The sequence below is a fragment of the Lactuca serriola genome, chromosome 6 (genome assembly GCF_051521515.1).
Source record: "Lactuca serriola cultivar US96UC23 chromosome 6, Lser_US96UC23_V15, whole genome shotgun sequence".
Taxonomy (NCBI): domain Eukaryota; kingdom Viridiplantae; phylum Streptophyta; class Magnoliopsida; order Asterales; family Asteraceae; genus Lactuca; species Lactuca serriola.
Window position 1 is genome coordinate 15,294,231 of NC_136413.1, and position 72,089 is coordinate 15,366,319.

The following is a 72,089-nucleotide window of genomic DNA, read 5'->3' on the forward strand; positions in this document are numbered from 1 at the left end:
TTAATAGTGGAAATGTCAAGAATTCACCAAATAGGGAGAGTTTCTCATCGCCCAAGTTTCAATTGGACAGAAACTTGGAATCATGCAACTTGGTTGCACAATGAATGAGAAATTTCATATTTGGAAAATTGGACTAAGTCGTAGACAAAGTGTCAAATGAAGGACTAGGAGATCAAGTACACAAAGTTGTGTGTTGATCAAGTCCACCATAAAAGTAACAAAGACATTCATCATGATTTACTAAAGGTTTAATAAATATGATTATACTTATAAGATTAAGTGTAATTCTGAATTGATTGAAAAAGTTTGAATCAATAGCAGAACGAATAAGAAGAATCAAGTAGGCAGAAAGATAAAAGTTTCTATATTCTAAGAAGAAGGGAGAGTACCTTTTATGCTTTATGATATGACTTAATGATTAAGAACCATATCTCAATTGATCCTCTAAATAAATCTTAGTACAAGTGTATGTCTAAGAAGAGGAATCAAGAATTGAAGAAATGGTTAAATCAAGAAGTCAATCATACTTCATTCCAAAACAAGTCTTAGAGTTAATATTGTGACATTAAGTGACAAGTCTTAAGAAGGTTTATAACATTCATCAAATGTAGAATTTGAAAAAAAAAAGGCTTTCCTATTCTCACACATTTGAAATTGGAAAGTTGTGATGTCTTGGATAAGACAAAGACCAACTAGGACCAATTTTATGAAATGTTTTGTCTTGATAAAGACTACACTAACTCTTGAATATTTGTTTGTCAAGAAATGTTTATTGACAAGAGAATATTATATGTCAAGGAGTCAGTAGGAGTCTTAATGGTCTTGAAATGTTTCAAGAACAAATCAAGAATAAACCTTATCGATCATCACTAGCACACGAGTAGAGGTTTACAACCTATCGTGTTGACATTACCTTGTTTCTGTGTCGTTCCAATCGAGTTAATTATGCATGTGAGCCCTATGAGTTATCATTTGAATGCATTAAAGGCAAGGACTTTGATCGATTGAAAGTACATTGATAGGAAAGGATGAGATGCTTAACTACTTGGAAGACATGGTGGGCAGTTGTGTTACCATAAGGCAAGAAATCAAGATTAAGACAGTTCGGTCCATATGAATTTGAATTTGTCGTAAACTTTGGTTTTGACAAATTCACATGGATAGGAACACATACACCATTAAAATCTAAGTGTCATAAGATTCCATCCTTCATGAAAATGATTGTGAGGAAATGCTTTCATTAAGAAAGATTTTAAGAAGATAATAATTGTGAAAATTGTATTCTCGAATTCGATTATGGTTACGGTGTCCCTTTCCATGATTCGAATTATGAGATTTGGCAATTAGTCTGAATTGTTTAAGACACACATATGAGCTATCTAAGGCAAATGTGTATAAGTTTAAGAAGCATTGATAAAAGATTATCAAAGCATTGGGTATTAGAAATATGAACTTAAAGAAATTCAATAGGCATTGTTTTTTTGAAAGTTAAGTTGTTTCTGAATACATGTCAAAGCTAGTAGGAGCATAAGTGTTATATTTATAATAATCATCGTGATAGTGGGAGCATAAATGTTATGATTGCATGATTATTAAGGCAAGTATTGCAAGTTAGCAATATTAATTATAGAAAACAAGAGTTATACTTTGCAAAGTCGCAATGGTTGTAAAGTTGTTTTGCTATAATTAAGGGAGAGAATATTATGCTTCATTTCAAATCTAAAAGCCTAGGTTATGGAATGTTAATAAATTTCGTCAATGAAACATAGTGAGTTCTTAAAATCCGATTAATATTACGGCGTTCCTCTTCATATTTCGAATTGAGAGAACGTAGCACATAAAATTTTATGGCTGAAGTTTGATAAAGTATCGAATCTTTATGTAAGACATTATGCATCGTGTCGCATACGCTTCGGGTATAGGATCAATGGCAAATGCTATAATATTTGACCATTCTAAAATTCTCCAAATGTCTAGTGCATTTAGAGGGAAAAGAACAAGAATTAGTTTTGACTAAGATAATTAGACAAGTGTCAAAGGACAATCCAAAGTTCGCCGAGGTTGGTCGCTTGTGCGTAGTTGGAAGCATGATATTGGATGGACCATATCGACATTATTATGAATAGATAAGATTCTATTGAGAATGAGTTGTCATATGGTAAGTATGGAAAGGTTTCCATATTGGGAATTGGATATTGAGAATCAATGTCTAGATTAGAAATTTTATGCAAAATGATGTTCAAAGGAATGTACTTTGAGTGAGAGACATCACATCTATGGAATTGTCTTGTAACAATCTCCAATAGAGGACTTTGTAATTTCTTTGGCAATAGTCATTGTGAATTTAGTGCAGTGACATTACAAAAGGATCATTGCATAAAATGTTAGAATCTAACATATTCCATAAGTGGCAAGAATTTGATATTCTTTCACTTATGAAAATGGATTAGGAGTTGTGAAATGAGTATGATTGGAAATGTGTTCATTTGATCTATTTCACAAAGTAAGAACCGTAGGTAAACATTGTGTGCATGCTAAGAGCATGGGACAAGTGTTGTAATTCAAGTAAGAAGTTGATTACCCGAAACAAAAAATAATGAGTAATCGATATGGTGATAAATAAAAGGTGTTTTATTTATACTCAAAGGTTTGAGGCCATATGGGATTAGTATTATTCTTGTGTTTCACTTTGCATGTTTTTGACTTCCTGAATAATTTAATTGGTTGAGAACAGTCAAATTATTCAAACGGGCCACAGTCGTTCATATGTTGGAAGTAGATATGAATGAAGACTGTCATGAATTGGTGTGTGGATTGTCTAAAGAGAATTAGACATAAGCAAATGTTTGCTGCAACGTTCATCAGTGCTTATGAATATGATTTGAGCATTGGACTAAACCCACGCTCACTTGGATCACTTCATGGATTGTTATCATAAGTGATTAGTGAGACGATAACATCTTATATTCTTGAAACCGAGATGTGTGAGTTGTATCTTGCGAGTCGGTTACACATTGATAATATGTAAACGCACCAGTAACTTGATGTTATAAAACATATTGTTGTGTGTGATTTGGTGAGTGAGTGCAAGCGAGCATTGAGTCAAAGTTTATCCGTTCCTTTTATCCAAAGTAGGATACAAGTGATATCTGTGGTCCCCTCGAATGATTTAGTGATGGCACATAAGCGCTTGGCCAAGCCGGGACTAAATTGATGTGTTCAATTGTAGTCTGTTGTCAGTCGTCATAAATCTGAATTCGGGAAACATCACATAGATAGAGAGAATGATTTAGATCCATGTCTCAGTCTATACGATAATATCTAGAATGGAGGAATATATGATCCCTTATCTAAGGACACGCATATTTGATAAGATCAGAGTTGACAGCGGCTTTGGAAAGCTATGATTGCAGATCAGGATCTGAAGTCATACGCATAATAGTTATTAGACTTATCCAAGTGGGAGACTATTGGATTAGTGTCTAAGTCCATAACTATTTTGGTATGTACTTGACCCGATGGTGCATGGTCCTTTTGGGTTGCCTTCACCAAAGCAACTTGATAGGATGAATTATGGAGAGAAAGGATTAAATATGATTTATTAATATATTATGAGAATAATATATTAAAGGAGAAATCATATTATTTAATTAATATTAGTCAAGAATTAATAAGAATTAAGTTTGTGGCTAAAAGATATTAATTAAACTTAAGGGACTAGAATTGTAATTATAAGATAATTGCAATTGGGCTATGGATTACCTTATAATGTAAGGTTGGACGAATTCTATGGGGAAACCCATTAGAAATCGTCCAAGGGCCTTTAAGGAAGGAGTCCATGGGTTGCTTAGGGCTTAAGCATCCCAATTAGGGTTTCCTTGTTTGATAACCCTAATAGCTTCACTATTTAAAGATCCCTAGAGCACCAAAAACGTGGGCAAGTAATTCCTTAGGGTTTTGGACGGTTTTTGGGTGTCTCCTTCTCTTCTCTTCTTCATCCTCTTGCTATTGGTGTTTGTGAGCCATTAGAGGAGTGGCATTTGTGACTCTAAGCTTTCTAAAGTCAATACAATAAGGAATTGAGATTGTTATTACTATATAACAATCAAGGTATGATCTAAACCCTTATTCATATGTTATATCGATTAGATCTAGGGTTTTAAGTCTTGGATTAAAAGCATGTACAATAGAGAAACCTAGATCCAATCTTTAGGGTTTGCATGAGCACATAGGATGTCTTTTGGCTAGAACCCATCAATAAGTAGTCTTACCGAATCAGATATCAGAGTTTGGCGCTTTGTCTTAACCAATTAAGGGCTTATTGGAGTGAAAAGGGGGTCTGAAGAGTACGTTGGGCGTACGTAAGTGTACGCTCAGTATAACGCTGAATTTGGGCTTACATGACTTGTACTATGTGCTTCGAGGCCGTGTATGCGGGCGTTTATCTGGAGTACACTGGGCGTACTCCCCAGTTCAACATTATTGGGTCTCTTGAGTTTGTGCCTTATTGGGACAATGGGATTCTATTTTGGGCCATGGTTAGTCTGCAGGACTTTCTTGGTATTGGTCCCTTGAGAATTTTAGGCGCAATTGGGAAGTGGGGCCATTTTGGGATTTTGTTTCTTTTGTCTTGGGCTTTGGATTGTTATTTTGGGTTTTAGGCTTTTGATTCATGTTGGGTTGGGCTTTGATTATGGAACAAGTAAGGAAATGGTAAAATGGTCTTTTACCCTTTTGGAAGTTAGTTTATGGAGTGGGCCTCGGATTTTGGGTTATCAAGTTAATTATTGTTTAAGATTGTATTTATTAATAGTTGGTGCAAGGCTATCCGGTTCGGTAGTGTGAGCACTCGTCTGAGTATCAACGGATTAAGGTGAGTTTTCATCACTATACTTTCGGGTCGAAGGCACCAAGGTCGGCCCATTGGATTGTTATCCCAGTTTATCGCATGTTGGTATGCTATAGTGATTTGTTAGATTTATATCCTGGTATATAGGATGATATTATGCTTAGTGATCTATAAGATCTACCTGATTGTTTGTTGACTGGTTATATGTTTAGTTGTGTATATGTCGTCGTGGTGTGGGTGGGTTGAGATTGTACTGCTTTGTGCTGTCAGTCAACAAACTCGGTAATGTGTACATCGATATGTTGTTATGTTCTACTGGGCTTATATGTGTTTTGGATATGATATGTTGACATGTTGTGTGTGGTTGGGTTGAGGCGGTCCTGCTATGTGTTGAAGGCCAACAGATCCAGGACGTCCCGGATAGACTGAAGGCCAGTGGGGCATATCGGTTAGGCCGAAGGCCCAGAGAACGTTCCAGATAGGTTGAAGGCTCGGTGAAGCGTACCAGTCATGTTGAAGGTTTTGAGAGCGTACCAGATAAATTGTAGGTCGTTGGGGCGTTCCAGTCATACTGAAGGCTCTATGGGTGTACCAGATGGACTGTAGGCAGGTGGGGCGTTCCAGTCAAGCTGAAGGCCCGTATACATGCTTTTTGTAGGTATATGTTATATGTTTGTGTGGTGGTATTTTGGGGGAACTCACTAAGCTCTATGCTTACAGTTTTGGTTTATGGTTTTAGGTACTTCAGTGAATCGTAGCAAGGCAAAGACGTGACCATACACATCCTGATTTTATGTTATCGATCCTGGGAGACACTGGTTTTAAATAATATTTTGGATATAGTGATTTTGTAAGCACTTTTATTAGTAACATGGTTGTTTTGAAAAGTTTAAATTTGTTGAAAAATTTTGAGGTGTTACACTCTAAGGGTTTGTATTATTAAATAGAGCCAAATCTTGAGTCTGTTAGGGTTTGGCCCATCAGGCTTACTGCACCGCGATCTACATCTAACTGTGTCACGACTTAAATGATGTGGCCGCACTGTGATGGGTCTCCACTGTGCGTCACGGTCAGTCATATTCCCAAAATTCCTAACATGAATAATTATAATGCTAAAAGATTAATACCTGAAATCAAATGTAACAACTCCCCCCACTTGAATTGGATTTCGTCCTCGAAATCCACTGCAACAAACAAATCAAGATAATGATTCCGCATCTCACCCTCTTTTTGACCTTTTACCTTTCACATTGCGCCCTTGCACAATCGTGATGTGTTCCCTCTGTTTCCCCCCATTCATTTTAAAGTAAATTGCCATTATTAAAATAGTAACTTACTTCAACATCTGCACTAAAATAGAGTATAGTCAAATACTCAAACTTTCGGTCGTTACAAGTAATCTCCATTTTTCCGTCTATAAAGGAATACAAAGTTTCATAACTATTTATAAATACCCACATATGATTACATATGTCATTTCAAATATCTTCGATTACAAAGTTGCAAAGTTACACATATGTTTATGTATAAAGTTTAGCATGCTATTAACACTTTTCTAACCTCCATGCAATCTATCTTTCATAATCACAAAAGCTTATGAAATATCAAAATTGTGAAATCTATGTTCAAAACTACAATATGCTTTAAGTTACGAAATATGTATTTAAGCCAAAAACAAAAGATTAAGTTCCGAAAAACATCTCTCTCTCTCTCTCTCTCTCTATATATATATATATATATATATATATATATATATCTTTAAATATTATTAAAAGAGAAACTTTGTGACATCACTTTCAACAATCAGGGTCGTTGATTTGTTTCATTCATATATTTTCTACCGTTAGATCGTTATGTTGACATCATCATTTGGTCAACTTTTTTTTGGTCCACCAATTTTATGAAATTTATTAATGACAATTACTTTTAACATTAGGAAATCTATTAATTACAATTAAATCTAACCAAAAATAAAATTATTTTTAAAATTAGGAAATCTATTAATGTCAAATAAATCTCACCAAAAATTAAATTATTTTTAAAATTAGGAAATCTATTAATGACAATTCAGTCTCACCAAAAATAAAATTATTTTTAAAATTAAGAAACTTATTAATGACATCATCATTTGGTCAACTTCATCCCTCATTACCCGTTTCTTTTGTTCTGGTTTGAAAATCACTAACACAGTCATTATTTCTTTTCAATTTATTGCAGGGAAGAAAATACGAAGATCAATGGTGCTGGAAGATACATAAGAAGGATTCTCCCACTAATTTCAGTGATGCGTACATCTTCTTTCACAACGATTCAATCGATTCTCCCTTCTACGACCTCGAATCCAGATACAATTTCTCTTCCCATGTCTCTATGCGTAGACAATCCATAATCTTATCTCTTTGATTCCTCCTTATGTAACCTCGAATCCCTTTCATCTTATGATCACAACCGCAAGCACTCATCTATTTCGTCTCCTTCTATTTCTTCATATTTCTTGCGTTTCACCTTATGGCTCTCCTTATTCCAGTCAGTTATTTGTTTCTCCGCACAATAACTTATAAAAGATTTGTTATGTTTCGATTTATGATGTTTATTTCTCAATTTTGATGAAAAAAACCTAATTTCTACCCTTGCTTTCAGGAATTAAGGAAATCGTCACTCCTTCTTCGCCTCCCTTTTTCTATCTGTTGCAGAAACTAGAAAGATGATATACACATACAGTTAACGCCTTCGTCTTTTTGATTTATTCATAGGTTTGTTTTCTACACCACTTCAACCTCTTGCTTTGCATTTTATACGATTTTTGTTATTGTTTTCTTCTTTTCCCTCATTTTTTTCACCATTCTCTCTCTCTCTCTCTCTCTCTCTATATATATATATATATATATATATATATATATATATATATATATATATATAAATATATAGCTTTTGTTTGCTTACTTTTTTCTTCAGGGCTATCTTGATGTTGATTTTGGTTTTTGTTGAACACAATTTTGATATGTGTTCTTGATGTTAACTGGCATTCACTCAGTACCTCAAGAATATCTATCGCCATCTTGCAAATACCATTTTTTATGGTATCAACAAATGAAGATAAACAAAAAAGGGAATAAAAAAGGAGTCGATTTGCATCAGGTAACAATTCAATCTTCAAATATGTTTCTTGCTAGATTTTGTTGTTGTTAGTGATGGAACAAGTAATATGATAGTTAAATATATCTCTTTTTTGTATTTGCTTTTAGTTGTAGAAAACGATAGAATAGACAAAGAAGTTGTTGTCAAAAGATATTAGGTGAGTTATCTAGAGTTCAAATTGATTGAGTAGTTGGTAAAATAATATAAAAAAGTGGTCAACATTTATCTGTACGATCATAAAAAATAGAAGTGGATAATTTTATAATTTTGCCTCTAAAATAAGATGAAACTTTTCTTTTGGACTAAAAAAGAGTATCAAAAAACTCCCAAAATAAGACGCCCAGCACTCAGATGAAAACGCTTATTAAAAAAAAAATAAAAAATGCTTTTATTTTTTACTGAATTTCTAATATATTTTTCCTATTTTATGTAGATATCAACCAATTTCTTTCATGTTGATCTTCATCCTAGAAACCTTGCAATTGGCTCGGATGAATAATGAATCATGAATCATTAATATACTATGATTTTGGTATGATGAGGGAGATTAAATCATTGACCAGAAAAAGATTGATAGATCTTTTCATGCAAATTATGAAAAAGTTGCAAAAAATGTATGAATTTATTTATTTATTTTTCTAATACTGTAAAGCAGGGACACCATAATGTAGTTTTTTAGGTACTCGAATATAATTTATATTTGCATTAAGATTAAAATATTATGTTATACTTACAGATTATGAACAATTTCATAAGTCTTAAAGCGCTTCAACCCATTGGAGACATGTCGTCAATATGTAAAAGTTGAGAGAAGAAGTGTGAGAAAAATATTTGAAGCCCTGGAGCATTTGAGGTTATTAGGTATGTATTGTATGTAGTTCTTTAGTTTATATTCATATCCTTAAGCCGTTATTAGATGCTTAAGCTATTGAGACAAAAAAATTTGTAATGATCGTGTACTATCAAAGTTTATCATCGAGAAGATTTGGGATTTTTATGTATAGAAGGTTGATTATCAAAACAAAATATATCCACTTCTAAGAATTTATAAAACTTATATATTTTTCAGTATAACCAACGAAAGAGTGGTGTTTTGCCATCAAGTTCCATTTGGCCTTATTTCTTACTTTCTTAGATAATATACCATCGAGGTAATGCAATACAATCCCCTTCTCTGGAATAAAAAACCAACCGTGAGACACTATACTTGAAAATCTTTGTAGTTAGGTCATTCTTAAGATTCTTACATTTGAAGACCAAACGTGTTCTAACCTTATTTCATAATATGCATGCTTTCTAAAAGTGCAATTCTTATATGATTTATATGGTTGTATAACTTTGTATATTTTAACAGAAGCAAGAATCGCACATGAGGAGAGCCGAAGTATGTGTAAAAGGGATATGGAAGTGGATGTTACCCAAAAATGGATGTTGGAAAATCAATTCCATATCCTTCACTTGCATTAACCAATACATTTGTTTTCCAAGATCCAATATAGTTAAGTCGGATGCATATGTTGTCAAAAAGGATCTCAATTTGGCTTATTTATTTATTTTTAATTTCCTTATAGGTAAATTGCCATTTGCATTATTAAAATGATTTATGTGTGAAGTAAGTATGAACAAAGAGCGTTTCTTTTTTGCAGCCATCTAAAGTTTGGTAAATGACCATTTTACACTTATTTTTTAGGGCGTTTTATTTTCATTTTTTTTGTAAAATCTTTTAACTTTTGCATTATAGGAGTATTATTATGGACTGCACATCTATACGAATTATTCTAACTTCTTGACAACTCAATATGAAGTCACCTCATAGGAATTCGACATTCAAAAAGCTTTTTAACTTGCCACCAAATGAATTTCTCATCGATGATTTTGTCATGCTCTACATGAGAAAATTAGCCCTTCAGGTATACTCGGACGGACGGATTTGATTATGGACTACATATGTACACGAACTGGTTCCTTATTATAGTTTCAAATTCATTTTTGTAGAGTAGACTCTTCCTATATTCAAGAACTGTTGAGTTTTATGCCAACTTATTGGTACACAAAACAAGGTTTTCATTGCAACTGTTTTTTGTTCTTTTATTTGTTCTTTTAGTATATGATACAAAATTAGATGAGTTAGGTCAATGTTATGAGCTATCATTTTAGGGTTTTATACCAATTGTAGCCTTGTACTCTGAATTTTTTTCATACAACGAAATTATGTTGTTTTTCCTTTTGTTTAATCCCAAAAAGAACTTAAATGAAAATGAAAAATAACAGATAATTCAATTACAAAGACAACTTATAACATTTCAGATTCTAGAGGACATTTGACAGTTTTCATATAGGTCGCACTCGTGTTCTCCAGGTTAAGCTTTCTTGTCAGCTCAAGAAAAAGGAGTATTTTGCCCCTTGATTAAAATTGACTTATATTTGGAGATATGTATATGTTGATACTAATACCCTGAATAAATGTTATGATAAACACACGACAGACAAACACAAGAGTGTTGTCGTAACTTGAGTTAGAAGTAGATTTACTTACAGGATTCTTGAAAAAACATTTATGTTATTTGCTAATGTCCAATGATTGTCAACACTAGTCTTTGGTAACTTCATCACCTTAGAAAGTTAAACAATAACATCAGAGGGGAGAGAAGTGTAAACATCATATATATCTGGAACTAAGGAAATCAATGGCTGCAATAAAAAATGCAAAAGAGCTTGAAGGAATAATTCTTTTTGAAAGGTTAATTTAAAAAAAATAATAACTTGTTGCAATGAGTCAAATGTAATTCTCACAAGTGTTCGAGGACCCTCCTACACCAATCATATTATTATTATTACAAATCAATAAAACATTAACTCGAAGAAAATATAAAAAGTTGTAATTTTTTTGAAAAACACATGAACTTACTGGAAGATCATTAACAAATCGACTAATAGCACTAAAAGCTCCAAATATAGCACCAATTTGTATTTCATTAATAGATACATCCACAAGAAAGAAAAAAGACAATTGACATTGGTTCCCGAACCTAAGAAGAGTATAAATTAAAAAGATATCGTATTGAAGGTACTCATATGTGACAAGGTCGTCCAACTAATAAAACAAAAAACATTGTTTACAAAAAAAGTCCTTCATCGGTTATAGATATTCAGGCATTTCAATGTTTTTTCAATGTTACCAATAAAACTAATTCTATTTTTGTTGCTTTCTTTTTAACTATTGCGCAAACTTTTTATATTTTTATATGTATTTTTTATATGCTCCTCGCGTTTTACGCGGATCATAATCTAGTGTGTGTGTGTATATATATATATATATATATATATATATATATATATATATAAGAATATGTAATAAACTTAATTGGTTTGAAGCCATTAGTGCATATAAATATGAACTACAATTGTAAGATTAGTTTGAGAGATATTTCAAATAGTAATAACAACATGATATGTCATATTTCTAAAGCACCGCCTGAAGTAAATGAGGCAACTTTTATGATATGTCACAATTGATTATCGAACAACCATTTAGTAATCATTTTGTGGTATTGTTTAAGGGATCTTGACCTTGAAGCCCTTAAGTTTGTTAAACATTGATGGTTTTATACCAAGTACGATTTTATGTGTGGTAAAGCCTAATGGTTGCGAAACCTTTGTCATTAACATATTTTATTAGGTAACCATCCACACTCCCACTAACCCTGATTTATTGGACGACAACATGGAAGATAAAATGTATTAATGCATAAAGTCTCATTCCTCCATAACTACAACTCCAAATATCATAATAAGAAAGAAGGAAAGCTACTTCCATAACCTACATATTGGTATAAGAGACATATGGTTAAATGGAGAAGAAATTGTATATGACACATGAATCCATGAGAGAAGTATAAAGGAGGAGGGGGGGGGATGGGATCTGATTTCTTCCATCCAGATTTTGATCAGTGTGATGGTAGAGTTGGTCAATAAGATATCACTGAAGATGAAATCGCTTATTAGCTATGATCATTACTTAATTTCTTCTTATTATGTCCTTGCTCCTCATTTTTTTCTTTGATTTTGTTAGAAAAAACGATGACCTGATGTAGGAAGCCTAAGTAACATGCAAAACTGAACACCTAATGAATTCCCCTATAGGTTAATCAAACTCATATTATTCTTCAAATTTCAAAGAGATGTGCCAGTGCAGCCGCATATTTAAATCACTTTTCATTTTCAGTTGAAGAAGGGCCACATGGGTAACAAATCGGTTGTGAGCAAGTGAGATATATATATATATATATATATATATATATATATATATATATATAAAGAGTTTCTCCAAACAAACATGCAAGTAGATTTTGGAGTGTATGTGTTAACTTCTTCAAATGAACCTACAAATCTTGATTGTTTTGTAAACAGTTAATGCATATGGTATGTGCACGTTTGTGAGCTTTTCTCACATGAATCTCTAAAAGGTAATATGTTTTTTGGGTTTTCGTATTAGAGTTACTCATGGGTAATTCTTTTCTAATTCATAATCGAAAATTTTGTGGGTTTACAGTGGATTTGTCAGAAAGTGAATCAATCTCTTAAACAGTTAATGCATATGGTATGTACACGTTTGTGAGTTTTTCTCACATGAATCTCTAAAAGGTAATATGTTTTTTGGGTTTTCGTATTAGAGTTACTCATGGGTAATTCTTTTCTAATTCATAATCGAAAACTTTGTGGGTTTACAGTGGATTTGTCAGAAAGTGAATCAATCTCTTAAAGGAAAACATACTAAAAAACAATATGCAGGATTTTGAAAATCGATTATTTTGAAGACACAATCATACATTTATGATTTTGAAGATACAAGTGATCATGGATGAACACACACTTGGAAAATTATAGGTTTTGAAATATGATTTGTGTTGGGCTAAATTACGATGAAGGTGGGTATACGATGATGAAATTGTGTGTGTATGTATGTGTGTGTGTTTGCAAATTTGTAGGTCTTAAAACCGCTTCCATTTTCTCTCGTTTTGTGACTGCAATTCATACAAGAAAAAACAAAGGTCTTTTTTTTACTTTGATTATGGTAGCCATGCCAACGAATGACAAAGTTAGGTGTGTTTGCTTACTTGACATCCTAGTAATTTAAACACTACCATATTTATTGTCTTCTGACAATACAATGCTAAATCAAATAAGTGAAGGGTTACTCGATTAAAAGTATTTATGACAAAAGCTTCCTAAATGTTAGACTTTACCATACATAAATTCTTATTTAAGATACAACCGTCAAATTTTTGACAAACTCTTAGATTGCGTTTAGTTGCGGAAAAATAGGCCGTTTTCCGGAAAAAATTTCCAAGAAAAATGGGAATTTTTAAAACGTGTTTAGTTCGTCTATTTTTCTAAATTTTTCACGGAAAATAAAATTTTTCCATTTTCTACAATTACAAAGAAGTTGGAAATTTTTGGGAAACTAATAATTATTGTTTTCCACATTTTTCTAATTCCAATTTTTTTTTTAAAATATAAACACACGCTCACTCCCACCCCATCCACATCTACCTACCTCCACCTTAACACCCCCACCACACCCCTACCTACCCCCATTCACCCACTCCTAAGCCCCCCCCCCCCCCCCCACACACACACACAAACCCCACACCTACCCCCACCCCCACAAACACACACACATACACACATACACACCCACCCACCCAATACCATTATCACAATCACCGACCTACCATCACTCTCACCACCACCACTACCTCATCACCAACACCAGCACCACTGTCACCGCTATCACCACCAATGCCACAATTGTCGCCGCCGCCACCACTGTCTGCCATCACCACCACCGCTGCCAACCCGCTATGGCCGCCTCCCCCACCCTCACCCTACCAGCGCTACCATTTTCTAAAAATGAAAACTGATAGAAAAATAAGCATCTAAACACGTCTTTTAATTTTCTAAAACTGAAAATGAAAAGTGAATAAGTTTTAACTAAATGTGTTTTCTAAATTTTCCAATGAAAAATGAAAAAGGAAAATGAAAGCTGTTTTTCCGTAACTAAACGTAACCTTAGGCTTTTGTGTCAATCTCTATTTTTTTAAAATGGAAAATTTCTTAAATGCCACATCATTATTGTTGCATGATATGTGAATAATTAAAATTAAAATTATTATGGACATAAGTGAAATAGTTTATGAGTAGTTTAATATATATTTATATCGGTGTTGTCCTTCTTTCTTAAGGTTGAGGGTTCAAGTTCCACTGTAGACATATGTGTAATAATTTAGAAGTAGTTTAATATATATTTGTATTTGTCGTTCAAAAAAGAAAAATTTATATTACTTTATTCAAATAATATACATTGATTAAATAATTAATAGATATTTTTATAACGAATATCCAAAATGATCCTATCTTGACAAAACAATGATTATAATCTACGAATTAGTATAATTTCATTAATACAAAAAAGACATAAAATGTACCATTGATTATAAATCATTAAATCAATACCGAGTTGTGAATTTGATGTGGACCCGACAATTGTGGAGAAGTGGATCACGGCTTACAAATTCTTTAGCCATTTTTGTGTCTGTTTTGCTAAAAGTTTAAAACTTTAAAGTAAGATTGCAAGTAGGGAAGTCCAACTATTAGATTCCAGTTCCATTGGAATCACCAACACCATAAGTCCATACCCTTCTCTCCATTCCTATCTGCAAAGAAACCCGGAAAACTCTTCTAAAATGCCGGAATCAGAAGAAGAAAACCGGTCGAGTAATTTTTTTATAAGGGGGCCACCGGCGACGGAAGAGTTACCGGTGATGATGACCATGGATCTCGACCTTGATGGTTCCTGGACTTTCGATCAGATCTTCTCGTCGGACCCTTCGCCGTCGTTTATTCTATCAGCAACCGAACAATCTTTCTCTCCTCTGTGGGCGTTTTCCGACGACAATAACAACAACCTCAACGACGGTGACGATAAACCCGCCGGAAATGCCACGTTGACCTCCTCCGGAGCTGCTCACCGACTTCTTCCAGGTAAGTTTGAGTTAATTTGTGCATTTTTAAGTGAGTTTATATATGGGTTTACTTAAAATTGGTTTTTGTTTCGATTTTATATGACCATGGAAGATTTGATGTAGTATTAGGCTATTGATTATTGCTTAGGTATTAAGATTGTAGCTAATAAATTTTAATTCATCTCTAACGGATAAACATAAAGGGATTTTGGCCATTCATTCCACATCTGGCAAGAGAATAAGTACCACATAAATCTCCTTGAATATAGGAACCCAATCAAGTATGTCAACGAAAGTTTTAAACGTGTTTTTAAATAGTTTAATGTAGTTTTTGATGAATCGGAAGTCGAACATGAATCAAAACCTTATCTAGTAAGGATGAATATCAGTTATATATGTTTCGTTCATGTCACTGAAAGCTGCTCAATTACTTGGATTAATTAAGACTCCATTTGTGTTTACCCATTATTCTCAAGTCTTAGACATTTCACATTTCTATCGTACTTAGATTAAGACTCCATTTCTGTTCACTGATTTCAATCGTGTGGGTCCCATATACATGATCTCAGAAAGAAACCGAAGATGTGATTATGGGTTTATTTACCTGATGCAAGGAGAATAATAAAAATGGGGTTCACAATATGAAAGATTGAGATTTTTTTTTATAAAGAAAATGATGTAAAAAACAGACACCTTTTTGTTAGTGTTTGACGCATAAATGGTAACTTTTATAGTGTTCAAGAGCATGGTATATTTTGTTTTATATTGAAACTGGAATCTCATTTCCAAAGTTAAAGGGGTTAAATTCTTTGATTCTGATTCCCAGCTATGGAATTGGAAGATTTGGAATATAAATTGAGCTTTTTGGATATGATCATATGAAGTATGAATTCAACTATTCTCTTATCCTTTTTTTTTTGAGTAAAGGGTGCTACTTTTCTTGTTTCCACATACTATTGAAACTTGATGATATATAATAAAAATTAATGAATAACAACATATTGTTATGAAAAAGAATGTAACTTTTTTCTTTTGTTTTATCTTTTGAAGTGGATACAGATAACACTGATCAAGTAACAAGAAAACCATCAAACAATGATATAAAAAGGAGGCTACCATTACCCATTTTGGAGGTGAACCCATCAGAATATCAAGATGCAACATGCATAATCAAAGAAAGAATGACAATGGCACTTCGATACTTCATAGAACTTGGTGAAAAACATGTTCTTGCTCAAGTATGGGCACCTGTGAAAAACCGAGGTCGAAATGTGTTGACCACATCTGGTCAACCCTTTGTGCTTGACCCAAATTGCACGGGTCTTCATCAATACAGAATGGCTTCTTTAATGTATGTGTTCTCTCTTGATGGTGAAACTGATGAAGTTCTTGGGCTTCCTGCTCGTGTGTTTAGACATAAGCTTCCAGAATGGACTCCAAATGTGCAGTATTATTCAGACAAAGAATATCAAAGGCTTAATCATGCTTTGAATTATAATGTTCGTGGGACTTTGGCTTTGCCAGTTTTTGAACCTTCTGGGCAATCCTGTGTTGGTGTTCTTGAGTTGATATTGACTTCACAGAAGATAAATTATGCCCCTGAGGTTGATAAAGTCTGCAAAGCACTCGAGGTATGATATTGTATGAATGTGTTTTGAAAAATTGCACATGATCAAAATCAATGCTTGTAATGCATAATCCATGATCCATAAGGTGGTGTTTGGTATGAAAGAATTGAAGAAGGAATGGAATGGTTTATTCCATTGGAAAACAAAACATTCCAATGGAATGAAAAAAAGGTGTTTGGTTTGCGTGATGGAATGGAATGGACCATTCTTGAAGGAATCTAATTCCTTCCACTTTGTTACCATCTTTTTCACATTCTAATAACAAAATGACCACCTATTTTGGCAATCGGTCAATTCTGAAATTCCAATAAAAATTGTGAAATTACTTTTACTGCCAAAAAAGTTCTCTCTCTCTCTCTCTCTCTCTCTCTCTCTCTCTATATATATATATATATATATATATATATATATATATATATATATTAAAAAAGTTTTTAGTGGTGGGACCATTCATAAAGCAATTTTGCAATTCACAATTGACCTCATTATGAAATTGATGTTCATATTATTAAAAAGTCAAAAAGATGGTCAATTGGTCAAATGAGACCACCCGGTTTTGATGATTTTGTTTTTACTCTCTTTTTTTAATTCCTTCATTGAATGGAATGAAAAATTGTAAATATAAAACTATACCTTGTATCTCATATAATACTAAGCATTTGTATATGAAAGATCATTCCATTTCTATGGGCCAACCAAACATGATCATGGAATGTAATGACTCATTCCATTACCTTTCCCATTCCATTCCATTTATTCATCATTCCATTCCATTCCATCCAACCAAACAGAACCAAAATCCATAAATTACTAAACTTTCGTTTTGTTGTAGGCGGTGAATTTGAAAAGTTCAGATATATTGGATCCTCCGAATACGCAGGCAAGCAGTAAGATGAAATAATAATAATATATTTCTATTTTCTTTTATTTTATTTCCCTAATCTTTCCCTCTACATTTTTCTCAATCTCTACCTAGTTTTTCCTTTAACCCAGATTTGCAACGAAAGCCGACAACAAGCCCTAGCTGAAATCCTGGAGATATTAGCAGTCGTATGCGAGACTCATAATTTCCCATTAGCTCAAACGTGGGTCCCATGTAGGCACCGAAGTGTTCTAGCCTATGGTGGTGGATTCAAGAAAAGCTGCAGCAGTTTTGATGGAAGCTGTATGGGTCAAGTATGCATGTCAACAACCGATGTCGCCTTTTATGTTGTTGATGCTCATATGTGGGGATTTCGTGAAGCGTGTGCCGAACATCATTTACAAAAGGGTCAAGGGGTAGCTGGAAGGGCGTTTGCTACCCGAAGTTCTTGTTTTTGTGAAAATATAACGCATTTTGGAAAAACCGAATACCCTTTGGTTCATTATGCGCGTATGTTTGGTTTAGTTGGATCTTTTGCAATTTGTTTGAGGAGTAGTCATACGGGTGATGATGATTATATCCTGGAGTTCTTTCTTCCTCCTAATGTGGTGGAGTTTAAAGATCAACAGAAAGTGTTGGGATCTTTGTTGACTTCTATGAAGCAGCATTTTAGGAGTCTTAAGGTCGCTTGTGGGGAAGAAATAGGGGAAGATGGTAGAATGGTTGAAATTATTAAAGCATGTGAAGAAGGCGATGCTCTTGATTCGGGGGTTCAGTCGATTAGGTTATCGGAATCTTTAATATCAAATGGAGGCCCAGTGGGTTGTGTTGATGCTTTGGTGAGGCCCAATGCGTTGAATGTAAATTGTGGGAAATCAGAGAATGTGGAAATTACCAAAAAGTCCGAGAGAAAACGAGGGAAAGCTGAGAAATCGATTAGCTTGGAAGTCCTTCAGCAACACTTTGCAGGAAGTCTTAAAGATGCTGCAAAGAATCTTGGTGGTATGAAACTTTTTTTTACAAAAAAAAATATTTTTGTGGAAATTTCACGCCTTTGTTAACCTTCTTTAGTAGCACAAGGTTAGAAAGATGCTGAATTTAAATTATGTAAAACAAGTTAACTTATCTAGTTTTCAACTTTAAAATTCTTCCGAAATCTTTGAGTATTCAAGAAAAAGAAAACAATCCATTTACAAGTATGTCAAATACTACCGATATAACAACATGGATGTTAAATTCTTAGCAATATTTGTATGAAATCAAGATTTTGAAAGTAGCAAGTTTGACCTGAAAAAGTCAATGAGCAAAGAGTAATGTGTTATTAATCAAGATTGTGTTATTGATTTTGCAGTTTGTCCCACTACAATGAAAAGAATATGCAGACAACATGGGATTTCAAGGTGGCCTTCAAGAAAGATCAACAAAGTCAACCGTTCACTTACAAAGCTAAAACGGGTGATTGAATCAGTTCAAGGAGGTGAAGGAACATTCACCATTCCTTCTTTAGCAACCACCCCACTCCCCATTGGTGTTGACTCCACATCATGGCCCACAGCTCCAAACGGGTCACCAACTACCCAAAACGGGTCGCCCGGGTCAAAACCATCTCCAAAGAACGATCAAGGTCAAACCCATCAAACATCGGGCAGCAGAGAAGCAAGCACGGGCAGCCCGACTTCCCACAGGTCATGTCAAGGTAACCCTTTTTCTCAAAATCGAATCTTTCCTCATAAAATCATGATCAAACAGTTTCTCATAATCAGAAATGTGTGGGAATAGCAGAAAGTCAACTGTTTGAAGTCAAAGCACCGAATCTTGAAGGGCTTATAGCACCACAAACTGAAGAACCGTTTAGAGGAATGCTAATTGAGGATGCTGGAAGCTCACATGATCTCACGAATCTTTGTCAACCCACTGAGGTTCTTGAAAAGGTACAAGTAGTTAGCCCAAAGGTACAACCTTTCACAGCAAGAACAGAAATGAAAACGATAACAATAAAAGCGACTTATAGAGAAGATATAATTAGGTTTCGTGTGGGTGCAAATTCGGGTATAGTGACATTGAAAGAAGAAGTTGGAAAGAGGTTGAAGTTGGATGTGGGTACTTTTGATATCAAGTATCTTGATGATGATCATGAATGGGTTCTTGTAGTATGTGATGCAGATTTGCAAGAATGTGTGGAGTTGTCAATGTCATCAGGGTGCAACATAATCAGGCTTTTAGTTCATGATTTGTCGACTAATCATGGGAGCTCATGTGAGAGTTCGGGTTAATTAATGATAATTATGAGTACAAGTTCAGGTGATCAACATTTCAATCCATTAGCCATTACCATTGTGTTTATAAATGATCAACTTGTGAAAATGCAAAAAAGATGGTCGAAAATATGGGGGAGAGACACTCCTGTGGGTGTTTTAATCACGTTTTTGGCCAAGTGTAATGTTGATTTATTTTTGAGTATGTTAGTTGTTTGAAAGTGTTGAAATGTTAGGGTTAGGGTTAAGTTGTAGATTTATGGGGGTCATTTAGCAAGGTGATCGAATTTTAGGGAGGAATTTTCCCATATTCTTTGTTGTATAAGAAGATAGCATTAAATGGTGGTTAGAAATGTTAATTGTATATTGCTTGCTTTTTTCTTTTCTTTGTGCGTAAGCTACATTTTTGGTCCATGTGTTCATGTTATCATGTAATCTTTTTTTTTTTTTTTTTTTTTTTTTTTTAAATCGCCTCTTTTTGTCCCTATTTTATTAGCTCGTTATGTTTTCTTCCCAAACCAACATCATTTGCTTTTGCAGCCCTAAAATGACTTTTTTATGATTTTTTTAATTAATATATATATATATATATATATATATATATATATATATATATATATATATATATATATATATTTCTCATCCGTACATATTTTTTTTCTCCATCCAATCGGTTAATTACATACAAAACCTAAGTATTATATGTATATTGTAGACCATCAATAAACGAGCATTCCTTGAGGACTCGATATTTCTACCTTTGGTCCTTGACTCGACGTCATCGCCTTCGGTCCATTGACTCAACTGTTAGTGTGTATTATATATATTGTAGCCCATGTTCATGATTAATATAGGCCCACATGTAATTTTTTATATATGGTTTTTGTATCCTCCTGTTTATGACAATGAGAATAATCTCATAATTCCCATTTACTATTATGGTATCACAAGTCACAACCAATATTTCCCTCCTAGTTTCTCTCCTTTTTTCTCAACATTCATCGGCTAACCCTAGTTACTGCCGACCACCATTTTTCTTCATCTTTCTTCTCTACAATGTCAACTCCTGATCCACCACCACACATGGTTTGTAGCATTGCTAACATCAAAACCCACATGCCTCTAATTTTCGATCTAGAACAACTCAGTTATGACTCATGTTGGCATCTGTTTTCTACTTTCTGTGAAGCCTATGATGCCTATATCGACCACACACATATGACGCTCCCAACACTGCTCCTACAACCATCGATTGGAAGAAGGTTGATGTTGTCGTTCAAATATGGATTCCCCCTCCCCCCATCTCTCCACCTCTACTTGATATGGTTCTTGTTCACGAAGCCAATGCTCGCCAAGTGTAGATTACTCTCGTGAAAACAAGGAATCGAAGCTCATGCAACTCGACAACGATTTATGCAACATCACCATGGTAGATCTATCGGTTCTCACATATTGCTCAAAGATTCAAAATCTTGTTTTTCTAATCCGAAACCTTAATGTTGATTCTAAAGTCCAATACAAACACCTTGTCAACTACGTTATTAACAGTGTATCAACTCGATTCAAATACATATCCGTGATCATCCTCCATAGTAAACCCCTTCCATCCTTCCAAGAAATGCAATCTACGTTTTTACTTGAGGAGACTCTTCTTGTTCCCCGAAACACCACCTCTCAACCTCATGCCGATCACTCTTCATCACCCTCCATTCTCCATGCGAGTTCGACTGAAACACAACGTAATCTGTTTTGCCAAGACAACTGACACCTACCTCATAACCGATGTCGTCAACCACCAGTTGGCCGCTTTGACCCTCGCTGGTAACAACTCCAGTCAACAACAACAACGTTTTTTTCCCACCATTGGGCTGGATAATGGTACTTGTTGTACCAGTACAACAGTAAAAACCCATGTATCAGCTCTCTTTCAACAATAATTTTACTTGGGCTAGACCTCAAAACAGTCTTCTTGGTGCTCTTCCCAGCCGACCTAAATTCTCTGTTGCAACCCATGAAACCGTGAGCCCAACTACTGTTTCTGGACAGCCCCAAAACAACTCCATACCTCCTCCTTGGGCCTGATAAGGGTCAACGGCCCACTGCTTTTCCCCAAATGTTTAGCTCAATTTCCTTGCAAGATCCCGACAAATGGAATATGGATACCGATGCGACTGATCACGTTCACACAAATGTAGGTGTAGTCGATTCTATTTGTAATAATCATAACTTTCATTGTATTCTAGTTGGGGACATGTCAAAAATTCTTGTAAAACTAGACATGCACCTTTTCCAATCCAAAACCTATATCGCCGATTACATTTAATGTTCTTGTCACTCCATCTAGTATTAAAAATCTTATTTCAGTTCAAACATTCGCTCGTCAAAATAAATGCTCTATTGAATTTGATGAATTTGGTTTAAAGATTACAAGACATGATAACCTCTAATCCGATATGATAGTGATGGTCCTTTCTACCCGGTCATTCCTCCATTTCCACAAACCCTTCTCTTTGGCACCAACGTCTCGGTCATCTCGAAAATAAAGTTTTAGATTTTTTACTTTCACACAATTTCATTTCATGTAATAAAAGTTTGTCGAACACTATTTGTTCTACATGTCAAATTGGCAAACATATTAAATTTTCATTTCAACTTTCCAATTCCGTTGTTTCTAGTACATTTGATATTATTCATTCCGATGTTTGGACATCTCCTATTTTAAGTATGAGTGGTTTACGATATTATGTCAGATTTTTTTATCACTTCTCATATTGCCTTTAGGTCTATCACCTAAAAAGAAAATCAGATGCCTATTCCAAATTTGTTAAATTTTCAAACTTAATCAAAAACCAAGTCGGCATCACCATTAAAGCTCTTCAATGTGACAATGCGGGAAAATATAATAACAAACAATTTCATGAATACTTTTCAAAAAACGGTTTTCAATTTCTATCTCATGTTCCCGCACCTCGCCTCAAAACGATAATTGGAACGAATTCTTCACATAATAAACAATACCATATGTACCCTCCTCTTTCAAGCTCACATGCCACCTACATATTCGGTGGAAGCCCTTCACATGGCCACTTACCTTTTCAACATATTTGTTCTGAGTCTTGACAAGTATCGTCTGTTCTCCCTAACAGAAGTAAAAATAGCCTTGATTAATCCATACCTTACAATCAGTAAAGAGAAAGGGGACCTGTTGATTGTGGAACTCGATTTGGTGCTTAATGCCACAATATGCATATTTAGTGAAAACCTAAACATTAATAGGTAAATGTAAGGTTACCTGAAACAATTTTGAATGTTGAAACAATTTAATAATAGTATAAAAGAAAAACCTTATCATTAAATGAAGCATATGTTGACAAACTAATAAGATGAAAACAAACCATTGTTTCTGGAAATGGTTGCCAAGAATACCCCTTATATTGTTATATATGTGTTATGGAAAACACAAACCAAGAATACCCTAATACCTGGTATAGCAGCTCCATCCCTGCCGATCAACTACAGGAATAGGAGACTGGTTTTGGCAGGAGGCTACAAAAAACCACCATAAATAAAAAAAACCAGCGAAAGAATACATCAGATTCTTCAAACACAGACAATTACAAGTCATGGAACTCAACTGATCACTTGAAACACAAATTTTCTATAAAAAATGTACTACTTACCTTTGCAATACAACTATTTAAGCAATCTGACCTCGAATATCAATAGCCTTCTCAAATAAGCCATAAATTAACGGTCATCGTTGGTTAAAGGGGCAAAACATCGACATTTTAGATGATTTCAACTCCTTCTATTTATTGCCAAGAAATTATCTGCATATAACAGTTATATACAGAGAGTGGCGGGGGGTCTAGAGTTTTCAAAGAGAGAATAAGTAACTGAGAAGGTTTGGACCGTTGTATACATTTTGGAAGCAGTAGGTGGAGCATTGGTTGGAAATGGTACCCAAGGTTAGAGCTTCAAAAATTGAAATCAAGGTCAAATGAAAAAAGAACACCGACAGAGAGATGGAGGAAGGCTGACTGAGAAAATATGCGATATGTGTGAAGAAGAACGGAGGTGGGGAAGGGTTATATAAACAACGGAGTAGATTAACAAACTATTGCATTATAGTACAAAGAAAGGATGATACAGTAGATAGGGGAGGTTGGTGTACCGAATAGGGAATAGGACCAGGTCAAAAGTCATCGAGGTTTAAAACGAATGTTGACCAAATAGGATTTTTATTTTCTCAATACATAAATTCATTGTACAAATTGCATTATGGTCTTGTACCTCTTAAATTTTTTTCATTTGAGGCTAAATGTTTATTAAGGTATACTAGTTGTGTGCTCGCGCAAAGCGGCGACGATAAATAGGTTTTTTCGCAAATAGTTTCTTACGGGAAAATAATTATTAGATTTTATTAATAGTTATTATGTAATAAAAATTTACCACTTTTGAATATTTATACCTTATGTTTATATTGATAGTTTATACTATTGATGTAAATTAATTAATATTGGTGTTTAGTTTAAGAAATGTAAATTAATTTATATATATTAATTTAATATTTTAAAATTTTCATTTCACTCCAAATTGAATTTAATAATTACTTTCTTTATTTCAAGTCTTCAAACTTTTGACAAGTATTAATGAATTATTTACGCATAATTGATTTGTAAAAAAAGATTTGTAACTTATATTTCTTAAAATTTAAAATATGACTAATATGTTTTATAATATAGTATAAGAAATATAATTTCACCAAAATATATTGATAACACTAAAATCACCAACATTAGGGCGGATAGATTCTAAGATGAAAACATTTATCCTTTCCATCCCTCCTTAAAAAACTTGAGAACGCACTTTGTTTTTTTTCCTTTTTAAAAAATCTTGAGAACACAACTTTCCTTCCTTAAGTAAACTCACAGGGTGTAAATACATTATGGTGCTAGGGCATCATAGTCTAAGGGGCATCGATTTCATATCAAGTTTTTCATAAAAAATATCGGTCGTCAATATGAGAAGCCAAACATAATTTGAGGCAAGGTCACATGATTTCATATTTCAGTTAGAAGACCTTCGAGGAGACTATAGATCAGCGTTTGGAAACGGTCATCACGACATATAAATGTGTACATCACGATTCGTTTCACTCGTCTTACTTCTCTATCTGGCCCTAGACTTAGACTTGAAGTAATCAGACTTTTTGATTTGTGTTGGAATCCAGAATTCCATTCATCAATGTTTGTTGTTCTTTGTTGCATATGTTTTGATTTCTTCTCTTCTTATAATGTTTGAAGTAATTAGACTTTTTTGCTTCACTATGAAAATCTAAAACTTGATTGTTTTTCCTTTACCTTAATAGAAAATAGCACACTCTATATAGTCTAGTTTTTATTTGCAAACACATGCTTTGTCATTTATACCTTTATTGATCTTTAGATCGACTATTTCATTAATTATTTTTATTTTTATTTTTTGCATTGTATTATTATTATTATTATTATTTTCCTTATTTAGATTATTAGTTTCATTGATGTTCACTTATTTTGTTTGAAGTTGTTAATAGAGATTAAGATTCATTTGACAGATTTCTATACCAGGGATTTAGGGGTGTTTGTTTTAGCTTATTTTCCAAACATATTTTTTATAAGTTGATTTTTTCTGATTTATTTTTCATGAGTTCGGCTTATTTTCTTAGTGCAATCCTAATAAACTCATAAGTTGGAAAATAAGCTAGGAAAATAAACCTTTCTAAAACAACCATCTCCTTAGGGGGTGTTTGGATAAATAGTTTTTAGTTTATTAGCTTATTGGTTATTTGCTTATTGTGGTGAGAATAAACATTTTTTAAAAATGTGTTTGGATTAGCTTATTGCGGTGGGAATAAGTAATAAGCAATAAGCATTCAAGTGTTTGGCAAAATAAAACAGTTTATATGAGTAAAATGACTAATAAGCAATAAGCATCCCCCCCTTGCTTATTAAAATTAGCTTATTTTGCTTATTCCTACCGCAATAAGCTGATTTTTAAAGACTCCTATTCAAACACTTAAATTTGCTTATTATGGTAGCATTAAGCAATAAGCAATAAACAACCTATTTTTTCCCTATCCAAACACCCCCTTAATTTGCTTTATTTTTTGAGACTTTTTAACACTAACCGGTGTCGAAGTGGAAAGGATCGGGAAGAAACAGATGATGATCATGTGTCTAAGATTTTTTAAAGGAAACAATCGGATAAAAGAGAGAGGAAGCATATTAGTGATGATCTTATCTCCTGATCTTCCTCCCATATTGAGGGGTTTTAGTCTGCTCCCGAGTGTCACTTAACCAAAGAAGAGAATGGAAGTAAAAGGATTTGGAAGTAAACATAAAAGTTTGGTGCTCCCTAGTTTTTTTTTCTTTTTTCTTTTTTGGAAGAAAAGGAAAGAAGAGAAAGGATAGTCGTTGATTTTTATCCTTCCATACTCTCCTCCTAAAATGGGAGGAATTTGAGAGAAAGAAACGAATCAGAAGATAAACTATTGCAGATTGACGAAAATGCCCTTAACCTAATAATAACCTATAACACGTTCCTCTCTTCTGCATCTTCTCAACGGCTGCCAATACGTTGTATGTGTTATGTCCTCTAACGTCTTCTCCAAGGTACGATTGTGTTCGCTTTCTTTTTGTTACTACTTCTTTCTTGTTGTTTTTTTCTTGATCACACATGATTCATATTTGTATTGTATAGTAACACATTTTTCCCATGAAATCACTTGCCTTCGTCAGTTCATTATTGCATTCTACAAATCTTCTATCACATGACAATTGTTACTTCATCGTTTTTTTTTGTGGGAATCCAGTCAAACACACGATTCATATTTGCATTGTTATGAGATTCTTCTTATTGTTATTGACATAATTTAGAGTGAATCACTCATTAGGTGCATTGTAGCAGCATATATACACATAACATTATGTATTAGTATTTGTTTATTGTAGTTTAATCCATGGCGACGGTGCTTCACCCTGTCATAATATTCTGCAACATATTACCAAGGCTGTCAACAAAATCTTTACTCCATTTCATGTGTGTCTCCAAGCAATGGCACTCATTACTAAGGACACCTTTGTTTGATAACATGCATCTCCACTACCACCATCAAAACTGTGACAACCCGAAATTTCAATTCTGAACAAACCATTTGAAGCCAATAGAAGTAGAACAGTTACAGTGAAAACTCAGATTTCGAGTATAAGTTTGGCAGTTTTCAGGATTTTACACTTAAGTAGATATTAGGAGAGTGGATGCACTACGGTTTTGTGCAACACTGTTATTCCAATACTCTAGGACATTAGAATTCATTTCAGGAATAAAAATATTTTCTGCCAAAAATATCTCAGGACTATAAATAGAATTCTGAACCAAATTGGTTCATTAGTTGAATTCCATTTAGAGAAAAGTCAAAATTCTCTCTCACGGATCTTCGGGTTTTTATCCCAAATTGTGAGTAACTCTTTCTAGTAGTGTTAGAAAGCTTTAAATGTGTTCATAACATAGATTACATAGCTAAATCATTCGATTTAGGAGTTTACTCCCCAAGGTGTTCTTGGGCGGTAAACTTCCCGAAACCAAGCCTAGATTGTCCCCCGTGATATACTACTGCCTTGGACTTGTATAGGAGTGTATTAGGGACATGAAATCAAGCAAAAATCACCCAAGTTTGGGAGGTCACGGCCCAAGAGTATCTTAGGCCGTAAACTCCAAAAAGCATGCTCAAAATGGTGCTTTTAAGGCACCTAAGGCTTAGACTTGATTTTAGACATGTACCCTAAAGTGTTTAAAGCCTAGAAAACATAAGGAATCACAAGTATTAAGGAGTTTACGTCCAAGACAAGTTCTTGGGCCGTAAACCCCTATAAAGGGGTCAAATGACACCCTAACTCCTTCCTTATGCCTAGAACCCAACATAGATCATAACCTTGAAATGTTAGAGACTTGAAAACACCATAAACACCCTCCCAAGGGAGTTTACGGCCGTAAACTCCAAGGGAATATGGTCCCAGGGCCGTAAACTCCTTAAAGGAGTTAATAGGAAGCCCAAACACTTGATTTAGCCTTGAAACAATTCACCACTAGAGTTGTAGTAATTCTAAGCTTCATTTAGTGACCCTAAGGAGAGTTTACGGCCAAGAGTTTACTCCCCTAGGCCGTAAACTCCAAAACATATGGTCATTAGACCTTAAACTCCCATTAGAGGCCTTGCACTCCTTTGTTGCAACCCATTAGCCTCCTAGCACTTGACCAAAAGTGTTTTCCTCGCGTTAAAATGTTTATACTTGTATAATTAGTGTTTTAATCACTAATTATTTATATACATAGGTCTTCATATGTAATTAGGATCATTGTGTGTGTCTAAAGTCTTCACTTGACACCAAGCACTTGTCCGATCCTTCCTTACGATAACAGTCTGTTCAATTCCAGTCACTTACTGCAGGTGAGTTCATACCCCTTAATCAATGTTTTAAACTGTTTTTTTTAAATGTTTTATGGGGGGGTACAAGTAGAATTATGCTAATTATTATATCAATCACATGTGATTAATAAGCAGCATTCAAATGATTGGCTACTCATTAGCCGTTTTACCAAACAGTTTCCTTCAAATGTTTTCATAAACACTTTATGTGTTTAAAAACTCCTTATTACACTGTACATTTTATTCTGTATATTACATTTCAAACTTATTTACAATTGTGTTTCAAACAAATGTTCTTTATACTAAACTGTTTTATCAAACCCATGCCTTCGAAACCATTTTATAGATCGACATCAAGTCGATCTTTTCTTAGAAAATATTTATGTTCAAAGGTTTTACAAATCTTATTTTATGCTTTTATATTATAAATTACATGCCTCTATATGTATAGTTATATAAGAAATGTTTAAAAGACTTAGGAAGGCTATCCACCCTATTTCCTTTTTCTCGATTTGGATGTGGTCTGGTGGGATATCAGGTACTCGTCCGAAGGTCGTTTAAATATTAGTTATATATCATGTGTACATATATAGTCATAAAGGCCCTTCCAGTTCATCCCATGCCCTTGGGTAGCAAGGGTATACATCCATGTCCATACGTACCAGTTAGATTACTAGTAAACTACCATATGGGTAGTTTAGGAAGATACTAGAACTATTACTAGAACACAATATCATACTATGAGTCAGTTCATTCATGAGTCAATACTTACTACTATGAGAACATATACAACTATACTAGAGAATAACATATACAGCTATGCTAGAGAAGAACATATATAGCTATACTAGAGAAGAACATATACAACTAGACTAGAAAGAGAACATATACAACGATACTAGAACGAGTACATTACTATACTTGCTAGGTAGAGAGCACGTACATTACAACTAGAACCGTTCATTACATTACATATATAGGAATACGTTAATTATTATGATATGTATCGGAGCATGCCTTAAATGTCATGGCCCGAGTTGTAGCCAGAGTCTCTTGTAGGGAGAGCATGAGTTTGCGTATAGATCTATACTGGATTGACTATCCTACACCTTGCTGCTAGCTACAGCCGGACCTACAGGTCTGCGGGTGCCAAACGTCATTCCTTATTACGACATTCTTATGTCGTTGTTACCAGTCAATAGTATGGTACAATTAATCACATGATGCCTTAATATAAATCCGGTTTAAGGTAGTTAGTACAGCAGTAGTTCCTATAATACAACACTACAATACTACATTAATTTCCCCTTTTCACATTTTAGTGATCATTTCACTTAAACATTAAATGTAAAAACTATATTTTATAAATGATAGTTACACTTGGGAAAATTACACACTTTTACAAGAAACGAACATTTAGAACAGTTAAGTCTTGGTAGAAGACTACATTGAGAACAGTTAGGTCTTGGTAGAAGACACCCTTATATAATAGTAGGAATCATAGGGATTTCTAGAGTTTTTAAAACGTTTACAGTTGTTTTACAAACATTTTTATACTTACAGTTCATTTACATTTTCCATACTTACAGTTAATAAACTTACAAATTCTTACATACAAATTAAGCCACTAAAATACTTATGATCTCACCAGCTTTAAAGCTGATGCTCGCTTTCAAAATTACTTGTATCCTCAGGTCATCATAGACAGGTACCGATGCAAGGAGAAAGGAAGATGGAGCTTGTTCAAGACTCATCTTTCATTTTGATTTATGCTTTAGTGTTTATCAAAATTTGACAGAACACACTTGTATAATAATTCTATTATTAATGCAATGGATGATGTTGTTGCTTGTTTACTACTTTACATTGTTGTGATACTGTACATGACGTCCTCCACCCCAGAACGTTTCCGCCGTTCTTGATTTTGGGGTGTGACAAAAACCACCACAAACTTCTCGTCTTCTACACCACAACACCAACACCATGCTTTCACATCATGGACTGTGAAGCACCCGATGATGGTTTAACTGCCAGTCGCCCTTTCCATTTGAGGTGGCCACTCATAAAAACATGACACTTCTAACATCTTTCAGTGGACTGGTTTGCGTAGGCATAACATCCTGTGGCGAATACTCTCATCTCATATTATGGAATCCATTGACAGATGACTATACCAAGTTAACTAAACCTCATGACAATTCTCTCAAAGATTGCTACAACCAAAGCGGAAAAGCATTCAGGTTGTATTACAGCTCTTCTGACAATGACTTTAGGCTTCTACGTGTAACACAAGATTACGATGCTTACATATACTCGTTGAGATTCGACACATGGAGAAAGATCGATAATGATTCTATTGACGAATTCAAACGTAAATCCAACCGAAAACAAGAAAGTTGGTGGCCAAGTACTCCTCTAAATGAAAAACTATATTTCTTAAAATACACGATAGACCCCTTAGTTCAACTATCGTATTATTCAGTAATAAAGTTTGACACAAACACTGAAAGATTCACAAAGATATCAACTCCTTTTTTTGGAAATGTGGAGGTAACATGCTTGAGTCACCAAGGTTGCATTCATCTATATGTGATCGATGCTGTCAACTTTAAGGGATGGGGTTTAGAGTTGTGGAGGATGGATGGGGATGGAGACTGGAAGAAGGTGCAGGGTATAGTTTCTGATAACGTATTCATGGTAAATATACATCCACTGCACTTAATGAAGGATGGAAATTGCCTCACATATTCAGGATCTGAAGATTTGGTGTATAAAATAGATTTGGGTTGCCATTTGGAAAGTATTTCATGCATGTTTAAAGCTCATGGTTTGGATATATCTCCAGCTGGGAAATACATTGAATCTTTGGTGTCCCCTAATTGATACAATTAAGTCTCTAGCTTTTAGCCTTGATTTGTTCGTTCTTCTTATAATCTTATTTGTTGATTTTGTTTTTTTATGGGCTTGATGAAGGGCTTGTTGAGGACCATGAAGAAGAAGAGGTGGTGGAACAAAATGGGCTTGATTTTCTGTCTGCATCGAAAATGAGAGAGAGAAGGAGAAACAGATGGGGAAGAAGATAAGGGCTTATGGGTTTGATGGTTTTAGGTATTATTTTCATCTCACGTGAGTTGCGGAAGAGGAGAAGGATATGAAAAAATAACTGTGTTTTGGTGTTTATTCGATTTGGATACAACTCTGGTTAGGTTAATTAAAGGGTTATAAATCGTGTTTACATTAATTAGTATTATTTGTGGTATTACTCATTTATCAAATTACATGTATATATAATCTTCCTACATACCTTCTAATCTTAAGAGTGATATAAATGATGGAAAGTGTAAAGGACTTTATCATTATTTATATATAGCAACACCTCAAATAACTATCATATTACAAAGTACCAACATATATCATGGTTGAATACAATGTATAATTGGAATTAGAATCCATGAGTTCCTTTGGCCAAATATAAGCTACAAGGTTGCAGCAATTATCAACTTTGTAGCAAGTCGTGTTCAACAAAATTGAATAATGTTATACCATCTTCATTAGTACTCCAAATTGCATTCACATACATTTATAATGTTATAACCATCTTCAATCAAAACCTTCTATACATACCATTCCTTTGCCTAATTAACATAAAAATACTCATACCCCAATACAAAGTTCAAAAAAAATCCTGCAATAATTGTGGATCAGACTCTCTAAAAATTATGTAATCTGGATAAATGTTGATCAAGCTCTCAATTTTATAGTACATCCAACTAAGCAAATTTGGTTAACCTTGGTAGTTATGAAAGATAGTTATTTGAAAGTTAATTTGTTAGTCAATTCCGGAAGTTATAGATTAGTTATCAAGGTAGTTAATAGTTAGTTATTTATGAAGAGTAACAATTTATAATGGTTAGAAAAGTTGTGCCAGATGTATGTAATCAGTAGTGATTGTTATTAATAAAGTTGTAACATTTTCTTGGTGATATTGTTGTTTGTTTGTTTGATGTTGGTGTACCTGTGTGCAACAATTTTGAAGAAAAATGTTATGGATATCTGGATGTAACATGACAAATTGAAACCATCAGGTAGACATTTCAACGAACACGTTACAGACATTGATTAGCACCATATATAACCATCAAGTATGATGCTACTTTTCGTTTTCAAATTGAATGTATTCTAAAGTCCCAGGATTTACCAAACAATGTTAACTTCAAGTCATCAATAGATCATCTTGTTCTAGTATAGGTTTCATACTGCCAGAGGAAGAGTCATGAGAGAAGATAAGGGGCCATGAACTGAAACCTGCAAAGGGACTTGAGTGGATGAAATCATGGCTGAGGTAAGGACGACAGGGACCTGTGGTACTGATGCTAAATATTTTCCGAGATAGGGGCCGGCATCCTCAAGCTTCTTTAAATTACTTTGAAATCTATGTCATAAAATCAAATGAAATTAGTAATCTCAAACTGAAATAAAAAAACCATAAGCAAATCGAGGGAAAAAACTATTGCGATTATATATTGGATCCGAAAGTGATCGGAGGGCGGAAAACAGGTTAGTCGTCGGATCTTGAAACCAAATTTCGCACGGACAAAAGAATGGGCGGCAGTTTCACAAGAATCTGTCGATGATGGAGAGGAAACACTACATGACCCAATGTTATTGGCTAAAACGAGCTTTGACCTATATCAACTTGCTGTATATGAGCTATGAAATAGAACACTACTACCACACATATATATTGGAGGAAAAAAGGGAGAGTAAAAGGTGAAAACCTCATGAGTCAATTTGGTATCGTGTTAACCATCGTCTTAATTGGTAATTTCTTGCAATAAGATCTTCAGCATGTGTGATTATATAAGTGTAGTGCATCTCGGGCTGTTCAGTTCCAAGTTCCATGGCGAAATTAGAGGAAGCGAACAAGTTGGGAACGGTGATTGGGATAGATCTAGGGACTAGTTATTCCCGTGTCGGCGTTTACAAAAATGGTCAAGTTGAAATCATAGCAAACGACCATGGAAACCGTATCACTCCATCATGGGTGGCGTTTAGGTTGATCGGTGAGACTGCAAAGAATCAAGCAACCAAAAATGCCCACAAAACCATATTTAATGTTAAGCGACTAATTGGAAGAAAGTAATTAACTTTTCAAATATTCTATATAAATCTTGATAGATATTGGTATCATAATTTTTGTAAAACGTATTACTTAATTAGAATCGAGTCTTTTGTATAACAGGTTCGAGGACAAAGAAATACAGGAGGATATGAAACTTGTTCCTTACGAACATGGATGGAAAGCCTTATATCGAAGTCAAACTTAAAGATGGTGAAACTAGGGTTTTTAGTCCTGAAGAGATCAGTGCTATGATTCTAACCAAGATGAAGGACACCGCATAAGCGTTTCTTGGAAAGAAAATTAAAGATGTTGTTGTCACTGTTCCTGGTTAGTAAGTTAACAACATGACAAATCGAGAATTAAGTTTTGGAACCTTTTAAGGATTAATTTGCTTTTCGATATTTCATGCAACATACTTTAACGATGCACAAAGGCAAGCTACAAAGGATGCTGATGTAATCGCTGGACTGAATGTCATTAGAATCATCAATGAACCTACTACAGCAGCAACTATGGCATACGGGTTAGATAAGAAACATGGAGAGAAGAACGTATTGGTTTTTGACCTTGGTGGAGGCACATTTGATGTTAGTATCTTGTACATTGATAACGACCTCTTTGAGGTTCTTGCCACAAATGGAGATACCCATCTTGGAGGTGAGCAATATATTACATGAGGTGTTTTCATGTAGATATCTTTCATTCTTTCTTTTGGATGTGGCTCCCCATACGCTTAGTATTGAAACCATTGACGGGATGATGACCAAATTGATCCCCAGGAACACCGTCATCCCAGTCAAGAATCCCAAGTGTTTACGACCCTACATGATCAACAAACCGCAGTCTTGATTCCAGTGCATGCATTTAATTTTTCTTTTTCCGTTCATCGATCTTCTTTAAGACCTAGTAAATTTGAGATGTTTATATGTTTTGTAACAGGTTTTTGAAGGTGAAAGAAATCTTACAAAGGATTGTAGGCTTCTTGGGGAGTTTGATCTTACTAGCATTCCTCTGGCACCAAGGGGAACCCCGAAAATCAAAGTGATATTCAAAGTAGATGCCAAAGGTATCTTGAACGTGGAGGCCGAGGTTGTGTGACCTGGTAAAGCAGAAAAGATCATGATCACAAACAATAAAGGGCGATTGATCCAAAAAGATATTTGGCAAATGGTTCATGAAGCAAAAGAGTTTGCCGAGGAAGACAAGAAAGTTAAGGAAATCATAGATTCTTGTAAAGCGATTGGAACTTGTGTGTGCAACTTAAAGAACCAAATGAATGACAAAGATATATTGGCTGACAGTTGGAGTGCAGTGAGAAAGAGAAGATGGAAACGACAATGACCGAGTTTCTCGAATGGATGGATGATAACCAGATGGTGGAGAAGGACTGCGATGAGAAACTGAAACAGTTGTAAGGCGTATGCAATCCAATCATAACGACTTGTATGGTTAAAGGATGAAAATGTAATTTTGATCAAACTCAATTTAGTTCGCAATAGCCGGTAGATAGCTGGAAGTTGTATCTTTTATTTGTATATAAGTGTTCGGCAAATATAGTTGTAAACTTTTAAAACATGTAAAATCACATAAAATGGCATCTTTGTAAAATATAAAGTAGAAAAATATTTTTTTTTAATAAAAAATAATTAAGTCAATTTGCAAAAATATAAAAGATTTTTTTCTTAAACGCTACATGAACTAGTTTTTGGATTTTGGGTGTATTGTTTAAGATAAAAACTATAAGCTCCTACATTCAAACGAAACTTTTTTTCGAGATTTTTTTTAATAGATAAAAGATAAAAGCTCCCAAAAATTGTGTGTGGAACACGTCCCAAATCTCAAGCTTGGCTCGATTATAAACTCGAGCAGATTTCAAAACATTTTTTAGTCAACTTTGTCTATTATCACTAATTGCCTCGACTCAAAAACCCAAGCCTTGGTGAAGACTTTGAACTATAAATTAAGGAATCATAATTTTTTTTAACCTAAAGAAACAAAAATGATGTCATATTTTTTTCTAGTATATTGTTGGACGCAATACCTATAGGTAGACATTTTATGTAGTGCAATTGATGTGAAATGTCATAAATATAAAAACGAACACCACTTGAATAATAGGGACCACAAAACCGAACAAAAAGTGGTAACCAAACAAAACAAAATAGTCGAATACGATAGGGTCCATCACAAAAATTCATAAAGGTCAAGCAACCAGGATGAACGATAAAGAAACTTTGAAACCACCGTGAGAATCTATAAAGGTGTAGCATCCCCAAAAAGGAGGTATAACTTCTCAGACTTTAACCTTTTATATATATGTCAAGTTTGGTCCTTATGTTGAAAAAGGTGGCATTTGAGTACGCGGGGCGTACGTATGTGTACACTCAGCGTACTCATGCACTTAGCTTGATCGTGGAGGTCACCTAGTACGTTTGGCGTACCAGAGGGTACGCTAGGCGTACTAGGCTCATAATGAAACCCTAATACCTCATTGTGTCCCTATTTAAATAACATGATGGCTTCATTTCTAGCTACCATTACCAACCTCCAACCTCCTCCCAAACCCTAACCTCGTTCCTCTAGTTTGTGTGAGTGTAACCCATTTGGGTGTTCTTATGAAGCTTTTGGTGGAGAATGAACCTTGAAGGAAGGATAACTTGTGCTTCTAGCTCTTGGATTTGAGTTCTACTTCAGTTTGTGCATCTTCCAGAGGTATCAAGTTCAAAACTTGTTCATTTTTTGTTCTAGTTCTTGTTTTGGGTCATTTTTAGGGTTTTATGTCCCAAGTATGGAACTTTGTGAGTTTGGTGAACTCCAGAGCTATTCTTCTGTCCTTTTAGGTGTATTAGAGTGTTTTAATCCATAATAATGAGTGCTTGGACGTCTTAATCTCTCCATGCATGAGTTGTATGGTCTTTTGTGTTAAGAAAGTTAGACTTTTGGGGATTGGCTCTTGTCCAACCATGCAAAGGCTTAAAGTCAGCAACTTTATGAATCAAGAGGCCTTATTTAGCTCAGATCTATAGTTGGAATGTTTGTCTTAGCGGATTAAGACCAAGTGAAATGGAAAAGGGGAGTTTGAGGAGTACGTCGTGCGTACTCCCAGCTACGCGTAGCGTAGCGTTGAGGATATACGTCGCATGCTCAGCCAGTAGTACGCCCAACGTAGAGGGTTGTACGCTGCCCAACGTACTCGTTGGGCGTTGACTTTTGAGTTTTTGGTCAATTTGTGGACTTTTGGCCAAGGATGGGCAAAATGGTCTTTTTATCCTCGTGGGATTTAGTAGAGAGGCTCGGTCTTGCATTTTGGGGTTATTAATTATTAATTAGAGTTATATGTGACATATTTTAGGCTGAGTCTAGACCGGCAGTTCGGGTGCGAGATTCATTGTTTTTTGTGTGAGGTGAGTCTTCTCACTATACTTACATGTATGGTAATTTATGTGTGACCGGAGGGTCTTATTCGTATTATTGACCGGAGGGTCTTATTTGCTTATACTGAAATATGTGTTATTATGCATTCTGTCTGTGTGACTTATGTTATATTATTATGTGTATATATTGAGTTATGACCGGATGGTCCATACCGAGACGTGGGACCGAAGGGTCCTTATCGAGACATAGCCATGAGAGGCTTATTTATTTATGTATTTGTGTATGTGGTATTTTGGGGTAACTCAGTAAGCTTTGTGCTTGCAGTGTTGATGTAAATGTGTTCCGCTACATGTCAGGATCGCGGAAAGGTGTCGACATGATTGTACACACTCGTCTGCTAATGGGGATATTTGTGGATTCTTGGATATTCTGACTTTGTTTTATGATGTTATGTAATTGACAATTATATTTGACATGAGATGGTGTTAAAAACTATGTTTTAGGAATCTTAAAAATGAAATTTTTGTTTGAAAATTTTGAGTGTTACAAAAGGTCAAGCCAGAAAAGTTACACCGACAAGCGTCGATCAGACCTGGAGTTCCAGGTCGGGGATATAGTTCTCCTGAAAGTGTCGCCTTGGAAATGCGTCATTCAATTCAGGAAACGGGGCAAGTTGGGCCCGAGATTCATTGGTCCGTTCAGGGTTGTAGCCCGGGTGGGCAAGGTGGCGTATAGGCTGGATCTGCCAGCCGAACTCAGCCAGATCCACAACACCTTCCACGTCTCTCAATTGCGGAAGTGTTTGGTAGATGAATCGGCAGTGGTGCCTTTGGAGGATATTCAGGTCGACGACAGCCTGACTTACATCGAGCGGCCTGTGGCAGTCCTCGACAGGAAGTCGAAGGATCTAATGAACAAGAGGGTGGAACTTGTAAAGGTGCAATGACAGCACCGGAAGGGATCAGAGTGGACTTGGGAGCCGGTGGAAGAGATGATGGAGCACTACCCCAAGCTGTTCCAGGATCGAGCAGCAGACTTCGAGGATGAAGTCTAAAATAAGTGGGGGAGATTTGTAGCACCTGGTTCCTGGTACGTACTCCTTGTGTATAATATTTTAATTTTGTGCATTTTTTTGCCTTGGACTCGGCGAGTTGAAGGACCAACTCGCCGAGTAGGAGCGGGATAAGGCACGGGGTTTGAACTTTGGACTCGCCGAGTCGGTCCCCGGACTTGGCGAGTAGACCCTGTTTGGACAAAAACCCTAATCCGGGTGTTTGCACCCTATTTAAACGCTCTAACTTGGCCTCTTCATCCCTAACACTTCCAGAGAGCTGTAGAAAGAAACCCTAGCCCCCATATTGTTCTTGAGAGTGATTTTGGCTTTGTGGAGAAGGTTTGGAGCTTAGAGGAAGGAATAGGAGGTTGAAGTGTGCAAAGAGGGGAAGTAGATCCGGAATCTACACTGTGAGGAGCATCCATTAAGGTAGAAAAGTTCTTACCTTGATCACTAGTTCATTAGATCCCCTTTTTGTCCCAAATTAGTGGTTTTCAAGCCCTAAAACCTCAAACTCTATGTATTATGCTCTAAGTTCTGAAAGGACTTCAGATTGGTATCTTATGGACATCTTAGAAGTATAAAGTCTCTGCGGTTGGAGTTATTGAGGTCCCTTTTGAGTGTATGACCTCTTAAAGAGCTTGGATTTGCCTTCTTGAGCTTATAGGGCCATGCATGCACGTAAAGTTTGCAACTTTACGTGATAAGCATGCCCTAGGAGCATGGATCTATGGTCTTGAAGAGTTGCATGTCTCAGATTTGGTATGTATGGGAAGTGGGTCGAAGGGACTCGACGAGTCCCAAAGTGGAACTCGGCGAGTTCTATGAAGATGGTCTTAGACTCGGCGAGTTGGATGAACAACTCGGCGAGTCCTATGAAGATTGCCTGGAACTCGACGAGTTGTTCTTCAAACTCGGCGAGTCATATGAACTTTCACTAAGAAAGAGGGGTTTAAGTGTTGAAGGTCCAACCCTTCGTATCTGCACGCGAAATTAGCAATTTAACATGTAGTAATAGTCCCAGAACTCCAAATCCTCTTAAGGGATGCTCTGGTGAGGATTTGGAAGCGAGTAGGAGGTCTGCTCGTGGGACTCGACGAGTTGTTCTTGGATTCGGCAAGTCGGACCACAAGTCGGTTCTATAAGTCCCGAGTGGTGAGTTAAGAGTGACTCGGTGAGTGGGAAGAGGGACCTGGCGAGTAGGATCGGGTTAGTAGGAGAAGGACTCGACGAGTCTGTGCCACGACTCGGCGAGTCCAGTCAACTGGAAGTTGACTTTGACCAAGGAGTTGACTTTAGACCTGGGTTGGGTCAGTCAATTGACCAAGGGTATTTATGAGTGGCTAATCTATGTTTATGGATTTGTAGCCGGAGGATTACCGGTGCAGCAGCCAGACGTCTAGCAGTCAGACTTTCGGTAGCTACTTTTCGATGTGAGTTACCTTCCAGTAGCGGTGGGTCTACGACCACAATGTCGACCCACCAGTAGGAGTTGTATGATAGATGATTGTCTCTGTGATATTCATCTGGGGTTGCTACTACCTGTGTTTTGTTTATGTGTTATTATGATATGTTGCTATGTGATATGTGTTATGTGGTAGTAGTAGGGGGTGAAATAGTCTCCAGTATCCGGTCGTAAGGACCAAAGGGGAGGCCAGCACCCATATATGCTAGGCAGTATCCTCCGGTCGTAAGGACCGAAGGGGAGGCCAGCACTCAGATATGCTAGGCAGTATCCGGCCGTAAGGACCGAAGGGGAGGCCAACACCGAGATATGCTAGGCAGTATCCGGTCGAGAGGACCGAAGGGGTAGGTCGGGCACCCAGATATGCCCGACAGTATATGTATGTTATGTGATTATATGGTATGTGGTACAATGGGGGAACTCACTAAGCTTCGTGTTTACAGTTTTCAGTTTTGGTTTCAGGTACCTCTTCTTCGAAGGGGAAGGAGCTGGCGCGGTAGCGTCCCATCACACACACGCCTAGTATTCCGCACTACGAGACCCTCCTGGGAATTTGTACTCTGACATTATTATGTTTTATAAAATGTTTTTCAAGACATGCGATAACTTTTATGAAATGATATGAATGGTGAACGTTTTAATTCTAATGTTTGCAAAGTATATGTTTTAAAAATGAAATTTTTGGCTCGAATTTTTGGGATGTTACAGGGTGACACCAAAGTTTGGATGTATTTCCCGGTTGGACATGTATCCAAGCCACGAGCAGAAAACGAGCATGATAAGTTTTTGGTATTTGTGGCCAAATCTATTTTGTAAACCAAACCTTCAGAAATGGAATGAATGAGGCAATTTCCATCCATCATTAAGTGTAGTGGTTTTATACACATTGAATTCAGTATCGGATCAGAAACCACCACCTTCTTCCAATCTCCTCCATTTCCATCCATCTTCCACAGCTCAACACCAAATACTATAGAATTCAATCTAAAGACACTATAGACTCCATATACATTAATGCACCCTTGGTGATTGAAGCAAGTTATTACATCTGGAACTCCAAAAGAGGGAGTTGCTATCTCTGTGAACTTCTCTGTGTTTGTGTCGAACCTTTGTAACATCCATAAATTTTATGCCAAATTTACACTTTTTCAATCATAAATAAAACCCCAATAGTATTGTTTACAAAAATGTTTTCAAATCATTATTCAATTAGAGTGTCCTAAAAGTCAGATCATAAGGATGAGGAGCGGTACGGTCACACATTCGCCTTGCCATGATCTCCCGAAGTACCTGAAACAATAACTGTAAACTGTAAGCCCGAAGGCTTACTAAGCTACCCCCAAAATACCAATACCACACTGATAATATCATATCAGTAATAATCAATCAATCAACATGCATACTGGGCCATCGGCCTGACTGGACCGCCCTATAGGGCCTACAGTCTAACTGAATCTATACTGAGCCTTCGGCATGACTGGACTGTCACGTGTGCCTACAGTCTCCCCGGACCGCTCATAGGGTATGTTGGCCTTCAGCACAAAGCAGGATCGCCTCTGCCCAACCAACAAGCAAATAATCATGTGTGCATAACTAACATATACTGGCATATACAAACATCAAATATATTTATCTTATGGATCATCAATCATAGAAATCTCTCATAACTAGAGCACATGCCCAACAGGCCACTAACATACCAATCCCTAAGGATCATAAAAACATAACATACTCTCTACCCTGATTTCGATCTATCAGATCATAATCGCATATATCATAACATAACCATAACAACTAAAGGGTCGGCCTTGGTGCCTTAGACCCTTTTGATATAGTGAGGATAACTCGCCTTGCAGATGTCGACTCGGTAAATGAACTCCAAATCTCGGATCACTGCCAAAAACTCCACCACCTATTACCTTAATACAATCATACCCATCAGTTCCCAACCTTTCAAGGTACTCCATAATCCAACTAGTCAACCATTGGTCAAAGTCAAAGTCCTCAGTCAAGGTCAACAGTCCATGTTGACCCTTACTCGTCGAGTATGGCTACTCGCCGAGTTCCTTGAAGTACTTGTCCACTCGCCGAGTCACCAGAGTGACTCGTCAAGTTCCTTTGGTTTACGATCGAACTCTAAGGCCACTCGTTGAGGTTCCTTCTTGAACCTCGACGGTTACACACGCATACATAAATTGGGGAAACTTCAACCGATTCGCCGAGTTGTTCATACAACTCGTCGAGTTCTATGACAATCTTCATCAGACTCGCCGTGTTGTTCATCCAACTCGTCGGGTCCAGGTTCATATGACTCGCCGAGTCGACCTTGCGACTCGCCGAGTTCCTTCAGTCCTTAAGCCATACAGACTCTTTTAAGCCATGCAGTGGCTCCAAATTACTGATCCATGCTCTTAAGACATGCTTTTCACGTAAAGTTGCAAACTTTACATGCATGCATAGCTAAAAAGGATCTTAATGTCAAATCCAAGCTCATATTGGGGTTTCATACTCAAGGAAAGCTTCATACATGGTCAAACTCGGAGCTTTATGACTCTAAGACCCAAGAAGGGTCCAGATCTGAAGCAAAGAAAAGAAGAGAAGAGAAAACAAAGTAAGAAGAGAAAAGAAAAGAAAAGAAAGGAAAAAAAAAATTTGTCTTTCGTGCTCCCGAGTTAGAGAGAAATGGAAGAAAAGCTAAGGATGCGTTTGGCTGTGGAAAATTTTCCAAGAAAAACAAAAATTTTGAAAACGCGTTTGGTTCGTTCAGTTTTCCAAAGTTTTCTAAGAAAACAAAAATTTTCAGTTTTCCAAATTGTATGTAAATTAAAAAAGTGATTATTACAGTTTTCCAAAGTTTTCCAAATTTCTAAGATGAAAAATGAAAACTCCATCCGTTCCAACCAAACGCGTTTTCATTGAAAATTAAAAATGAACACTCAACCCTATTTTCTGAAAACATTTTCATAGAAAATGAAAACAGTTTCCCACAACCAAACGCACCCTAAACATTTTGTTCTTTTTTTTCAAATCCTTCCAAATCGGAAGAAAAGTTAGGAGAGAAAGTGATCATTCCATTTACTTCCACTTCTTTCCTTAATGAAACTCGGAAACACCAATTTCTCTTACTTTCCTTTCACTTTCACCAATTTCATTTCTTTTCTCTCCTTTAGTTGAACTTTGGAGTCGGGTGTTAGAGATATCACCTCATTTACCGAGCAAAATGAAGATGACGACCTAAACAATGGACGAAGACTAAATCTAAATAAATAAAACAAAGACGATAAAAAATATCGTATATATTAATAAATTAAATTAGGTGTCTTATTTTTTATTTTTTGTATGAAATATAATAAAAATATATATTTAATTGGTGTTAAAGAATTGTTGTAATTTTTTTCATATTAGTTTCAAATTAAAACAAAAAAAAACCCAAACAACGTGATAAACCGGTTTTTGGATCCGGTTTATGTTCGGATCCAAACCACGCATTCGGTTCGATTCTTTATGTTTGTCCAATTCTAATCTGAAGGCCTTCCTTGAGTTGACACAACTTTGAACAAGAATAATGGACTCGAATAGTATTGGGTGACCCATTGACTCCAAATGTTTTTTTTCCCTTTCGGCCCACAACTGCAGAAGGTGCAATCCAGCCACTTCTCGCAAGTCGAAAGGGTTTACGATTTGTTTTGTTTATCGTCTTTCATTATCTGCCGGAATATCAGTTGCCGGTGAATTAGGTTGAAGGGCAAAATGACTGAAGTAGCTAGCAACGTTGTTCACGAAGTATTAGGTCCAAGAGCACAGGATCTAGACCAGCCAATCATCGATTACATAATTAACGTTCTCGCGGATGAAGATTTTGATTTTGGATTTGAAGGCGAAGGTGCCTTTGATGCCATTGGAGAACTTCTCGTTGATTCCGGCTGCGTTACCGACTTTGATGAATGCCACTCTGTATGTACTTGTAATTATTTCGTTTTTTTATTGCTTTTTCGTTAATTTTGTTCTGTATTCACTTACAGTGGTTAGTTACGCGTAGTTTTACAGCATACTTTATTTGGTCATTGTTATCACTTTGTCTAATTTATGGCAAAGATAGATAGCTTAGCTGAAAGTACACAATTACTGATAACTAAATGGTAATCAGCTCAAACTGCATAGCCTCCACTCAAATTAGACAGTCTTTTCATTTTTGGTTTGATCATCCCTAACTAATCCAGCTTTTCGGATAATAATTACGTTAGTTTTGTGTGCCACACTGCCATTTATAGGAATTCAACTACTACTCTACTCCCCTGATTGAATCACTTCATTGTAAACAAATATATTTTCAATCTGATACACACAAAAGCAAGATTTGTTATTGACTTGTCATTACTCCTCAAACAATATTTATAGATTTGTAGCAGACTGTCTGAGAAATTCGGAAATCATGGTTTGATCAAAATAAAACCAGCAGTTAGAAGCCTTGCTACACCATTTAGAATGAACGAAGGAATGGATGAAGAGAAAGCTCCAAAAAGGAAACCTGAGCCAGTAGATGGTCCTCTGCTAACTGAACGTGACAAAATCAAGCTTGAAAGGAGGAAGAGGAAAGACGAGCGTCAAAGAGAGGTATTTCATATGTTATTGACTATTATGATTTATGACAGGCTATAGCAGGTCATAATGGTATAAAGAGGACCAAGTTCTTTTAACAACCAAGCCTGCTATATTAATCAAACTGATACTTACATTAACCCTTGTGGAAGTTATATCATTGGACATTGGTTACAAATTACACCTGTTAGAGCTTACACGTAATAAATCAACTAGGCTCTATAGACTTAAATATGTTGGTACAATAATATCTGAGCATTTGTCTTGATTCAAGGAGTGTAGTTAGTTTTATTTCTATGTTGTCATGTATAATTCCTATTTGTTGATTGATCAGGTGCAATACCAAATGCATGTAGCAGAAATGGAAGCAGCAAAGGCTGGAATGCCTGTTGTATCAGTAAACCATGACAATACTGTTGAAGGACCTTCAGTTAGAGATATTCATATGGAGAACTTCAATGTCTCTGTTGGTGGACGTGAACTTATTGTTGATTGTACTGTAACGCTTTCTCATGGAAGACACTATGGTGAGTCTTATTTTCAAGAAATCAGGACTTAATGTGTTTTTTTTTTTAATGTTCATAGCATCATGATGTGATCATGTGATACATTCTTTACAGGGCTTGTTGGTAGAAATGGAACAGGAAAAACAACTTTCTTAAGGTATATGGCTATGCATGCCATTGAAGGTATTCCTAAAAACTGTCAGATATTGCATGTGGAGCAGGAAGTTGTTGGTGATAACACGTCAGCATTGCAATGTGTTCTTAATTCTGATGTTGAGAGAGCACAGCTGTTGCAAGAAGAAGCCCGTTTGCTAAAAATACAGGTTTGGTTTTGCTCACATGTGCAATGTCTTTACTCTTTTTTCTAAAAAGACATAAACTTTTTATGATAATTGTAGAGAGATGCTGAACTGGAGGCTGAAGAAAAGAAGGATCCGAATGGGTTAAATGTAGATGATGGAATGGCTCAGAAGCTTGAAGTGATATACAAAAGGCTGGAGTTCATTGATGCATATACTGCGGAAGCCCGTGCTGCTTCTATTCTTGCGGTTGGTTTCTAATTTGTTTGATTTAGTGATTAGTTTTACATTTTTTTTGTTATATGAGTTGTGGGTTATGATCTTTATTAATTAATAATAATAATTATGTGAGGGTTTCAGGGTCTGAGTTTTACACCAGAAATGCAGAATAAGCCAACAAAAGCTTTTTCTGGAGGATGGAGGATGAGAATTGCTCTTGCTCGTGCACTTTTCATTGAGCCTGATTTGTTACTACTTGATGAACCTACAGTATGCCCCCCTCCCCCTCTCTTTCATATTTTAGGGTCTGTTTGGTTGGAAGGAATGGAATTGGATTCCTTCAGGAATGGTTTGTTCCATTCCATCAGGCAAAACAAACTTCTTTTTTTCATTCAAATGGGATGAACCATTCCATTTGTTCCCTGATCCATCCTACAAAACACCACCTTACATCTTTTAGACAATAAAATAAATCTTTTATTTTTTGTGCAGAATCATCTTGATCTTCATGCAGTATTGTGGTTGGAAGCTTACCTAACAAAATGGCCAAAAACATTTATTGTTGTTTCTCATGCTAGGGAATTCTTGAACACGGTAACACTTTTCTGCCCTAATATTCTTGTCCCATAAACTTTATATTTTAATTATTTAAAATCCATTGTTATAATCAAAATCTTGTTTCTTGCAGGTAGTTACAGATATATTGTATCTTCAAGGGCAAAAACTGACTGCATACAAAGGAGACTATGATACATTCGAGAGGACACGAGCTGAACTTCTTAAAAACAAACAGAAAGCCTTTGAATCAAATGAGCGTTCAAGGGAACATATGCAGGTTTTTCTTTTGCTTTATTTAATAATAATTAAAAAAAAGAAATGGAGAAAAACTATGCATGTATTTTTTTTTCTCTTTTAACATTTTTTTTTCTCTTATACTATTGCAGTCTTTCATTGATAAATTTCGTTACAATGCGAAACGTGCATCTCTGGTTCAATCTAGAATCAAGGTAAGGGTTACAAAAATCATCCTTATACTTTCTCATTTTTACCACATTTAGTCCAAAACTAAAAACTTCTTAAAGTTTGGTCCTTATTATAAGGTTCCATATCGATTTTGGCTTTGGAATCTTGAAATAGGGACCAAAACTGAAAAATGTTTTGGTTTTAGATTAAGCATGGTAAAACTTATAAAGCACAGGGACCAATTTTATAATTTATTTTATAAATGATCAGTAACTCTAACTCATAATATAATCATTTTTGTTGACTAATTTCAGGCACTGGAACGTTTAGGACACGTTGATGAAGTGGTGAATGATCCTGAGTATGTGCCACTACTGTCTCTTTGATATATTTCACACTTTTTATTTATTTATTTATTTATTTTTTATCTAATATATTTTTTTGTGTGTATGCAGTTACAAGTTTGAGTTTCCTACACCAGATGATAGACCTGGCCCACCTATTATAAGTTTCAGGTTTGTTGTTATTAAAATACTAAAGTATTGATGTAATATTTGTATCTGCTTAGTTATGTTTAAGTTATAATTTTTTTTTTGTTTTTTTAAATGTGATGATAGTGATGCTTCATTTGGGTATCCTGGAGGCCCAATACTGTTCAGGAATTTGAATTTTGGAATAGATTTGGACAGCCGTGTAGCAAGTAAGGATAATCCTTGTTTAGAATTGTGTTGTATAAATTTCATTTTGTAACTATTTTTATGCAAATTGATTTTCAGTGGTGGGGCCCAATGGTATTGGTAAGTCTACCATACTTAAGTTGATTTCAGGAGAGCTTCAACCAATCTCAGGAACAGTTTTTCGTTCGGCTAAGGTAAAACCCTAAACCCTAATCCCTAAGGCAGTGTGTTTGGTTTGCAGAAATTGAAGAGGGAATGGAATAAAGCTTTAGAAACAGAATGAATAAAATCATGTTTGTTTGTGACAAAGGAATGGAATTGGAATGTGATTCCCTTTCTTGGGCTGATTTTCATAGAAAAGGGGAGAGAGGGATGTTATAAATTACTTTTTTATTCTATAATCTTCAGTAACATGAATGCTTTTAAAAAATTCATGTGTTCAGGTTCGTATTGCTGTGTTCAGTCAGCATCACGTTGATGGGCTTGACCTTACCTCCAATCCTCTTCTATACATGATGCGTTGCTTCCCTGTGAGTTATGCTCTTTAATTCAATGGACTAAATATCTTAATATATATATATATATTTAATTTAAATATATAATATATGTATCATGCTTATTAATGAATTTTTTTTTGTTGTGCCGCAGGGAGTGCCTGAACAAAAGCTTCGAGGCCACTTGGGTTCTTTTGGTGTTACTGGGAATCTAGCTCTTCAACCAATGTACACCTTGTCTGGTATGTGTTTTTCTGAGTAAATTACATGTTTGGTCCCCGAGTATAGATTTTTGCATATTTGGTCCTAAAACATTCTCTTGCAGTTGAGGTTTTTGTAACATTTTTGGTTCCTGTTCCAAGCAAAATGACTATTTTTGGTCCTTAAGTATAGCCGAATTTTGCAATTTTAGTCCATTTGCTTGGAAGAGGGACTAAAAACATTAAATAAGGATCGCAATTACAAGGGAACTTTTTAGGACCAAATATGCAAAAATCAACTATACACAGGGACGAGAAATGTAACTTAGGCTTGTTTGTTTTTCTTATTTGTGTGGACTGGAGCATGTTTGTATAACATGCACAGCTTCTTTAGAATTTGGACTTACTGTTGTTAGTGGCATCTGTCAGGTGGTCAGAAAAGCAGAGTTGCATTTGCAAAAATAACATTTAAAAAGCCTCACATCATTTTACTTGATGAGCCGTCAAATCATCTTGTAAGTTTCAATCATTACTTTCTTTTTTATTCCATACAGAATGAATGGTCTGTCTCTGTCATCTGTGTCTATGGTTGTCAATCAGTCAATGAGTTGACTATTTGACTGTTGTACCCTTTTATCCCATTGAGATTACAGGATTGGGTAACTTTATGCATCTGTTAGTATTTAGTATTAGTATTATGTGAGATATGACACCCTCATTGTGCTTTGTGGGATATCACTATATATTTTTATAAACCTTTTTATTACTTATATAATCCCTGGTGGGATCATTGGAATCATTGCTAACTTTTTTTTTCCTTGAAAGCTTGAATTTTACCCTGAAAAAGAACTCCCTTTAGAGTTCTTATTTGCTAAACAATACCTTCCATACATTCCATTCCTTCCAAAAATATTTTGGACATGTTTGGTTTGTTGAGAACGGAATTGGGTTTCGAGATTCCATTTTATTGCCAAATTAACGGAATTCAATTCTGTTGGAATCTTTCAAACTCCATAATTGATGAATTTCACCATTCCTAAAGGAGTTGCCCTTTTTTTTTATTAAAAGACCAAAATACCCTTGTTATATAATGTCAAATAAAGATATATACAATAAATAAAAAAATATAAGAAAATATGAAAACTTATGTGGTAATTTGTAAATGCAGGATTTGGATGCTGTGGAAGCCTTAATACAAGGTCTTGTTCTATTCCAAGGAGGGGTTCTCATGGTAATTAATTATACTCTAATTCACTTTAACTATTTATTTAACCTTTTTTTTTATATAAATATTTATTTTATTTTGTGGTGATAACTGATGAATGTATTAAAACTTTCAGGTGAGTCACGACGAGCATCTGATTTCGGGCAGCGTCGACCAGTTATGGGCAGTGTCGGATGGCAGGGTGACACCTTTCAATGGCACCTTCCAAGATTACAAGAAGAAACTACAATCTTCATAAGTTCCAATTATAATAATGTAAGTGTATTATGAGATTTTATTCATCGTTTTTCTTGTTTTATGTTAACAAAAGCTTTGACCTCTCAATTAATATTTATAGTAAAGAAGATTGTATCAACTATCAAGTTTTATTTATTATTTACCTTTTTGCCATCCATTTCTCTGCACAAGCTCCTAAGTTAGGCTTTAACAATTAAATATGTTATAATCACTTTATATACAGCTGAATGCACTCATGATCGTAGTGTTTCTGGAATTTAATAAATAATGATTGCATAAAACATGAAATTAATATCATTTTTTTTTAAGATAATAGTATATTAGATGCGTAGGAATAGAAGGCATATTATCATCTCAAATTACATCACTCTATCAAGCTATTTATATTATCCATGTAATTAACATTTAATCATTTTTTTAAATCCAAATAAGCAAGGTAACCTGTAAACCCATAGTACTAGGTTATAATGGTAGTTTTTAAACAATTGAAAAGAGTTTAATAGTAAATCGTGTGTAAAAAAAATTGTGACTAAATATGTATTCAAAACGTAGTGACCTATTAGGTCATAAACATTTGTTTTTTTCAAACAATGTCCATTTTTATCTCTAGGGAATGCCCTCTGGAACTAGGCTGTAATATCACATATCATTGAGTCATATTTCTGACCCATGTGACACTAACTAACTTGATTTCAAGAACAGAGTAAGTAAGTCAAATATGATTGAAAATAGGAATGAAGCACTTGTTACTTGCCATCTTATAGGGGCAAAGTAAGTCGAGAGGGAGAGGCTTAGCGACATATTTATAGATGTCATCTCGACATATTGATCAATATTCATGTGTCATTTCGGGTCCTCGTATTTTATTATCCCAGTAAATGATCTTTCCTTGTATGTGAGTAAATTAATTACTCGCCAACACGGTTAAGACCATCTTGGCCCAAAACAACCAACTCCAAATTTCTCTTCATTTGAAGTGTTTTTGAGGTAGGCAAACGGAAGGAATCCAAAATTAGAGAGAGATTTGAAGTGAAATTGAAGTTATAGTTATAATCTCAACACTCTATTGTTTTTATCAAATTCGAAATCGATTCAATTATGTGATTCAACGAGTTTAGTATCGAGTTCTAATATTTAATGTTAATCTATTCATGGCTGATGAGATTTCATCTCTATGAAAAAATTAGATTAGGAAGCTTTGATTGCTGAAAATTTGAAACCCTAGCTTTATGAATTATCCATGAATTTGGATTTATAGGAATCTGATTTTGATCATGGATTATATAACATCCCATCTTTCTTTACATTTTAATATCACGAAAAATGACACTATTGCACATAATGTTTTACTCTATTAATTTACAAAATTTGGTCCGGACGACATTTAGTCCACTAAGGAAGTTACAACTAACTATCATCAACCATAATGAAGTATATTACAGTTACAAAAAAACGGCACTATGTTAATAGAACCATAACATTTTGGTCTCGTGGATATAAAGATACCAGATAGGAAAATAGTGTTAATAAAGATAGATATCACTAACAATTTATAATGATTTTAACATAAACAATGTTGATGTTAACATGAAAATTTATTGAAGAAATATGTTTATGATATACTTATGAGAAAACGACTACTCCAATCCCCATATGTTATGAATCTTGGGGCCACAAAAAGAATGGCAATCATTGAAGAATAGTAGCATTCAATAATTACACTTTGATAGTGTATTTTAGTAGGATTAGGAGATAATGGGTTAGTGGAAATGAGTAATGCCAAGATTCTTGAAATATTTAAACATTCATATTATCATATACATGTTATTTTGATTTTGTGTGAACAGATTTTTGATATAATTTGGAAGTCTTAAGTTTGAATATCAAATATATGTAATACTTCCTAATTTAACAATTTTCTTACTTTCAATATATATATATATATATATATATATATATATATATATATATATATATATATATATATATATATATATATATATATATATATATATATATAGGGTTAGGTTCATGTGAGACGGCCTAATTTTGTGAGACCGTGAGACACATTTTTTTATTTATTTTTATTTTTTTTAGTTAATTCAAGTTCCGAAAATAATATTTAAAAAAAGAATTTTTGGATTTTTCTATTTATTTTGCATTTTAAAATTAATTTTTAGAATATATACAGTGTAATATTCTATTAGAATATTTCACGTATTTTTCAAAAAAATAGGATTTTTTTTATTTTTATTTTTATTTTTTTTAGTTAATTCAAGTTCCGAAAATAATATGTAAAAATAAAATTTTTAGATTTTTCCATTTATTCTGCATTTTAAAATTATTTTTTAGAATATGTCAGTGTAATATTCTATTAGAATATTTCACGTATTTTTAAAAAAAAAACAGAATTTTTTTTTATTTTTTTTTAAAATTTTTTTTAGTTAATTCAAGTTCCGAAAATAATATTTAAAAAAGAATTTTTGGATTTTTCCATTTACTTTGCATTTTAAAATTATTTTTAGATTTGGTCTCACGGTTTCACAAAATTAGAATGGTCTCAAATGAACCTGTTCATATATATATATATATATATATATATATATATATATATATATATATATATATATATATATATATATATATATATATATATATATATATATATATATATATATATATATATATATATATATACACACACACACATTGTTTAATAAAAAAATTGTTTTTTTTCTCAATATCTATTATAATTTCAATATATATCTAATACAAGACTACAAGTAACTAATTTGAAACTCAAGAACAAATTGAAAAACCGTAAACAAGTTCGGAACCTAAAAATATAAAAAATAAATTTGAAATTTCCGAACTATATATGAGATTTTGAACCTACCACGCAAAAGAATTTGAAATTTCAAACTATTTTTTCGGGAAAAACAATTTTCGAACTTGTTTTTTTATCAGAATTTTGTTTTTTCAAAATTATGCAATACCTTTTATTTTTTTTTAATAAATATTTTCTAAATAACTCTAAAATGTAAGATCAAATGGTAAACATGAAATCATATAATATAATTTTTTATATCATCCTTAAAACGACACAAATTATTGACTAATCACTTTCAAATAGTGGGTTGCTTAGTCAATTCTAGTGGCTAAGCTGGTATATATAAGAGATAAAGGAAGCATTTAACAACTTAATTAATTAACTTTTGGGATTTCAAAATCCACATGTGTGGTCAAGTGGGATTTTGCATCCAAACACAAGACAAGCTCTAATCACGACTTTACACAATATTTTTTTAAAAAATTAAGTAGTAATCAATGCACAATTCTTGAATGCTCAAATATTTTTTTAATTTTACATTTTTTATTGTTTATTTTAAGTTGTACATGGTTGTACAAGGAACATTTCTCACAGCCATTCTAATATTCTAATATTTTTTTTTTGCATAGGTTAATTAAACGTCTTATAAATAGTTTCAAATCTGCATTTGGTTATAATTAAGATGATTATTTACCTATTTAGCGAGAAGCAGAATGATGGAGTAGATGTATGCACTGGGGAGCAAGTTTTAGACCACAAATGATAGATTGTCGGGGTCTATGATCCACAAGAGAAGGACACATAGAGGTAAACTCTATCCAAGTCATAAAGATGGATTAGTTAAAAACTTAAAATGCAGGGTATCCATATGAGTCGTTTGCACGAGAAGGCCTGTTAATGATAATGTTAAAGTTAAAGGCTTGCACGAGAAGGCCTGTTATATCATTAGAATCAAAGAATGGTTTCAAAATGGTATGACATGAAACACGATGAACACTAAATTAATTGTTTCTATTTCTTTTTGGGAGCAAAGTGGAACGACAAAACCACATACATTTTAATATACACCATGTTACCAAATCTCCCTCCAACAAGACAAAAAAAATATCATTATAATTTGTTATTTTGTTGAAAATTTAGAATGTGTATGTGAACACATATGAGAATTTTAACATCACTTATAGATAACTTGATATTGGATTCATTTTAGTTGGTTAGATATAAATATTGTCCATCGAATAGAAAATTTTGTGGTATATCGTATAATAAGATCAAGGCCGCCTTGAACTACTGCGCCTGCGCATACCTTTTCTTGCTCCATCCAGAAGGTAGCTTGAACTGGCATTGTACAGAGAGATAGCCAGTAGAAAGAACTATTCCCAAGCTGGAGAGGTGGGAGAGGAGTCAACAATAATCCATAGGGGCACCACCAAGCGGGATCGAGACCAGCCCCTTGTATATAGGGTTCCAAACCTGCGCTTCTTCAAAGCGGGGGCAGAATCAATGACCCAAGGTTTGGGAGTCAAGGAACTGGAAGACAAACACGCGGTGGATTGACCTCTTTAGGCAAGAGAGGCAGTAGGAAGAGCGAGAGTAGCTGTCTTTAGGGTGCTAGTTCCCTTTCTAACAAGCTGACCGGAATAGCGGCCCTCACTTCTAGTCCCACTTGTAGCCTGATCGAGACTTCTTTCTCTCTTGCGAGATTAGGATGAAAGGTATTATCTCAACGATGCTTTTCTCTGGCTTGCTTTTAAAAATTTCATTTTGGCCTGCGGTAATGTAATCGGGATTTTCATAATTTTTTTTACTATGAAAGCAGAATCGAAATAGCGAAATTCTTGGGTCATCTCAATGGGTTCAGAAACCACACGTTTCTCTGGATCATCATAGCGTACTTCCACATATCCACTAAGAGGAAGGTCTTTTCGTAATGGATGACCCTCAACATTCAACCAAAGGCGTCTTGGGGATCGGCAATAACTAAGCATTGTGGCCATCACAGTTCCAGCTACGTATGGCTGGCGTACAAACCTACAGGCTTCTTAGACAAAAGAAAATGACGGGATGAGTTAAAGCACTATCAGACTGAATACCTTTTCTTATGAGTCTTCCATGAACTCAGAGGCACCGAATGGCGAAGAGAGGCGACTCGGCAGGGAAGGAATGGGAAATCGTCAAAGATGACTTCTTTGTTGTCGAAACGAAGGGCTAAATAGCACCAGTGATTCTCTGAGCCGGTCTGGATTTCCAACGCCTCGGGAAACTGGTCGAGATAGATGACAACGCCTTTTTCCCCTCTTCCTTACCGGGAGGGCCGAAAAGACAGTGCAAGCTTTGTTATGCCGAAACCTTGCATCGTCTAACTGCCCCCGCTAAATCATGATTGAATGTCTCATTTTCCTCTTTCTTCTTTCTTGTCTTTGACACCATTCGTCTGATCATGGCTAAGACTCACTAACATTCTCTTTGCCAGCAGGCTCCCACTTGCTGGTTCCGGGCGCCAATCGGGAAAGTCATAAAGGGACGTTGAACGCAATTCGTCAAGGGCGTTACCACAAGAGGCTTGGCAATTCAAGTGAAAGTTTCTAAAGTCCCTCCAACTCAATCAATATCAACAACATGTCGTGACCGGTTAGGCTTGGTTGAGCCATCTTCGCTAGCCGATCTGTCAGTTCTATAGGGTATGAAGCTCTTTCCAAGTATTGGGTTCAGGAATTCATGCTCGCAGGTAAAGAGACTAAAGAAACAAGAACATAAACAGTCTCTTGAAAGAGGGGAGCATTTGCCCACTCTGTGGTACATGAGCTCCTCGTCCAAGTTATGTTGGATGACAACAAAACAAGCAAACATTTCAGACAAATATCTAACAAGTTTTAGAGAAACTTACGGAAATAAAACTTCTGAAAAACATAAATCAAAAGGAACATAATATTTAACGTGGTTTGGTCAAGCTGATCTACATCCAAGGGTGTGTGTGTGTGTGTGTGAGAGAGAGAGAGAGAGAGAGAGAAGATTTTATTAATTTTTTAGAACTATTACAATCACTCAAAATTGTATCTCACTTTGAGCTCTCACAGAAATCTAGCAATTTAGAATGATTAGGATATGAACCTATTTATAGCCAAGCATGAGAAACCTTAATTCTGATGGCCAAGACCCATCCATAATTAACCCATTTAGGGGATGTCCTAATCTCCAATCCAGTGGCGGCTCAACCAATTTGGGGGCTCTAAGCAAATAAAAAAAAATCGGGGCCCTTCAAGTAAGCAATCAGTGTCAAACTTGAGACCTTTAGTTTTATAAATCAATGGTTTTACCACCAAACCAAGCTTCATCTTGTCTTTGTAACCCAAAAAATACATACATACATACATACACACACACACACACACACACATATATATATATATATATATATATATATATATATATAACAGAATAAGTTTTAAAATTGGAGCCCTTTGGAATTAAGGGCCCTAAGCCCTTGCTTAGTTTTGCAAAGGGTAGAGTCGGCCCTGCTCTAACCAATCATGGAGTGCCATGCAGACGGTTCTAGAACCTTCAACCTTATGAGCATAAACCAAACACATGATGGAGCATCATGATCACTAGTGGCCCAACATCCATCATGGTGACACAACATGATGTATTCCTTGAGCATCACCAACTCCTGAGCAATCGTGAACATCTTGAGCATCATAGATGACTACATAACATACATATCATCAAGGTACCACAATGGCGCACCTTGCACCAAGATGACGCAAATTGCATGATGACGACTCATCTTGTGCAATGATGACGCAACATTCTTCAGGAATGACAAGATCTTTTACTTTGGCGCAATATTTTCCACTTGGCGCAACATCTATCACTTAGACGCAACATCTATCACTTTGGCGTAACATCTTCCATGAATGACACAACATCTTCATGAATGGGGTTTACTTGGATTGCATTATCTTACATCATGACCGATGTGATGGGTCTCAGCCATGGAGGTGATGGAGCCGAGATCCACCATATCTAGTAGGCTTTGATCGTGGACAACACACTTAGGATGATAAGTCTAATTATGATTTATTTAATTAATATATTTATTTAGTTATTATAACTAATATTTTTAATTATATCTTTCAGCTTTTCCAACAAAAAGAACAAGAGCATTGGTCAAAATAATTAAACTCTCAAAGCTATTAAAGAAACAAGGGGAAGTCTGTGGCTTTGGATTTTGACAGAGATATTACATTGTCCCCTATCGGGAAACATGGTAATAAGTTTTCCCATGATATTAGACGATATATGTGGGAGAACATCCATTTTGGCGTATATGGTTGGGACAATGTTTCCCCCATTTTAAGGAATGCAATAATCATACATCTCAAGGTGAATTATTCATATGATAATATTTTAAGTTTATTTGTGATTGGTATTTAATTAACTAACTTTTTTGTATTTGTATAAAAAGTTTGATTTGGATCGGGTTTCTTTGGATCCCCAGAGTGCTAGGTTGTTGCAAGGTAGTGATGCATCTCTACAAAAATGTTATAGAGACCGAAAGAGTAAAACGAGTAATCTTTTTTAGAGAATTAAAGGGCTTCGAGATATCCTAAGAGCATTAGCCAACCCACCCCAAATGTATGTCACCTGGTAATTGGGAACAAGCAGTTGAACATTTTCAAATACTCGAATTTATAAAGCGTTTGGCGACAAACAAAGTAGTCCGTAAGCAACAAAAATACGCAAACAAATGGGGGTCGTGCTAGTATAGTAGTGTTTGTTTAAAAAAAAGTAAGTTATAATATATCTAATTGTTTATTTAAAGTATATTAATCTAATTGTTAATGTTAAATAAGATATTTTAACTAAAGAAAGAAGTTTATCACCATTGTCACGACCACCGCCACGAACACAAGTAAAATAAGACTATTTAATTTCAAAATCTCATATATATAGTTTGGTTATAGTTTGATATCCTTGTATTTGTAGTTTAATAATTATTAGTTATATTTTGGTAATTGTTAGTTTAATTATATTTTGGTAATTGATTGTTTTATTATAGTTTGATACGTTGGTAATAGTTTGATATGTTGGTAATTGTTAGTTTGATAATAGTTCCATATATCGTTAATTGTTAGTTTGGTAATAGTTTAATATGTTGGTAATTGTTAGTTTGGTAATAGTTTCCTATGATAGTATTTTGTAGTTTGGTAATGGTTAGTTTAATTATAGTTTGATATGATGGTCATTTGTAATTTGTAATTTGGTACATGTTAGTTTGGTTATATGTTCGTAATTTATAGTTTGATAATTGTTAGTTTTATAATTTGACGTGTTAGTAATATATTTTGTACCTTGCTTATATTTTGGTAAGTTGTTGGTTTAACTTATAAGATTATGTTTTTTTTTCTTATTTTGTAGTTGGATATGTTTCAAATAATACTTAAAGACCTGACATGTAGCATGCCACTTGAAGAGTGATTTCAATCTTTGTCGCAGCGAAATGATATTGGATGGAATGAGGGGAGCGATGACGACATATAACCATTTTTTAGAATTTATGTAATGTTTTTTTATAATTATAACATATCATGCCCTTAATGTTTGGATTAATATTTTGAGATGTCGTATTATTAAATTTTATTAAATTTTAGTGTTTGGATCTTTTTTTTTCAATTAATATTTCGTAACAGTTTTAAATTTTTATAGCATTTTTCTGCATTGGAAGGTGCGGTTTCAAAAAAAACTAAAAAACATAAAACAAAAATTAGTGGTGTCACCTTTAATGGCGACAGATGACATTACTGACGACGGAACATTAGTGGTGACATAAGGCATTAGGTGCTACGTTGCGCAATAGTGGCGACGCTTGGAGCATTATCTATGAACCAACAACGACAACCTTTTAACAGTGACGTGTCACCACTAAAGGTATTAGCGGCGACTTTTAGATGCAACATACGTCGCCAGTAAAATTCGATATTCTTATAGTGATAAATGGTTTATTTATACGTGAATAATAAATCGTTTATAAGAAATATAGCAATATGATCGTTGACGTTATAAAATATAATATATAAATTTTCATATATTCTTAAAGAATTTGGATAAATATAACATGAAAATTTTTCGATGAAGTCATAATATTTTGGGTCGATTTACAGTATAATCATAATTTTTATTTTTTTAATAAAAAATCCTGATTATTTTACATTTCAAATTAGAGAAACAATCTTTATTTTTTTTCAAAGGAAAATAACATATTATCGTATAAAATTAGATAATTGAGACTTTTCATGTTCAAAAAATAAATATAGAGATTAAACTATAAAGTGACTAAAAATATTGAGATTTTATCGAAGATTTTCTAATATATTATTTTAAAAATGATAGACTATATATATACTTCCTTAAAGGACAACTCTATAGGCACCTCCATCATTACTAATTACATTCACCATCTTTTAATTTTTTGTTTTAGCAAGGTTCTAAATAACGTTACACGTGACTTGGCGACATGTCACCTTAATATTTATGAGTCATGACGAGTCACGTCATTTGTAAGACATGACTTAAGACGAAAATTTTGTATATAATTAATATATATATATATATATATATATATATATAATTTAAGGCGACATTGTGTTAAAGTTTGGCGTCGTGTACAAGCCTTAGAACAATGACACGTCATGATGAAACCATGACGAGCTTTTTAAAACCTTGGTTTTTAGTATAATTTGTCTTTTATTGTCTTTTTTTCTTTTCCTAATATTATTTAATTGATTTGATTTATTATTATTATTATTATTATTATTATTATTATTATTATTATTATTATAAAATTCTGATGGTTCAGAGGGCCATCGCGAGGTCACTGAATGAAGTCCTCTGTTTCTTTCGGAGGTGCTGACCTGCTGGCTGTTGAGCAGTTGGGTCATCTGATACAAAGTAAGGTTGATCAAGGTAGTTGGCTACCTTTTAGCCTGCATAAAAAAAGCACGGCCATATCCCATTTGTTTTTTTTGTTGATGACTTCATCTTATTTGCTGAAGCAGACATGGAACAAACGGTACTGTGAATGCTATACTAGATGACTTTTGTGAAGCATTGGGGGGGCTCCAAATCCAGGATTTTATTCTCACGGAATGTGCACCAAAAGGAGATCATCGATTTTCTTTAGTTCCAACAAGGGATGCGAGCCTCCTTCGTGCCCGACTCGGTCAGTATGCGTCAGTGAAGTGAATGTTGTATGCTAAGAGTATCTTTTTTTTTTCTTTTCTTAATATTATTTAATTGATTTTATTTATTTATTTATTTATTATTATTATCATCATCATCATCATCATCATCATCAAAATAATATTATAAATAACAATAATATAAATAATAATAACTGTAACGCCCCGATTCTCAGGTATTGATTTAAATAAGAATTTCTTTGGTTTTAAGTACTACTCGACGAGTTGGTTGCCCTACTCGTCGAGTAGCAGCGGGGTGGGATCGCGTGTTTAGTGACCTACTCGCCGAGTCCATGAAGGGACTCGACGAGTAGGAGCTGGCAGATGAAACCCTAAATCCCAGGGTTTTGCACCCTATTTAAAGAGGATTAAGCCTAATTTGGCCTCTTTGCAGTCCTTGAGAGCTCATAGAAACTCTAATTCGTGTGGTGCTTCATTCTTGTGTGTCTTGAGCTTTGGAAAGAAGGTTTTTGGGAAGGAAGAGCTTGGAGGGCAAGAGACTTGGAGCAAAGAAGGTGTGGGAGTCAGAAATCTACCTCAATTAGCATCATTTGGAGGTATCAAGTCGCCACCTTTACCTCATTCTCCTTCTAGACCTCATTTGGTTGAGATCTAGGGTTTTTATGGTTTGATTGTGATGATATTGTGGGATATGAGCTAGATCTAAAGTTGTAACTTCAGATCTGGACCCTTCTTGGGTCCTAGAGTCATAAAGCTCCGAGTTTGGCCATGTATGAAGCTTTCCTTGAGTATAAAACCTCATTGTGAGCTTGGATTTGACATTAAGAGCCTTTTTAGCTATGCATGCATGTAAAGTTTGCAACTTTACGTGAAAAACATGCCTTAAAAGCTTGGATCTATAGTTTGGAGCCGCTGCATGGCTCAAATGAGTCTGTATGGCAAAAAGGACTGAAGGGACTCGGCGAGTCGCATGGTCGACTCGACGAGTCATATGAATATAGGAATGAACTCGACGAGTTGGAAGAACAACTCGGCGAGTCTGTTGGAGATTGCCATAGGCTCGACGAGTTGTATGAACAACTCGGCGAGTCGGTTGAAGTTTCCCTAATTTATGTATATGTGTGTAACCGTCGAGTTGAAAGAAGGAAACTCGACGAGTGGCCTTAGAGTTCGAACGTAAACCAAAGGAACTCGGCGAGTAAGGGTCAACATGGACTGTTGACCTTGACTGGGGACTTTGACTTTGACCAATGGTTGACTAGTTGGTTTATGGAGTACTTTGTAAGGTTGAGGACTTATGGGTATATTCGTATTATGGTAATAGGTGGTGGAGTCTTTGGCAAGTTATCCAAGAGTTGGAGTTTATCTACCGAGTCGACATCTGCAAGGTGAGTTATCCTCACTGTATCAAAAGGGTCTAAGGCACCAAGGTCAGCCCTTTAGTTGTTATGGTTATGATATGATATATACGATTATGATCTGATAGATCGGAATTATAATAGACAGTATGTTATGTTTTTATGATCCATAGGGATTGATATGTTAGTGGCCTGCTGGGCCTGTGCTCTAGTAATGGGAGATTGATATGATTGATGATCCGTAAGATAGATATATTTGATGTCTGTATATACCAGTATATGTTAGTCATGTGCACATGATTATTTGCTTGTGGTTGGGTTGAGGCGGTCCTGCTTTATGCTGAAGGCCAACATACTATATGAGCGGTCCGGGGAGACTATAGGCCCACATGGCGGTCCAGTCATGCCGAAGGCTCGGTATAGATTCAGTTAGACTGTAGGCTCTGTAGGGCGGTCCAGTCAGGCCGATGGCACAGTATGCATGTTGATTGATTGATTATTGCTGATATGGCATTATCAGTGTGGTACTGGTATTTTGGGGGTAGCTCACTAAGCCCTCGGGCTTACAGTTTTCAGTTATTGTTTTAGGTACTTCAGGAGATCATGGCAAGGCGAAGGCGTGACCATACAGCTCCTCATCCTTATGATCTGGCTTTTGGGACACTCTGATTGAAAAATGATTTGAAAACGTTTTCTATAAACAATACCATTGGGTTTTATTTATGATTGAAAAGGTTTTAATTTGACGTAAAATTCATGGATGTTACAATAACAAAGCAGAGCTTGGTTTTGTTTATAATCAGATATACCGGCAGTTTTAGTATTATAATTGTGCGGTGCGTTATGTGTATTATGCAACAAATAAACATTTAGTTGGACATTATACAAGGACTCTCATCTAGCATAACGTTTTGATTTGTACGTACGCATTATACAAGGTTTCTATTACATTTCAGACTACTAATATGTTATTTTTCCGATTATCTTTATGTTATTTTTTTCGTTCGGACTGTTCATATGTTATTTTTCGTTCGGACTATCCTTGTGTTATTTTTTTCGATCAGATTATCCATATGTTATGTTTGTCGTTCAGACTATCAATGCGTTATTTTTTGTTCGGATTATCTTCGTGTTATTTGTTCGTTCTGACTATTCTTATGTTAGTTTTTTCGTTCTATCGATGTGTTTTTTTTCTCGTTCGAACTATCCATGTGTTTTTTTTTACTATACTGTGTTATGTTTTCGTTTGGAATATCTTTGTGTTATTTTTTTCGTTCCGACCATCCACGTATTACTTTTTTTATTTGGACTATCCCTGTGTTATTTTTTCGTTCGGACTAACTTTGTGTTATTTTTTTTCGTTCGAACTATCTATGTGCTATTTTTTCCGTTCGGACTATTATTGTGTTACTTTTTTGTTTAAATTATCCCATTTTATTCTTTTGTTGTGATTTTCGTAAAAGATATTTATCAATACATAGATAGTTCGAAGAAAAAAAATAACACAATGATAGTCCAAACGAAAAAATAACACATGGATAGTCCGAACAAAAAAAATAACAAATGGATAGTCGAGACGAGAAAATAACACATAGATATTCCGAACGAATAAATAACATATAGATAGTCCGAACGAAAAAAAATAACTTAAAGATAGTCAGAACGAATAAAATAACATATGTATAGTCTGAATGAAAAAAGGTAACATAACGTTAGTCGGGACGTAATATAGGGCGTCTATAATAATAATGATCTATTTTAATAAATAAATATCTTTTTGCCGCATGTCACATTTATTCATTTTGTCATATATCATTTTGTGATTATTTTAAATTATTTTTTATTTCACATGTCATTATATTGTCTTTTTTTTTCTTCATTTTATTAAATTTTACATTGTATTTTAATGTAATAATTACAATGCTTAGAATTCCATATTTAAATTAACTTTTAAATAAACTCATTTAATACATGAGTTCATACCATTTGCATTTGATATGTTTGGTTTCTTTGCATCGGATGCGGTGAAACTTCTTAGTAAACTACAACGGATCATGCATAACAATGTTATATCCCCTATATCCAGTGGCGAGTCTAGAATAGAAAACCACATAGTTCATTAATTTTTTTATGTAAATTCAAAGATTTTTATTAGTAAGGTAGGTCCTAAATATTTTTTAAGGTAAGTCCTTAAAAAATTTCTATAGAAATTTTAGATAAATTAAAAAAAAATAGGTGGGTCTAGGACCCACATTCCTTACACATAGCCTCCCTACTACCTATATTTATGGATGTAGTATTCAAAAGAATTGGTTTACTATACAAAAGAGCTTAGCGACGCAACTTGTTGCTCGTTTGCCTTCTAATTCGTTGCTTGATGATAACTAAAATGTTTTATTTAAAAAATTACATTTTATTTCTTAAAATTTTAATATAAAATACACTAATCTTACACCTAGTAAAAGAAAAGAAAATATTTTAATATGATTGATATTAAGGTAATTAAAAGGTTATTAGAGATTTTGGGGAGACATGGAATTAGTAATGGGGTACACCTTATTAAATTAATAGTGAATTTGTTAATTGAATGCATCGAGCAATTCGCCGGTTGGATTGGAAGGAAGGACGAATCTTTGACTTCCCTCGAAGTCAAAATCTACCTTCATATAATCAAAAATCAATTAATTGTTTATGTAATAACAATTAGAAAACAAAAGTAATAATGGAAAAAATAAATAGAGATACAATTAGCCAGAAAAATTGGAAGATATATATAAAATATACATCTCAAAGCTATCACAAAATTAAACAATGTCGTAATTTTATATCGTGGACAACACAATTGAACGTTTTTCTTACTATAAGTTATACTCGTAACTTTAAGAAAGAAAAAATTACAGATGATTAACAAATTATTTTATTTATTTATTTTAATCGTTCAATTTATTTTTGAGTATCTGTTAGATAATTAACGTTACAAAATATTCTCAATTTGGCACTTTTAAGTTTTAACTGACTATAGCATTTTATCTGGCTTATGTGGTGCTTTTTAAACGATTTATATTAAAACTTGATTAGAATAACCGAGCTATAGCCCTTATCTGAATTGTTACCCTCTACTTTTTAATCAAATCTAACCTAATTGAGTTAACAAACTAAAATGGCAAGTCATATGTGATATTATTTTAATCCAAATTCTTAAAAAAATATCACTTACACAGGTTAAGACTATATCTAGATAAAGAGACTAAAATGAAACCTAAAATTAGACAAATTAAAGTAAGTTGAATAACTAATAATAAACAGATAGAATAATTCGTTGATTATTTATAACAACTTTTCTTAAAAAATTAACCTGTATTATTTATGATACTTAGTTAAAATAAGTAAAAAGATACGATTTTAGAAAGTGTATTACATATTGACAAAAATTAATTCAACATGTAGAATGGACAAATGTGGTTACTTTCAACATTTTCTTTTTAAAATTTTGTAATTAAAATAAAGTATTCATATATGGATGATTTTTATATATAATAATCCGTTTTCTTGCAAGAGCTTATCGATCTTCTTTTTTAATTCTCATCATTTCCGTTAAAAATGTTAACATATTATGAAATTAGCAAGCACTCAACTATTATGACATCACCTTTTGTACAACGTAAAAACAAGTAAACATATCATGACAAAACCTTGGGCATTATATTGATTTCTATATTACTTTTTTAATCGGAAATTTTGAATTAAAGTCTATATTAAATAATATTAATCACAAGACAAATATGCAATTCTCTCTCTCTCTCTCTCTCTCTCTCTCTCTCAACAGCAGGACCATCTCATCTTCTTCCTCCGATTCCGATACCTTCTGCGATATTCACCGGCCCCCACCACCCCTATCTTCTCCTCTCTACCAAGCATCAAACCGCAAAATTTCAAATCATCTGTCTGTGGTGTGGTGTCTAGTCTATGCTATACAGCTGCAGCGCACTCTCAGTTCACAGTCGACAAATTAAAAATGATTGAGATGATTAAGTATCTGATCGGCTGCGCCGGAGCAAGCGGTTACGGTTCCAAATCCACCGCCGAGCAAGTCACCGATAACTGCCATCGTTTATGCTCTTACACCGCCATCATCACAGGTAATAATCATGACCTACAAATCTATAATCGTATTGATATTCATGCACATGCATAGTCATCATTGTCGTATTATCAGTGGAGAGATGCAAAATCATTTTCGTTTTTTTAATCTGATCTAATTTTTTGGTTTTGTTTATTTGAATTTGTCAATCTGATATAATCAGGTGCGACGTCCGGGATCGGAGCTGAGACGGCTCGCGTCCTGGCTAAGCGCGGTGCTCGTCTGATCATGCCTGCTCGGAATCTAAAGGCCGCCGAGGAGAATAAGGCTCGTATCTTGTCGGAGTTTCCTGATTCGGAGATTATCATTATGACTCTTGATCTTAGCTCGCTTCATTCCGTCAGGAGTTTTGTTTCTGATTTTGAAGCTCTTAATCTTCCGCTTAATCTCCTCATGTAATATGATCGACCATTAATTCCTTCAGTTTCAGTTATTAATTCCTCACACTGAGTCATGAATGAATATATTCTTAATTATCACAGTAACAACGCCGGAAAATTTTCTCAGAATCACTGTATATCGGAAGACGGGATGGAGATGACTTTTGCAACGAATTATCTAGGTTAGTTTTCTGCAAAATAACAATAATCAATTATCAGTATGCACAGTGAAAGTGTGATTATTTTATGTTTACATATTGATTGTTTTAATCTGAATTAGGTCATTTTTTGTTAACGGAACTGTTGATGAAGAATATGATAGAGACGGCAAACATAACCGGCGTACAAGGTCGTATCGTGAACGTATCTTCCGGCATCCATACCTGGTTTTCCGGCGACTTGATTCGTTCTCTTGGTCGAATCACTCGAGATAAAAGGTACTGATTCGGAAGTTATTTAAAAATCACACAAATCGACTCGAGCTCGGGGAAAATCGAGAAGAAAACGATTAACTCTAAACGGGATATTTATCTAATTAATGCCCAGATTTTGTCTACTTTTGTTTGATTGCAGACGATTCTCAAATATTCTTGGCAAATTCCACGCTTTAATTGCTGCGTTCCACATAAATTGTTGAGATTTCTTGGAGAAAAAAACAAAAAAGCATCTAGAAACAAAACGATCGATCTCACAAAGAAACAAAAAATACCTAATTGTGTTGACAATGATTCTCAAACTCAAAATCAATTGCTTTAATGTTATTAATTAGTTGGAAAGTATAATTCATATTCACGATCGTATAGATTCGAATGCAATTACCTTGTAATTGAATATTCAATTAATCAACCTGTTATGCATATGAGATTATATATAATATTGGTTTTGACTTGTTCTCTGCATATTTGTCTCTTGTGTATGCAGTCAGTACGATGCAACACGTGCATATGCAATCTCGAAGCTCGCTAACGTTTTGCATACCAAGGAACTTGCTCGGAGACTCAAGGTATCATTACATGATCATGATGATTATATATATATATATATATATATATATATATATATATATATATATATATATATATATATATATATATATATATATATTCCAATTGAAGAATATAAAATTATTTTATTGATTAAAAGACGAAACTTGTTCTTTTCTATTTCTACTTCTTCTTCTTCCTGCTGGACATAAACATCACATCACGTGTGTTCCTATGTTTATATATGTTATCTTGTTCAAACCATCTCTCATCTTTTTCATATCTTTTCCATGTAAATCACATTAAAAATTTCTTGTTAAGATCTTTTATGAAGATTGTAAAATCTCATTTTTTATTTTACTTTTTAATTAGCAAATGGAGGCGAACGTGACTGTAAACTGTGTGCATCCTGGGATCGTGAGAACGGAGCTAACAAGAGATCACAAAGGCTTTGTAACAGGTAACTTATAAGATTAAAATAGCAAATAAAACAACAAAATAATTAATTCTGAAGTGGTGTAAAGTTTGATAAATCTTCTATTTTTGTTACTTTATAAATATATATGAATTCTTAAACATGCAGATCTCGTATTTTTTCTGGCTTCAAAGCTGTTAAAAACCATTCCTCAGGTAATATATATATCTCTGTCTCTTGCACATCCATCTAAAATTAATATAACTGCAACACGATCTATTATTATATACATGTGTGTACTGTATATATGTATAAAAAACTGTTTCACTTCGGTTTAAATACGTTTATTTTATAAAAAGAAAAATTAATGCAACCAGTTTCAGTTCGTTTTAATTAATTACATTTTTTTTCTAAAAAGGAAAATCAACCTAACCAATTTTAGTTAAGTTTAAGTATGTTTTTTTTTTAAAAAAAGAAAAAGAAAAATCAATCTTCTATAAGGAATAGAACATATTTTATGTAATCATTGGTAATTAGCATGACGATAGATTTATGAAAACCCCAACAAAATGTTAACTTTTATTTAGTACACACTTACAAACTATACAAACATAAGGTATTTTGCGTATTTTGATAAAAATGGTAATCCGTACGTATTGTCATTAATAGAAAACCTATTAATTACGCATTATTAAAAAGTTAGTTTATGATAACTGGTTTCAGTCTAGTTAATTTGGATTAATTTATGGTTGATTTTACTTAATTAGTTTATAATGACTGATATGATATAGCATACATGAATAATTTTCTGAAATAGGCGGCGGCGACCACATGCTATGTTGCAACTGACCCAAGACTCAGAAATGTGAGTGGGAAATACTTTGTAGACTGCAACGAAGCATCAGCATCAAAACTAGCATGCGATCCAGAGGAAGGTGCTCGGCTATGGTCTTTCTCTATGATCATGGTCTCAAAGGAACCCAGATCAGATTTTTCCACTTTCCATGGATTATATTAATTAATTAATTAATTAAACACATATATACTACATATATATATATATATATATATATATATATATATATATATATAATTATACTACATGTTATATATAATAGCATCAAGATTAAAACAAGATCTAGATACTCAATGGATTATATATACTATATTATATCTATCAAATTAAAAAAATATACAGATACTCTAGGAACATGTTATGGTTACAACATATACCCTAAAGAAATTATAACAAAGAGAAGAGCTGGCAGTTTTATAAATATATTACTAGTCATGTGAAACAGTTGATTGTGAAGGCATATATATATACACACACAGTTTTTAATTTGGAAAAATAATAGACGTGGTATTTTTCCAAGTTAAATACTATGTTATTTTTTTCAATATATAATGGTTGTTGTTGAATATTAAACGAAAAATATGTGTAAACATAGGAAGTGTAGATGAAAAGATGGTGGTTTCTTTTTTATAATTTCCTGTAATGTAATTGATGTAATGTTTCACGTTTTGTGTTATATTTGATGGTAATAGTTTCGGCCTTTTTTGAAATCTGGAATGAAGGTTCTTTTGTTGATTCTTTGTTTAACATGTTACATTATATGAGAAGAAAATCAATTAAGGGGACAACATTCAGTGCATTCAATTGGCCAGTAGAAAATATAAAATCTATGATTGAAATTGATTAGTTTTAAAATTTTGTTTGTATTATTTTTTTTAATGGTATTTTTACAATCTTTTTTTTTTCAGTTTTTTAGATTTAAAAAAAGAAAAATCAAAGTTAAAATTTTACATGATTATGAGTTTAAAATTTTTATTTTAAACAAAAAGTTAATTTGATTAGTTTTTTTTTTATAGTTTTTTGCTTTGTGTTTTATGTCATTTTATATTTTTCAACTATTTTTTACAAACATTTTCCACAAATAAAACTTACATACAACTTTATGTTTTCAACTTCCAACTAGTTTACCAAATATACCCTAAAGTTTTCATTTTTAAACAAAAAAAATCCTAATTTACAAATGTATTTCTTTATATAATTAGTACCTTCAAATTGTTTCGTATACCCCCTTTGTGTAAAGTAATATATGTATCCCTATAATTTGACAATTTTTGTAAGTGAATGAGGTATGTATAATAGCACCTTTAAAAGCTATTCGAGTAATTTTTGATAACTTTTAGCTTTAAGGTTTTATCATTATCATAAGTTTATCCATTAAACATGACACTTGAAGGATTCCATTAAACTAAAATGTGTCAGTTTGACAACTAAACAAGCCATGAAATACAATCTTGAATTCTATTTATATTAGAATCCACAACCCAAACATGCCTTAATATTAAATTATAAGTTCAAATCCTACATGTCTTTTGGCTGGAAGACTTAATGTTAAACTAGTTAATGTGTAAAGGAACTATTTGCATGGATTTTATGACAAATTAATTCTCAAACAATTGGTTTCTATTACACAAGCATTGTCTTTAAGTAAGTTCTATATATTTGTATAAAAACTCTTGATAACTCAGTTTATATTGCTTTCGTTGTTCTTAATTTACATGTTTTTGGATTAAGTTTCCGTTTCTTGTAATATCAAGAAAATGTCATGGTTTTTAGGCTATAGAAATGTACCCTTAATTATGTAAATTTGCTAATAAATAATATATTTGTTTTGAGGTAACTAGAAAGAGAGAATGTAAGGGAAGACCCAACAACACATTTGAAAATGTAATTCCATGGTTCAAGCATTATTAGTTCATTGTTTTTGTGATGATTCTAAACCACATAAATGGTGTCAAATTAGAAAATGAAAAGGAAAAAAGATTGGCATTCGGCTCGTGATTCCATATTAGTGGATTGGGCCATGGCAATGAAAAGGATCTTACAAAAAAGGCCCCCAACAATAACTTGAATCATCACCTCAACTCCTCAACGTTCATAAATGATTTATTTTGTCCTTTTCAAATATTTATTATTGACATATCATTGTTATGATCGTATTTTTTTTTGTTTAGTTGCAATCAGTTTGTGTCAACAGTAACTAAAATAACCAACACACGTTCCATCAATCGTCCTAATTCCTATCGATCCGGTTTTGTGTTTGAATCTTCACTTAACCGAAATTTTAAAACTACAAAAAAAAAACTTTTATGTATATGTAAAGATCAAAACATAATAACGAATCAAAGGAACACTGGATTTATAGTTGAAAAACTCGAAATCAGGAAAAAACCACTTCGAATGAACACTAGATTAATAATTAATCTCAATATTGAAAAAGGTTACAAAGCTATGTTGGTGTAGAAATGGAATGAAAAGGATATCTAGAAAAATACAATCTAATATATATATATATATATATATATATATATATATATATATATATATATATATATATATATATATATATATATATATATATATATATTAACAAGGAATAATTTGTGAGCGTCGGAAATCATAATGATCAATGGCCAAAGAAATAGATGTACACTGGTATATTGGACGCACATATATCAGATTATACCAAAAAATCCACCTCCTTACATAAAACCTCACTTCTTTTTTCCGTTTAAAATTTTTTAGGCTACATTTTTCGTCCTCTTTCCATAGAGATCAATGTTTATATATAAAAAACGAACTTTTTTTTCGAAAAAAAAAAAACTCACTTCATTTTGTTAGTTTTTGATATTTTTCTTAATGTAATTTCATATTTTCTATATAATGTAATAAAAACATATTTTTTTTGCTTTTGTAGTTCATGATCTTTCAACTTCCAGTATGAAAATTATTCATTCAAGTAGTAGTAACTCTCATAATAATTTTGATTTTGAACATTCCAACATTGAGTCTTTTAGACTTGGTCGTTATGATAAGTTGATACAAAAAAGATATAATATAATGATGACTCTGTTCGTCTTAGATATTCTATATGTACTATATTTGGTTTCATAGATTCCTTCAAGAATGAAAATATAAATGAAAGCTTGTCAGATGTTAAAAAAGGGAGAACTGCTTCTAAGAATAATAGATACCCTGCGATTTCAAAGTTCAAGAATCTTTGATGTTCTTTAAGGTTATATATTTATGTGTTTGTTGAAGATCACAACTATGAAGCTACAAATGGAAGCAAAATCCTTTTTTGATTACCCTCAGAAATAGTAAATGTTTAGAGTGATTTTGGAGAGAGATATTGATTTATTGATTTATAATATGATTAATAATAGTAATAAATGATTTATTAATATATTATGTGATTAATATATTAATTAGAAATAACATTATTTAATTAATAATTAATCAAAAATTAATTATTAATTATTAGAAATTAATTAGAAATAATGCTCCACGTCGTGGAGAACTCCTCACCACGTCATGGTGAACTCGTTTTTCCCAAAATCCACTTCAGCTTCAAAAAGTTATAACTTCTTAATTTCAACTCTGTTTTTAGTGATCTTTATATGCATGCGAAGGTATTGATAAGTCTCACACTTTTATCTACTTACTTTTGACTTAATGAATATCGAACTAAATCAATAAGTTCAAATATTTCTTTCCCATTCTACCATTTGGCTCCATAACACAATTCAAGAGCTTAACTCACTTTACCAATAATATGTACGACTAATAAGGTCTAAACTTTAACCCCATGAAGCCCAAAACATTTACATGATCATACTGCGACCCGTTATCCTGAAATTAGAAATTTCCCAAAACTGGATGTTACATTATCAATGCACAACTATCATCCCCAAGCTAAGTACTCTTTTACCTATTAAAAACATGGATTAGAAATTTATACACATAATATTTTCTTGGAAATACAAAAAGAGTTATACAATTCTACATTTTTGCATTCAAGATTTTGTAGTTATTGAAGATGTAAGTGAAGTTTATGTTTTGAGAGATAAGAAGAATATAAAAAAGTTGATTGATAAAAAAAGGAATGAGGATGAAGATTTTAATGATTTTTATTGAATGATATGAAATAGAGTTTCTTATTCAGATGTTCATTTGGTTATTAATGGTAATTTTTTAGGTTTTATTTAGTACAAAGGATGATACCATCTGTTGTAGTGCATGCTTTTGTCTAGGACGAAGTGTTATGTCGTCATATATTTTTCATATTAAATATGGAAGAGTTTGATGAAATTCCATTAAATATGTCGTCATATATTTTTCATATTAAAATGATTGTTTGATTCAAGATGCATATGATACTATTTGTTTGTCATTTAACAAGATAATAAATAATGATGATGAGTTGAATAAATTTATAAAGCAGCTTCAGGAGAGTAATAATGATATTCTTTTATGTACTTCATCAAGGGCATATTTGAATAGATCGGTTCACATTGAGAACACACTTAGAGCACCGATACATGATGTTATCAACATTCACAACCTAGTAGGGATTAGAAACAAAGGATGGGCCAGTGGTAAAAGAATCAAGAGCATTAGAGAGAAAGCAAATGAGGCATTCAAATATGGTTCCAAGATATGCAATTCACTGTGAATTTTTACAAACACTTTTAAATTCATAATGTGAATCAATATTACAACATAAAAATGTAATGCGAATCAATATTTTCAATGTGACTCTTTAAGAATTCAAAATATGAAGCATCGTTATAGAAATATGATCTTTGAGATACAGATTCACACTGTGAATTTACATTTCATAACACAATAAATGTAAATTATACCATAATATGAATTTACAATGTAAATCAATATTTATAGTAATATGATCTATAATGCTGATTTACTCTTTAATAATTCACCATGTGAAGCACCATTATAAATATGATCTCTTAAATACATATTCACAATGTGAATTTTAAATTATATCACATTGTAAAGTTCTAATATGATCTCTTAAATACATATCCACAATGTAAATTTTAAATTATACCACATTGTAAAGTTCTAACGTATTGTTTTATTCTCTATATCTTCATTTCTTTTTTACTTATACTTGTTGGTTTAACATCTTTCACATTTTTCGACAATTTCATTATTTTTTATAATCTTTATTTTCCTTCTTCTTTTCTTGTTTTTATATTTTTGAATAACAAATTAAGTTAAATATGAATTGGATCATATGAG

At 33.9% G+C, this 72,089-nt stretch overlaps 4 protein-coding genes and 1 pseudogene across 4 annotated transcripts; all 5 read left to right on the top strand.

Annotated features, from left to right (window-relative positions):
* The first annotated feature begins 14,585 nt into the window (after positions 1–14,585).
* LOC145058467 (Plant regulator RWP-RK family protein) lies at positions 14,586–20,139 on the top strand. The gene is given in 6 exon segments (XM_079006366.1): positions 14,586–15,031; positions 16,063–16,643; positions 17,473–17,520; positions 17,634–18,504; positions 18,854–19,236; positions 19,239–20,139. Coding segments are annotated over 6 exon segments (2,718 nt in total). The 5' UTR covers positions 14,586–14,733; the 3' UTR covers positions 19,776–20,139.
* A 10,155-nt stretch (positions 20,140–30,294) lies between these two features.
* On the top strand, positions 30,295–31,107 carry LOC145059533 (F-box/kelch-repeat protein At3g06240-like). Its single transcript, XM_079007378.1, has one exon. It carries the CDS (start codon positions 30,295–30,297, stop codon positions 31,105–31,107), a length of 813 nt encoding a protein of 270 aa, XP_078863504.1.
* A 1,920-nt stretch (positions 31,108–33,027) lies between these two features.
* Positions 33,028–34,806, top strand: LOC145059534 (luminal-binding protein 5-like; annotated as a pseudogene).
* Positions 34,807–42,896: 8,090 nt separating this feature from the next.
* Positions 42,897–48,812, top strand: ABCF3 (general control non-repressible 3). Its single transcript, XM_079005734.1, has 18 exons — positions 42,897–43,194; positions 43,639–43,854; positions 44,174–44,366; positions 44,460–44,668; positions 44,744–44,893; positions 45,005–45,133; positions 45,356–45,457; positions 45,552–45,698; positions 45,808–45,870; positions 46,141–46,187; positions 46,282–46,341; positions 46,444–46,526; positions 46,603–46,697; positions 46,947–47,033; positions 47,152–47,239; positions 47,627–47,712; positions 48,366–48,428; positions 48,538–48,812. Exons 1-18 carry the CDS (start codon positions 42,991–42,993, stop codon positions 48,658–48,660), a joined length of 2,145 nt encoding a protein of 714 aa, XP_078861860.1. The 5' UTR covers positions 42,897–42,990; the 3' UTR covers positions 48,661–48,812.
* Positions 48,813–63,838: 15,026 nt separating this feature from the next.
* Positions 63,839–67,534, top strand: LOC145058316 (short-chain dehydrogenase TIC 32 B, chloroplastic-like). Its single transcript, XM_079006236.1, has 8 exons — positions 63,839–64,188; positions 64,354–64,585; positions 64,673–64,752; positions 64,851–65,007; positions 65,492–65,573; positions 65,926–66,013; positions 66,137–66,183; positions 66,786–67,534. Exons 1-8 carry the CDS (start codon positions 64,065–64,067, stop codon positions 66,984–66,986), a joined length of 1,011 nt encoding a protein of 336 aa, XP_078862362.1. The 5' UTR covers positions 63,839–64,064; the 3' UTR covers positions 66,987–67,534.
* Positions 67,535–72,089: the final 4,555 nt, after the last annotated feature.

Coding starts and splice junctions, on each gene's coding strand:
- LOC145059533 (XM_079007378.1), top strand. CDS start 30,295: ATGACACTTCTAACATCTTTCAGTGGACTGGTTTGCGTAGGCATAACA.
- ABCF3 (XM_079005734.1), top strand. CDS start 42,991: ATGACTGAAGTAGCTAGCAACGTTGTTCACGAAGTATTAGGTCCAAGA. Junction 43,195..43,638: donor ACTTTGATGAATGCCACTCT/GTATGTACTTGT, acceptor CAATATTTATAG/ATTTGTAGCAGACTGTCTGA. Junction 44,669..44,743: donor CCCGTTTGCTAAAAATACAG/GTTTGGTTTTGC, acceptor TGATAATTGTAG/AGAGATGCTGAACTGGAGGC.
- LOC145058316 (XM_079006236.1), top strand. CDS start 64,065: ATGATTGAGATGATTAAGTATCTGATCGGCTGCGCCGGAGCAAGCGGT. Junction 64,189..64,353: donor TTACACCGCCATCATCACAG/GTAATAATCATG, acceptor TGATATAATCAG/GTGCGACGTCCGGGATCGGA. Junction 65,574..65,925: donor AACTTGCTCGGAGACTCAAG/GTATCATTACAT, acceptor CTTTTTAATTAG/CAAATGGAGGCGAACGTGAC.